At 32.1% G+C, this 72089-nt stretch overlaps 2 protein-coding genes across 2 annotated transcripts; one reads left to right on the forward strand and one right to left on the reverse strand.

The window, feature by feature from the left end:
- The first annotated feature begins 38481 nt into the window (after positions 1 to 38481).
- Positions 38482 to 38886, forward strand: LOC139889859 (uncharacterized mitochondrial protein AtMg00820-like). The gene has a single exon (XM_071872777.1). It carries the CDS (start codon positions 38482 to 38484, stop codon positions 38884 to 38886), a length of 405 nt encoding a protein of 134 aa, XP_071728878.1.
- Positions 38887 to 40573: 1687 nt separating this feature from the next.
- On the reverse strand, positions 40574 to 42199 carry LOC139893249 (anthocyanidin 3-O-glucosyltransferase 2-like). Its single transcript, XM_071876402.1, has one exon. The coding sequence runs from the start codon at positions 42153 to 42155 to the stop codon at positions 40701 to 40703; it is 1455 nt and encodes a 484-aa protein (XP_071732503.1). The 5' UTR covers positions 42156 to 42199; the 3' UTR covers positions 40574 to 40700.
- Positions 42200 to 72089: the final 29890 nt, after the last annotated feature.

Raw genomic sequence — 72089 nt, forward strand, 5'->3', positions numbered from 1 at the left:
CCCCCCATCTATTAATAGCCCATAGTTCAATTTCCACAAGTGTCGTTCTTTTGTTCAAACCCCAATTATGGTACAAAGCCCAATTACCCCGTCTTAATATTTTAGCCCAACATCACGATTACTTCGGCTCAAATAAGCATAATAATAACTTAGCTACGAGACATTAATGTAAAAAGGTTGAACATAACTTACAATGATTAAAAATAGCGTAGCGTTACACGGACAGAATTTCGACTTACACACTCAAATGATCTCTATCATAAATCTTATTATTATCATAATTTAAACTTAAAATTAAGATTATTGTTATATCTTATTACATTAACATTATGATAGAGATATAGAATATAGATATTGATAATTGATATTGATAATTGATAGAAGAAAAAAAAGATCGGAAAGAATTTCTTCCTCCTTAGCTACGAACGTAATATAGCCTTTTATAGGCAAATTAGAAATTGAATTTTCATTTACGACCCCTGAACTATGCTCAATTAACAACTTTTTATTATTTAATATTATTCTTATTATGAATTATTTAAATATTATATTTTATTCTTGTGCATAGTTGACTCGTAATTTTTACACCGTTGCGTCGAGCGTTGAGAGTTGGTTCATGTCCCGGTTCCGGATTTTCGAACGTCCTTTCGTATAATTTAATATCTTGTACTTTGCGTTTTGTAACTTGTACTCTTATCATTTTTAGACGTTCTTCATCAATAATTTGAACCTTTTTGATTGTATCTTGTACATTTGAGCTTTTTGGACGTTTTGGTCTTTCAAATCTTCGTTTTTGTCTTTAAATCTTCATTTTCGAGCGATTTGCGTCTTTCGTCTTCGCACTTATTTATTTAACTATTACAACTAAAAATAAGGAAATTACATTTAAAAACTTTACATATTGGAACGATATTGCTACTAAATATATGTTCATTTGGAACACTATCAAATATCCCCACACTTGAGCGTTGCTTGTCCTCAAGCAATACAGAACTTGAAATAAAAACATACATGAATCACTTTTTTATTCATCACATTTTGTACATCAGTGATTTTGATATAGCGGTATAAACAATGACAGTAATGATGGTTAAAGGTGGGTGTGTCATCCACAGTTGCCTCGGGTTTAGGTCAACGACACTGGCAATCAAATAGCCGATTTACTTTCGGTTTCCAAAGCAAAGTGCACATTTGAAAGGTGGTTTACAGTCCCACATGACTATTAAAATGTAGATCCTTAAGGAAATTGGATCTTTATGAAAACATTTGATCTTTTTTTTTAAAATTTAATCTAGCTTTTACCCTAGATAAGTTTTCTGATTTGATCCACCATTGGTGTTGCAAAATATATTTGTGGATCAATATTTTGGCTAAAAACATTTAGGTTCGTGTAATCCACTGCTATCCCGGTATCGGAAAGCACACATCCAGTTTACTTGTTCCGTATATTACCTTTCGGCAAACTACCGTCCGGTTGTAAAGGAAAGCGATGAACAAGAAACTGTTAAGGCAATGTCCCGTGACATGCAGATGATTATGGTCTTTTAACGTGTCGGATGCTAGAACTATCCTTGGTAGGAGCGATAGTAAAGATCATCCTATGATTTTTCGGTCTGGCACAAGGTCCTGTCTCTGACCATGCTATGCAACCACCGTTCTTACGGTTGACACCCGATTTGGTTCAGGTGACCTAATGAATTCCAGGTGAATTCCTAGGATTTTACGTTCAATGGTAATGAACGCATTGAAAATGGATTTTCAGAAAACAAATCGGTTTGCAATTTTGATCAAAATATTTTCTCGTTCAAGCTCGAGTTTAGATATCATTGAATTCCATGAGTTTGAATTCTCAATCTTTAAGGTCAATCTCTAGGATTGAGTATTATCAGTCTTAAAAGCTGATTTTTAATCTTTAAGGAGATTATCCTTTCTGGGGATCTGATTCATTAGTCTTATCAAGCTAATTTGCACGGTGCCCTCCCCATTTTACAAGACAGACCCTCTCATGGTTAGGATAAGTCTGACCACTTGGCGACCCTGTTTGATGCTGAGGTCCGTGGATTTCCTGCTGATTTTAGTGATGACTTTTCTAGGTTTTTCGTCAACCTACAGCTGGTCTGGACGACAACTTCATGACCTAAATCAAGAAGCGCGTTTCTTTTTCGGAAGACTTTACTTCCTTTTAATGATGGAATTGATTCATCGTGTAGATCCATCTTTCTTTCAAAAGTATTATAGTAAATCGGGTAAAACTGATTAGTATCATCCAAAACAAAAGTACCTGCAATAATCTTGTACGAAAATATGTGATAGATAGTTTTTAATTGAATAACTTGGTACATTCTCCCCACACTTAGTTTCTTTCTTTGCCTTTTTATTCTCCTTTATTCCATTTTAAATGAATTCAAGCATTTTAGGTTGTTTTTCAATTTATGTCCTTTCCGATAATTTCGGTATTATCACCTAGTTTTCACCGTTCATAAATATGTATAAACATGATTTTGACTTCATTTAATTGAAAATTTTTCAAATTTTCACAAAATTTGGCAAATAAACTAAGTGCAAACCCGAGAGAATTTATAACCCTTCCCCACACTTGAGATCATGCAATGCCCTCATTTGCATGAAATCAGACTATAATTTAAATTCATGAGGGTGATTAGCGTAGAAAAGTGATTAAAAATACCGAGTTTGCAAACATATTGTTATTTCACATTTGATTTTTTTTTTGCGTCTTGTCAAAATCAGTAGCTTTTGCTGAACTTCATGACAATCTTTGAAAGTGCGTTGTTTTACCCTGTTTTGTACATAAGATAAAATACAAACATATATATATATATATATTTTTGAAGTTTGGTTTATAACCCCACTTTTCAAAAATTTATAAAGTATAATATTTTTGGCATACTTTAAATCAATAAAATTAAAAATAATGATAACAAAATTTGTCGCCCCGCCCTCGGGTAAAGCAATTTCGGCTCAACGACCTAGTCTTTAACTCACGACGAATTTTAGAAATCATTTTTTAAACTTAATGAATTAAAGTAAATTTTGTTTTTTAAAATCACAATAAAACATAAATTAAAATGCATAAAAACCTAAAAAAAAATAAAAATTCAGAATGGTGGGAGAAAACTAGTTCTTTAGTGTCTGCTAGCGGAAAAGACCAATCTGATTCCATTCTCGGAACTACACGAGAACAGAACAACTAACTCTAGATAGCATTTTCTTTTTAGAACATTTGAATCTCCCCACACTTAGGTAGCCGTGGTGTCAAAATTGTGATTAACTTCATCGTTAATTTCTCTTGGTCCATAATCAACTTGCATATCCGTGACTTTTTCTTTAAGCCATTGGTCGGATTCCTGTGTAATATCCACAATTTCAACTAGTTTCTCCTTTTCTTTAGGTGATAGATTGGATACTAACCGGTTACATAACTTAAAGTTCCCCTTGGTTCTAGCATCGCGAATCCGTTTAATAAGTTTCTTCATTGAACTATTAATAACGGGATTATTTAATTTCGTATCAACAACGGGGTTCTTTGTTATCATGTCATCATTAGGTGTTACTTCATTTTCCCCACACTTAGGCGTTTCATTATTGCTAAGTATTACCGTTGGAGTTGGTAAAAGCACATGGTTCTTACCAATTGTTTTTACTGGTTCAACGGTTTTGGCTGGTGGAGATTTAGACTTTCGAATCATAAAGGTGATCGATTTGTCACCACTTTTAAGTGTCATTCTTCCATTTCCTACATCAAATAACGCCTTGGTGGACGCTAAGAATGGCCGACCTAAAATTAGAGGAATGTTTGGGTCCTCTTCTATGTCAATGACAATAAATTCGACTAGAAAGGTTAAATTGCCTACTTGAACGGGTAGTTTGTCAGCAATTCCAACTGGGTGCTTAATGGTTTGATCAAAGAGTCGAACACTCATATCCGTTGGACTTAACTCACCTACACCTAATCTCTTATATAAGGAAAGAGGCATAACACTCACACTCGCACCTAAATCTGCTAGTGCATCATACATGACACAATCACTAAGTAGACAAGGAACAATAAATTCACCCGGATCACCTACCCTAGGTGGAGGTTTTGGTGGAACTGTCTTCACCGGGTTTATATTTACGGCTTTTGTTTCTTGCACTTTCTTATTCTTTTTCTTCTTCTTCTTTCCAGAGGTATCACAATCTTTATTACCTATCACTTGCTCATACTCAACTCCTTTTCTTGGAAACGGGATGGGTGGTTTGTATGGTGCCACCACTGGCTTTACATACTCGGGTGGTGGTGGTGTAACTTCTTCATTGTTACTCTCATCTAAAACCTTCCCATCTTCTGATGCTGGTTTTTCAGAATTCGTTGACACCATATTAACATTCTCATTCCGAGGATTTACTTCAGTATTACTCGGTAGCTTTCCTTGTTCCCTCTCACTCATCATGCTAGCAAGAGTACCTACGTGTTTTTCTAGATTCAAAATGGAAGCTTGTTGAGTTCTTAATGACTGATCAAACCTCTCGTTCGTTTGGGTTTGAGATGTAATGAATTGTGTTTGAGATTCAATCAGCTTTGCCATCATTTCTTCTAGATTTGGCTTTTTCTCTTCGGGTTGTTGTGGTGGTTTATACAAGCTAGGTCTTTGTTGATTGAAAGTGTTGTTTTGAGTTGGTTGGTTATTCGGACCTTGTTGGTTATACCAGTTATTTTCGGGTCCTTTTGGATTGTAAAGAATGTTTTGATTTCGATTTAAGTTTAGCCTTGGCGGTTGATAATTATTTTGATAATTATTTCCCGGCCTTTGGTTCATATAGGAAACATTCTCTCGTTGTTCCATCGTTGGTTCAATGTGACAATCTTTCAATAAGTGTGGTCCACCGCATTGCTCACAACTGATTCGTATTGCGTGAATATCTTTATTCATCTTTTCCATTCGTCTTTCGAAAGCATCTATTTTTGCGGAAACGGAATCAAAGTCATGGCTAGAATCGGCTCTAGCCACTTTAGATGATCGAAAGATATCTTTTTCTTGATGCCACTCATGTGAGTGGGAGGCTGTGCTATCAATGATCTTGTAAGCTTCAGTTGCGGTTTTCTTCATAATGGATCCACCAGCGGTTATGTCGATGTCTTTTCGTGTGGCGATGTCTACGCCTTTATAGAAGATTTGTACTATTTGAAAAGTATCTAATCCGTGTTGAGGACATCCTCTCAACATCCTTCCGAATCTTGTCCACGCCTCATATAATGTTTCATTTGGATTTTGCGCGAACGTAACAATTTCTCCTTGAAGTCTCACGGCTTTGGATGCCGGAAAGAATCGTTTAAGAAATTTTTCAACTAAAACATCCCATGTGTCAATCGCCCCTTCAGGTAACGATTCTAACCAATCTTTGGCTTCTCCCTTTAAAGTCCAGGGAAATAACATGAGATAGATTTGTTCGTCTTCCACTTCTCGGATTTTGAATAGTGTACAAATTCTATTAAACGTACGAAGATGTTCGTTTGGGTCTTCATTCGGCGCACCACTGAATTGGCATTGATTAGTCACCATGTGTAGAATTTGTCCTTTGATTTCATAATCTGGAGCATTAACTTCTGGTTTAATAATGGCATGACCTTGGCCCGTGCGTGTAGCTCTCATTCGGTCTTCCATACTTAGAGGTTCTAGATTTTCCATGATTGGAAGTGTTGTATCTGAATCACTAGAGGTTTCTGATTTAATGGTTTCTTCCTCAACAATCTCTGTTTGAATGATTGGTGGTTCCGGAGAAATAATTAATGGATCAGGGTCTCGGAATTGTCCCTGAGTATTCTCCGGATTCTCAATTGTGATATTGGTTTCAAAAAACTGGATTATCGGAAATTTGAGTTGAAGTACTCGGTCGACTTGATGACGAGTCTAAAGAAAAATCAACGGCAGCTATATTTGTTAAACGATGTCTTGATCGAGTTACAGGTGGTGAACGTACAAAAGGTGGTGAACGTCTTGCTCGGTGCATTCACTGAATATCCTATTAGTTTTAAAAAGGAAAGAAAAATTATAATAAGTTATCCAACCAATAGACTTTTCTGATTTTGCCCACGTTTCGAATAGCCAAAAGATGCAGCAGAGGGGCAGGATTCGTTTGGTCTCAATATAATTGAGGACTGTTTGGCTCCAATAACCCGGTCCACGTACAAATCCAATAACCCGGTCCTTGTCAAATTATTATTATACCCGAAGATAAATATTCCAACTAATTGGGGATTCGAATTGTAACAAGGTTTTAATACTTTGTTTAATGAATACACCAGGTTATCGACTGCGTGTAAACCAAGGTTTTACTACTTTGTTAACAATTACACCAATTACCCTTGAATGTAATTTCACCCCTGTTTTGATTATTCTAGTGGCTATTAATCCATTCCCGTGTCCGGTTAAATGAACGATTATTCGTACATATAAATACCCCGCCCATCGTGTCCGATCGAGTGTATATGGTAATTTATAGGGACGCCCAATTGTAAATCTTTATATTAACATTAACAAACTTTCATTTAGTTAAACAAATATAAAGCCCATTAATAGCCCATAGCCTAGTTTCCACAAGTGTCGTTCTTTTGTCCAAACCCCAATTATGGTACAAAGCCCAATTACCCAATTTTAGTAATTAGCCCAACATCATGATTACTTCGTTTTAAATAAGCATAATAATAACTTAGCTACGAGACATTAATATAAAAAGGTTGAACATAACTTACAATGATTAAAAATAGCGTAGCGTTACACGGACAGAATTTCGACTTACACCCTTACAACATTCGCTAACATACCCTTATTATTAGAATTATAATTAAAATTAAAATATAAATTATAAATATAAATATATATTACTCGTATATATTGAGAGAGATTGAAAAAAAAGATGATTTACGGATAGTATTATTTTTAATACAAAATACTACAAAATATGACACAAGTTTTATTAATTTACGGATGAGATATACCTAAACCTTGCTACAACACTATAGGCAGTGTACCTAATCGTAGAGTAGTGTAGTTTTTAGTAAGTCCGGTTCGTTCCACAGGGAGCTGGTGATACTTACTATATTTTTAACTATATTTATACAAAATATATATAATTATATAAGTAGTAATATTATTATAAAAGGGGGGTTTTACCGTTTAATGACCGGTTTGTCGATTCTATATTTTAAGCGTAAAGATAAATGACGATAATTAAAGTGCGTAAAATAATGACAATAAATAAAATGACAGTAAATAAAGATACGATGAGAAATATAATAAAAGAATTATGCTTATTTAAACTTCCGTAATCATGATGTTTGACGTGTTGATTTTAATTTATTACCATGGGTTAATTGTCCTTTGTCCTGGTTTATTTGATACGTCTATCTGGTTTTTGTCCATAATAGTCCATCGGTCATAAATATAAAGTGCGAGTATCCTCGTCAAATTACCCTTATACCCGAAGTCAAATATTCCAACTGATTAAGGATTTAAACTGTGACGCAGTTATCACTTCTGTCAACAATTACACCAGTTATCACTGTATGTAATCCACCCCTGTTTTAATTAGTTTATGAATATTAATTCATCCACTTGATCAGAATGAATAATCAATTACCCAACCCAATTGATTAATTAAATGATTATAACAGATTCCATATGAACATCACTAAATAGGACAACCATAATCATTATTAATTATTAGGTTAATTAATTTGAAGATAGGTTCGACAGACTCCAATGAGTTGTCACTCAATTAGACAATACCCCCCATCTATTAATAGCCCATAGTTCAATTTCCACAAGTGTCGTTCTTTTGTTCAAACCCCAATTATGGTACAAAGCCCAATTACCCCGTCTTAATATTTTAGCCCAACATCACGATTACTTCGGCTCAAATAAGCATAATAATAACTTAGCTACGAGACATTAATGTAAAAAGGTTGAACATAACTTACAATGATTAAAAATAGCGTAGCGTTACACGGACAGAATTTCGACTTACACACTCAAATGATCTCTATCATAAATCTTATTATTATCATAATTTAAACTTAAAATTAAGATTATTGTTATATCTTATTACATTAACATTATGATAGAGATATAGAATATAGATATTGATAATTGATATTGATAATTGATAGAAGAAAAAAAAGATCGGAAAGAATTTCTTCCTCCTTAGCTACGAACGTAATATAGCCTTTTATAGGCAAATTAGAAATTGAATTTTCATTTACGACCCCTGAACTATGCTCAATTAACAACTTTTTATTATTTAATATTATTCTTATTATGAATTATTTAAATATTATATTTTATTCTTGTGCATAGTTGACTCGTAATTTTTACACCGTTGCGTCGAGCGTTGAGAGTTGGTTCATGTCCCGGTTCCGGATTTTCGAACGTCCTTTCGTATAATTTAATATCTTGTACTTTGCGTTTTGTAACTTGTACTCTTATCATTTTTAGACGTTCTTCATCAATAATTTGAACCTTTTTGATTGTATCTTGTACATTTGAGCTTTTTGGACGTTTTGGTCTTTCAAATCTTCGTTTTTGTCTTTAAATCTTCATTTTCGAGCGATTTGCGTCTTTCGTCTTCGCACTTATTTATTTAACTATTACAACTAAAAATAAGGAAATTACATTTAAAAACTTTACATATTGGAACGATATTGCTACTAAATATATGTTCATTTGGAACACTATCACAACCACAAAACAAGCCCATTAAACAAGATGTTGAAGAAAATTCTTCTAAAAATTCTGAAGAATCTTGCTACAGATGTGGTAGAATGGGCCACTGGGCTAATACTTGCCGAACATCTAAACATCTTGTTAAGATGTATCAGGATTCGCTGAAAGGTAAAGAAAAGGAAGTAAATTTTGTGGATAATATTGATCCAACAGTCACTGAGAAACCATCTGATTTATATGAAGATTTCTTGAATGTTTAAGTTGTGTGTCTTTTGAAAAATAAACGATTTAATATCGTCTGTCTTTGTCATTATGTTTGCTAAATGTTTCAGTACTATCTATTTGCGTTTAAAATATTGTGTAATATTAATGTACTCACTATTTATTTCTTATATATGAAGTTCAATATGAATTTTGCTGGAATACAACATCAATCAAGTGGTGGAGATCTCTGTATAGCAGACAGTGGAACTACACACACTATACTTAAATCCGAGAAATATTTTATTGATCTAAAACCAACGGAAGGAACTATACATACAATATCAGGACCTGCTAACTTGATAAAAGGGATAGGAAAGGCAAATTTCATACTACTAAATGGTACAAAATTTTTAATAAATGATGCCTTATTTTCTCCCAAGTCAAGCAGAAATTTATTGAGTTTCTCCGACATATACCTTAACGGGTATGATTATCAGTCAGTGACAACAGAAAATGAGAAATATTTAAGTATCACTGACAAGAGTCATGTGGTTGAAAAACTGCCAAGACTTAGTTCTGGATTACATTATACACATATAAATGTACCAGAAATACATATGGTAGTTAACGAAAAATATATTGATCCTGGTGTATTCAGTTTATGGCATAACAGATTAGGCCATCCAGGATCAACAATGATGAAAAGGATTATTGAATGTACTCATGGACATCCACTAAAGGATAGAAAAATCCATCATGATACAATAGTTCCATGTACATCTTGCTCTCTTGGAAAATTGATAACTAGACCCTCACCACTTAAGGTTGAGAAAGAATCACCAATGTTTCTTGAAAGAATTCAAGGTGATATATGTGGACCAATTCATCCACCATGTGGACCATTTAGATATTTCATGGTTCTAATAGACGCATCTAGCAGATGGTCTCATGTTTGTCTGTTATCAAGCCGTAATGTGGCATTTGCAAAATTTCTTGCCCAAATTATTAAATTGAGAGCTCATTTTCCTGATTACACCATTAAAAGGGTGAGACTTGATAATGCTGGTGAATTTACATCTCAAGCATTTAATGACTATTGCATGTCTATAGGAATTGTTGTTGAACATTCTGTTGCTCATGTGCATACACAAAATGGTTTAGCCGAGTCATTGATTAAACGTTTACAGTTAATCGCTAGACCATTGATAATGAGAACAAAACTCCCTGTATCTATATGGGGTCATGCAATTTTACATGCTGCTGCATTGATTCGCATCAGACCAAGTGCAAGTCATAAATATTCCCCCCTACAACTTGCTTTTGGTCAAGAGCCAAATATTTCCCATCTTAGAACATTTGGTTGTGCAGTGTATGTTCCAATTGCGACACCACAACGTACAAAAATGGGTCCTCAAAGGAGGTTGGGAATATATGTTGGATATGAAACATCTTCAATATTAAGGTATATTGAACCTATGACAGGTGACGTTTTTACAGCACGTTTTGCTGATTGTCATTTTAATGAAACATTGTTCCCTAGATTAGGGGGAGAAATGAAAAATAAAGAAAATGATGTTTCATGGTGTGAACCTCAATTAAAGTATCTTGATCCTCGCACAAAAGAATGCGAGACAGAAGTTCAAAAGATAATGCATATACAAGAACTTGCAAATCAATTGCCTGATGCATTTACAGATACAAAAACGGTGACAAAATCATATATACCAGCAGTAAATACTCCAGCTCGAATTGAAATTCCAAAAGCTGGAAATAACGTCACTCATGAATCTTTGTCACGTCAGAAACGTGGAAGACCAATCGGTTCAAAGGATAAAAATCCTCGAAAAAGAAAATCAGCTGATAATGAAGTAAAAGAAAGTGTTCAAGAAGAACCACAAATCAGTACTCCTACTGCAGAGGAGATTGATGATGTCAATACAGAAATTGCAATCAATTATGCATATTCAAAAACATTATGGAACCGAAATGAAATGAAAAATCTTGATGAGAAATTTTCATTTAATGTTGCATATGACATCATGAATAATGATGATGATCCAGAACCAACATCTATGGTTGAATGTCAAAATAGACATGATTGGGCTCAATGGAAAGAAGCAATACGAGCTGAATTAGAATCACTCAATAAAAGAAAAGTTTTCGGATCCATCATTCTCACTCCTAAAGATGTGAAACCTGTAGGATACAGATGGATTTTTGTCCGAAAAAGAAATGAGAAAAATGAAGTTACAAGGTATAAAGCTAGACTTGTAGCTCAAGGTTTTTCTCAAAGACCGGGAATTGATTATGAAGAAACTTATTCTCCTGTTATGGATGCAATTACTTTTAGGTACTTAATCAGTCTGGCAGTTTCTAAAAATTTAGAAATGCATCTCATGGATGTTGTGACTGCTTATCTATATGGATCACTTGATAGTGATATATATATGAAGATACCTGAAGGATTTAAGGTACCAGAAGCATCAAATGCAAAACCCAAAGAAATGTATTCGATTAAATTACAAAGATCTTTATATGGGTTAAAAACAATCGGGACGTATGTGGTATAACCGATTAAGTGATTACTTGATAAGCAAAGGGTATACAAATAATCTTACTTGCCCTTGTGTTTTCATTAAGAAAACAACATCCGGATATGTGATCATAGCTGTTTATGTTGATGATCTTAACATCATAGGTACAAATAAAGAGATCCATGAAGCCATTCAACTTCTAAAGAAAGAATTTGAAATGAAAGATCTCGGAAAAACCAAGTATTGCCTTGGTTTACAAATTGAGCATATGCCTAATGGTTTACTTGTACATCAAACAACATATACTGAAAAGATTTTGAAACGTTTCAATATGGACAAGGCAAAACCATTAAGTACTCCTATGGTTGTTAGATCACTCAATGTTGAAGCTGATCCATTTCGTCCATGTGAAGATCAAGAAGACATTCTTGGACCAGAAGTACCATATCTTAGTGCAATTGGAGCTCTTATGTATCTTACAAATTGTACAAGACCTGACATTTCTTTTGCAGTTAATTTGTTGGCAAGGTTCAGCCCTGCTCCTACCAAAAGACACTGGAATGGGATCAAACACATATTTCGATACCTTCGAGGAACTACTGATTTAGGATTATTTTATTCTAACGAATCAAAACAAGATTTGGTTGGTTATGCAGATGCAGGTTATTTATCTGATCCACATAAAGCTAAATCTCAAACTGGATATGTATTCCTAAATGGAGGTACTGCAATATCATGGCGTTCTCAAAAACAAACACTTGTTGCTACATCGTCAAATCATGCCGAAGTGATTGCATTACATGAAGCTACTCGAGAATGTTTTTGGTTGAGATCAATGACACAACTCATTACTGATTCTTGTGGACTAGAACGCGATAAAAGTCCAACAACTATCTATGAAGATAATGCAGCTTGCATAGCACAGATGAAAGAAGGGTATATCAAAAGTGACCGAACAAAACACATACCACCTAGATTCTTCTCATACACTCAAAATCTCATTAAGGACAACCAGATTGAAATGAGATATGTGCAATCTAGCAAAAACTCTGCTGATCTTTTCACGAAAGCACTTCCAACTGCTATTTTCAGAACACACGTTCATAACATTGGCATGAGACATGTTCAAAAGATGTAACAGCTGAAGCGATGTCTACTTGAGGGGGAGTCAACTCCATGCTGCACTCTTTTTCCCTTAGCTAAAGTTTTTTCCCACTGGGTTTTCTTTAGCAAGGTTTTTAACGAGGCAGTAATTTATAGTTGATCTTCAACAAAATAAAATTGCTATCCAAGGGGGAGTGTTATAATAATAATAATAATAATATAGATATGGATAGTCAATTTTGGTGTATACATATAGTCAATTTTGGTACACAAAGTATGTATTTTTATATTGAGATTTTAGGCTATAAATACTCATGAATGCAAGCATTAAACTTGCACCATTTCTCACACTTACAAAGTGTTTCTTTCTTTCTCTCCATTATCATCTTTGTTCTTACACTTCATTATTAGTATTCTAAATCAAGAATCAAATCACTAAAGGTAGTTATAAGCCTACTGAATTATAACATCAAAAATCAAACCACTAAAGGTAGTTATAAGCCTACTGAATTATAACATCAAGAATCAAACCACTAAAGGTAGTTATAAGCCTACTGAATTATAACATTAATAATGTACTTTAACTAGAAGGCACCAACCATGACATTTTATAATTTATAACCAGATACTCATATAGTATAACTTGTTAACTATTAAAACCATCACTAATACCATCTTTGTTCCATCTGTCATTATCATCAGGGCCGGCCCAGCCCATGGGCCATGTGGACGATGGCCCAGAACCATATGGGCTAAGGGAGCAGTAATAATTTTAACTCATTTGGTTCTAACTTCATTCTTTTTAACGGCCCATTAAAACATGTAAAACTGATTACTAACATTTAGCCGGCCATGATTAGAAGAAACTAGTTTGATGGTTGATGTTATATGATTTCTTCTGTATTTATGTTTGGAGTATAGAATTTGAAGTTGTGTTAATACCGTTATGTATTTACATTTAACTGAAATAGATACTTTGATTGAGAATACGTTAGATAATTCTATACAAACGAATCATGAGACCTGGCCGCTTGAATACTTAAATCCAGTATATTGTACTTCGTAGTTTAATGTGTATCTTATGTTGTTGAACGTACGAATAAAAGGTTTTCTCTAAAGTGTTTTGATTTTGTTGTCAATTTATACTCATCACTATTTAAACATACAAAACTGAGTAACAGAGTAAGATGTGAGAAATAGCAGCACACTTTGCTTTTATTCTGTATCATAGCAACTTGGTTACACTTCTTCTACAAGAATAGTTTTAACCATATGTTGATGGTGGTTTCACCAATATTATTATTATTGTTATTGTTATTGTTTTACTCATCACTATTTAACCATATTAATTAGTTTTTTTTGACATACCATAAGGACGCGTTGTTTTTATTTTTATTTTTTTGTAAACGCGGAAATCCTCATATGAACGAGTACATTGGCTCTCTTATAGAAGGTAAAACATCGGGTAATCAAGCTTCTCGAACGCGATACCTGGTACCAAGTGAATTGTGCATTACGCGCATCCCCTAGTCACACTTTCTTTTTGAACAATTTGACAAAGCCATAAATTGAACCCGAGTGGTATGCTTCATTGCGCCCATGTAATTTTGTTATTCCGTATTATTTTTTTAGACTTTGTATGTCACAATATGACAAGTAATCTACAAAAATATTATTTTATTTAGTAGTTTAGTAATATTAATAACTATCTTTATTACACAAAAGTAAAAGTGTAATGAAATGTAAACAACTTTTAGTACACAAAAGAATACAACAATTATATTTTTATTCATTTCAAAAAAATGTGATTACATTTTGATGTAGGTCATTCAAGTTATAGTGTATGATAATACCACCATCAACTATGACATCTTTTCTCAAATTTTTCAACGGCACATTAACTTTCTCTCTCCACCTTACTCACTACTTCTTCCCATGACACTCTCATAACACTACATTGTTAAATATGACATTCTTCCTCAAATTTCATTATTACTATTATTATTATTAATTACTTTCATTGGTACTATTATTAATATTAACATATTAATATTAATTATATTATAATTATTCATTATTGTTATCATCATATGTAATTTACTATATTTAATATTTAAAGTCTAAAAATGAAAAAGAAAAAAGAATACGTGTATTAATATACACCACACATGTGTTATGGTCATCTTCTTCACCATATCAGACCAAAAAGATACTTATTCTTCAACCTCCACCTCTAGACAACTTCAAACAACAATTAATTAAATTAAGTTAAACAAGAAATAGGTAAATGGCATCAGTTTCCATACTCAACAACAAACAATAAAATAAACAAAGAAAAAGGGAACAAAATCTCATCCTCGTTTGTGTTATGCGAAGAAAAAAAAGCAGGGCGAAGTGGGTTTGAGCTTTTGAGGGCGGCCTTAGCATGGGCAGTGGCTACTCTATGTAGTGACGCATGGGGTCACGAGACACCGCTAGTTTAAAAATGACTAATTGAAAATGTTCTATAAATTGCAGTGTTGTAAAAGTCGACCGACTTGGCCGACGCGTCGGCCGATGCGTCGTTTTTTTGGATTCTCCGTCCCGTTTTTTCTAAAAACGACTCAAAAGACGGTCAAAGCTAAAAGTTCGGTCAAAGTCTGTCAACAACGGTTAAAATCAGTCAAATTTTCGTCAAGATGTGATATGTTTTAAAATTAGGGTTTGTTTTCATTTTTTGGCCGCTCTTTTCTCTGTGTCCTTACTGATTATGTACTCGGTAACATTAATTGAGTTTGAAGTTTGATTGTATTTAAATTTAAGTTCTTATTTAAAAAATTTATGTTACATAATAAACTATTTTATACATATATAAATATATATTTAAGAAATTATTAATAAAGTCATCGTTGGTCAACGACCGATGCGTCCTCGATGCGTCCCCGACTCGGCCGACGCGTCCTTTTTAGGTCTCGACCGATGCGTCCCCGACTCGCGACTTTTACAACCTTGATAAATTGTATAGGACACAATTAAATTTAACTGAATAACCCCATATCTTTTACGAATTTATAATTTTTCTTTTAAAACGTATAGTACACCACTATATTTAACTACTCGAACCCAATATATTTTCTGAGCTTGTAGTTTTTCGAAAGTAAATAACCACTAAAATAGCAATCAAATATATACAGTACTAAAAAAATTTCAGGACCCTGCTGAATTTGCATTCTGAAATCGCCACTGAGCATGGGGAATGCCATCGGCGCCCTCCATAGCATAACCGAGGGCGGCTCCCAAGCACAACCGTTGGGAGTGATCTAACAAAAATATAGAATTATATATATATATATATATATATATATATATACATATATATATATATATATATATATAGGGGCACGATCCATGAATAAGCTTAAAAGGAGTACAAACCGGATAAGCAAAATAAAATTTTTTTTTTTTTTGAATTTTTTTTTACATTCATAAATCTGCATTAAAATGCACCTCTAATCAATTTTTTTCATAAAAAAAAAGTTTAAAATCTTTCAAAAATCGATGATGAATGGTAAAATTAACCATTCATCGGGTTAATTTATCATTCATCTTGTTTACGATTAATGATAAAATTAATCAATGCTAAAAAAAACCAGATGAATGGTTAACCATTTATCTGTTTTTTTATCATTCATCATAAACAGATGAATGGTTAAATTAACCATTCATCTGCTTTTTTTTAGCATTGATTAATTTTATCATTAATCGCGAACAAAAATGAATGATAAATTAACCAGATGAATGGTTAATTTTACCATTCATCATCAATTTTTACCATTCATCATCGATGTTTACCATTCATCATCGATTTTCGAACGATTTTGTTCAAAAACTTTTTAAAATTTTTTTGTTTTCTTCTATTTGCATATTAAAGGATCGTTTTTTTTATAAAAAAAAATTTGAAATTTTACTTATCCAGTTTGTGCCCCATTTAGTGCTTATCCATGGATTGGTCCAATATATATATATATATATATATATATATATATATATATATATATATATATATATATATATATATATATATATATATATATATATATATATATGTGGTAAATGATAACGACGATAATAGAGGTTGTCATCAATAATTAGAAAACGTACATCACTTCTTCAAAAGAGAGTTATACAAAATTAAAAATATTAAATTCTTACTACCGAAAGTATAATAAGTTAAGAGAGACTAAATGAGTTAATAATTAAAAGGAAAATTGGTCAAAATATTCTCATTTCCAAAGCTGTTTAATAATATCTCCTCATATTACCGTAATTGTAAAAAATTTATCTGGTCGCACGTCACACACAACGTATAATGCGAATAACTTGATACGTGATGCGTGTTCACCAAATATCATCGCTTGTTATACTAGTATACAATACAACACAACACCATCACACATTGATACTGAGAACAAAAATCAACAACTCCTTAGGCCGGATGCAATGGATTGTGAAAGGGATCCGTTAACGGCCGCCCACGGCCAACGACCGCCGCCAGCAAACCGCCAACACTATCGCCAGTTGACCCACGAGGGTAACGGCCGGATTTGTGGGGCCCACCCACTGATTTTCTTTTCTTTTTTTTTTCTCCAACAGCTGTATTGTTTTTTTCTCTTAAACAAATACTACAATACATTTTCTCTATATATACACACATTTTTCACAACAAAAACATACACTCTCATTCCATTATTTACCCAACACTCTCACCTTCAATTCATATTTCACAAACACAAAAAAAAATTCAAATGGATTTGGAAAACATGCAGCGACGTACTTGGGCGGAGAGAGTTGAGCTCCAAGATCCGGTGGATCAAGAGATGCGAGATCGAAGAGCGCATCATGTCCTTCGCAACAATTTGATCGAACACATTTGGACACTCTCGGATGATTATAGTGTTCGTAACCATTAGCGTTATTTATTGTGTTTTTTATTTATTTATTTATTCTCTTTTATTTTTTAATTATGTGATGTTTTTAGTTTTTAATAACGTAATGTTTTTATTTTATTTAATAAAATGTTATTTGTATTTATTTATTGTATTTAAATAATAATTTTAAATTGCTTAAAGTTTGAAATGGAGTGTATGATAGTGAGGATTTAGTGAAAGGAATGTTAAAGAAATGTTAAAGTGTTTGTTCTGATGTGGTAGAGAAAATGTGTGTTAAAGTTATGAACCATTAGATGTGGCCTTATACTTGAGATCTGTTATTTTTTTTATTTTATTATTTTTTTTTTTTTTTGCCGAAAAACGTAATATATTAAAGTGGGTTAATTTGATTATACACTTTTAATGAAGACATAGTATCTTGGTGCATTAAATTCCATGAGAAAGAATTAAAGCATCCTTAGGAAAAGCATGTGGAATTTTATGAAGAGAAATGGTATCAAGCAAGAATCCAAAGAAGAACTGAGGCATTAGCTCACTAACCGTAAGTTGAAGTACTACGAAGTCTGAGTTCAGAACAATGCTATTTTTTTTATTTTATTTTTTTTTTCTTTTCGAAAAAACGAATACTCATATAGAAACGAGGACGTTTTCCAAAGAAAAACGCTCTCAACAAGAGTACAAAAGGAGTAGGGAAAAACGGAAAAGCTTTCCTCTAGAAAACAACCAACTAAACAATAAAACTATATGTTAGAATGAGTCAACAAAAAAGGTCAACTTACCATTTTAGGTAAGTTGACTTTGGGATCAGAAGTGTCCACTTCATCATATCCCAATTTGAAAGGTCACATGCCTGCTCAAATGTAAACAAGTAAACAGCTACAAACAGGCTGCTCAGCAACAGTTTTCCTTTTGTGTAATGGTGGTTCCAAAAGTCTTAGTGGAGCCTAACCATATTTAGAAATAGCCGTTGTAACACTTAGGATATAAAAGCAACACATAGCAGATTGCTAAACAACAATTGTATCAATTCAAGTTATATATCAAACTGATCAATACATTCATAAATCTTTAATTTTTAACATGGTATCAGAGCTAACGGTATCGATCCGGTGATCAAGATACTCGTTTTTTATGTCTCAATCATCTACCAAAAACATAGCTACCATGTCTAAGATTGACGGTAGCCTAGAAAACCAAGCTGCCATGTCAATCTTAGACGGCAGTCTAAAATACAATGAACGGAGTTACCTGGACGTGCTCTGTCAACCTTCAACCATTACCAGAACAGAAACCGCCTTCATAAACCATCATAGACCACCACAACAGCTAAGCTGTGTTTATTGTGGTGTGTTACATCACACAATCATCCAGTGTTTTTAGTTAATTGGTTACCCCAAATGGTGGAGAAAGCAGAAACGGGGCAAAGTGGTAACGACGGCAACAGAAGCAGCCGGCGGCCACCATCAAGTTAACGACAACGGCAGCAACTCAAAACCCAACAATCGGTCAACTCAGAAAGCAACAAGAGGTAATTCAAACCCCAATTTATTGTTTCAATCTCATAAACCGATCGAAAGGGTGAGGGAAAAACCCTCAAACCCTGAGGTCGCAGAAAATCAATCGGCCAAAGCAAGAAAATTAAAGTTAAAATCGATATAAGCAACCTGGGTAAACCCTAATCGCTTCGTAAGAAGATCAAAGTTAAAATAAATAGATTATGAAGCAACAAGGGTAAACCCTAATCGCTTCCATTGCCTTCAAGATATAATTGAAAAAGAAAATTTAAGATCTATATCTGAATCTTTGCAAATGGCAGATGACATAGAAAGAAGTGATATGAGCTGTAAAGTAAAACACTCTGTCCATGTGAAAAACTCAAAAGACCCTTTAAGTAACCAAGAGCTAAATGACCCTTTAAGAAAGCAGAGGTCAAAAGGGTCGTATGATTTTTTGAGTTATAAGGAATCACAAATTTGTTTTGAAAATAATAAATCTGTTAATGAAAGTGAAATCTCAAATAATGGTTTTAAGTCTAATTTTTCTATGGCAAATGGACCAAGAAATGGCCCCACTGAAATTAACACTTTTAAAAAAGGCAGTAGTTCAAGTATAGAATCTACATGTACATGTCCTTTTAATATTAAACCTTTAAATTTAAAACATAAAAGCTTTTGTGGAAAAGTTAATGTTGTCACACAAAAAAAAAAGTGATGAATGGATTTTTGACTGTGGTGCTACTCACACCATGACCTTTGAAAAATCGGATTTTTGTTCCGAATCAAAACCTCGGGTAAATAATATTCAAACGGCTAACGGGGACATTGTATGAAAGGACCCGTCCTAATCCATCCGGACAAAGTCCATATCGATTACAAACGATTCACAATAGTTGGTTACATCGCGAGGTACTTGACCTCTATATGATACATTTTACAAACATTGCATTCGTTTTTTAAAAATCAAACTTACTTTATATCGAAAATTGATGACATGCAAATCATTTCATAATATATTCAACTATAATTGACTAAATAATAATCTTGATGAACCCGACGACTCGAATGCAACGTCTTTTGAAATATGTCATGAATGACTCCAAGTAATATCTTTTAAATGAGCAATTGCACAGCGGAAGATTTCTTTCATACCTGAGAATAAACATGCTTTCAAGTGTCAACCAAAAGGTTGGTGAGTTCATTAGTTTAACATAAATAATCATTTCATAATTTTAATAGACCACAAGATTTCATATTTCCATTTCTCATAAACATACGTCCCATGCATAGAGACAAAAATATCATTCATATGGATTGAACACCTGGTAACCGACATTCACAATATGCATATTAGAATATCCCCATCATTCCGGGATCCTCCTTCGGACATGATATAAATTTCGAAGTACTAAAGCATCCGGTACTTTGGATGGGGCTTGTTGGACCCGATAGATCTATCTTTAGAGTTCGCATCAATTAGGGTGTCTGTTCCCTAATTCTTAGATTACCAGACTTAATAAAAAGGGGCATATTCGATTCGATAATCCAACCATAGAATGCAGTTTCGATTACTTGTGTCTATTTCGTAAAACATTTATAAAAGCAGCGCATGTATTCTCAGTCTCAAAAATATATATTGCAAAAGCATTTAAAAAGGGAGCAAATGAAACTCACGCATATAAATATTGTAAAACAGTTAATAAAGCATTTGCATGTATTCTCAGCCCAAAAACGTAAAGAGTAAAAGGGAGCAAATGAACCCACCTAATGTATTTTGTAGTAAAAATACATATGACTATATTGAACAATTGCAGGGTTGGCCTCGGATTCACGAACCTATATCATTCGTATATATATTAATACATATTATTGTAATCGAATAAGTTTATATATAGTTAATCTATTAATTATATCATTTTTATATTAATATATGACCCTTATATTCTTTTTGTATATGAAATTATTGATTATGTTATTTATGTATATATATCTAAAAGGATTATTGTAGTTATATTAGTATCTATATATATTTATGTGATGACCCGGAAATTTCTGATCAAATTTAAACTTAATTTATGTATGATCAACATTTCTGACGCGATAAGCAAAGTCTGTAAAACTGAATCTCAAAATTTTAGAACTGTTTCATGTATTAAATTACATTTGACTGCTCTCGACGATTCATGAACAATTATATGTATGTATATATATATATGTACAAGTAAAAACGACATTCCTACCGTAAAACACTATTTACTACAGTAAAACACTATTTGCTACAGTGAAACCGTATTTTGCTACAGTGCTACGGTGATTTGCTACAGTAAACACTATTTGCTACAGTAAACACTATTGCTACAGTAAACAGTATTTGATGTCGACGAACTAGCAAACAAAAACAGGATAAGGCAGCCATGCGATCGCATGGCAAAACCACTGAAAACTCATGCGATCGCATGAGTTACTGTAGCAGGCCACATACTATAAAAGCTCGATCTGGTCTCGAGTTTCTTTTCTAATTTATTCCTCCTTATTATTATTTATTATATTATTATTATTATTATTATTATTATTATTATTATTATTATTATTATTATTATTATTATTATTATTATTAATCTTATTATAATATTATTATTAGTATTATATATACATAAAATACTACAACGAGGTTATGAGCGTGTCACCTTCAAAATGGGTTTTTGAGCGGGATAGAGCTAAGGAAATTATGGGTTATTGCTAAGGAGGTTATGGGTAATGTTCGAGGGTATATTTATGAATCAAATCTAGTGTTTATCATCTCTGTTGCGTCTACGTACTTTTCTACAATATTGAATCTTAATATTAATACGTAAGCATTTATATTTTATAAATTAATAGTGTATACATACTAGTGCTCGAGTGTATATATTTATACATGATTGTACGCTAAATTTTGTCGTTAAACAGTTATGATGAATCACGAAGTAAATACATATATTACTGATAAAAAGGTATATGATATGCATGTTTTTGGAAAGCTGGCGAAAAATCAATAACTTTTCATTTAGATATCGAATAAATTCGATGAACTGATTAAAAGATATGATCAACTGAATTATGATTGACGTTAATTGAAATTGCTTTTGAATCTGCAATTAAGATTTAAACAACTTGTTTACGAGATTGATAAATTGGATTTTTGAATATTACCAACCGAGTAAATGAATCCTTATATAAGGTACGTCTCGTTTTGTTAAACAACTGTAAAAATTGACTTTTTGAAACGACTTTGGATAACTTTTGTATGTCGATCTCGAGCATTAGGATTGTGATACACTATGACCTGACCTAGCTTGATAGACATTTATTGACCAACATATGTTCTCTAGGTTGAGATCTACGGTTATTTGGTAATCCGAGTTTCGATCACATTTTGGTGAACGACTTTATATGCTGCTAAGGTGAGTTTCATTTGCTCCCTTTTTAATTGCTTTTGCAATATATATTTTTGGGCTGAGAATACATGCACTTTATTTTAAACGCAATGGATACAACTACATACTAAATTCTACACTGAGTTTGAACCGAAAATCCCTTAGCTTTGGTAACTGTTAACTGCCAGTTATAAGAACTGGTGGGCGCGAGTAGTAGTATATGGATCCATAGGGCTTGATATCCCCGTCCGAGCTAGAGCACTAGCCTTTTAACGGACGTATGCTATTTGAGAAGCGTACACGTTGGTTTGCGTGTATTAGTAAGATGATTATACAAAGGGTACAAATTATATATACGTTAAGTTTAGTTACCAGGGTGCTCAATTTCGTAGAATATTTTGATAAACGTTTCTGGATTGAACAACTAAAATCTTGTGATCCATCTTTATATACAGATTATGCGAAACATACAAACTATGAACTCACCAACCTTTGTGTTGACACTTGTTAGCATGTTTATTCTCAGGTTCCCTAGAAGTCTTCCGCTGTTTGCTTATATGTTAGACAAGCTATGTGCATGGAGTCATACAGGGCATATTTTTCAAGGAAACGTTGCATTCACTAAATCATCACCATGTATCTTATTTTGACTGCATTGTCAACGGAATTACTATTGTAAACTATTATTTACGGTGATTGTCTATATGTAGAAATCATCAGATGTCGAAAACCTTTGATTTAAATATTCATTTATGGTGTGCCTTTTCAAAAGAATGCAATGTTTACAAAACGTATCATATAGAGGTCAAATACCTCGCAATGAAATCGATGAATGACGTGTTCGTCCATATGGATTTGGAGCGATCATCACAGTTGGTATCAGAGCGTTGGTCCTAGCGAACCAGGTCTTGCATGAGTGTGTCTAACTGATAATTGTTAGGATACATTAGTAAGTCTGGACTTCGACCGTGTCTGCATGTCAAAAGTTTTGCTTATCATTTTTGTCGGAAATTACCTGCTTATCATTGCTAGTCTAGACACGTTTTATTGCATTGATTGCATGAATAGTGTATATACAAAATTCATATCTTAGCGTATCTGTTACTGTAAACTTTTCCTGACATCTTTCGAAAATTTCTCCGTAATTTACGGGATTTTGGTATTATATATACATATGTAAATTATGTATTGAAGAGTACCAATCTAAATTCTATAATCTATCTTATATCAAAAATCAATTCCCTGATTATATAAGATGGATCACGTATCTAGTTCAAATTCCTTAAACTCCGACAGCTATTCTGATATGGATATTCACCTGAACTCCGAAGGCAGTGTAACCGGAATGGATCAACCAATTAGCCATCATCTATTTTGGATGAATTGGGGATGGGTTCGTAGCTTACTTAGTCATTGGAGACAAGAAGAAGGCGATCCCTTCCATCCACCACATTGCCCTCTTGGCGAAGAACCTGAAGCACTTACCGGCGAACCTGTTCGTAATACCATTTTCTCCCTCATTTCCAGAGTATCTAGTCATGATTATATACTATCTCACATTCTAAATCTTATTCGTCCGCTCGTCCGAACCACCGATCATCCCGGTATAATAGAAGAAGTCAACGAGCTTCGCGCTCGGGTAGTGGCTTTGGAGAATATGGTACGAAGGTTACAAACACCAGCAGCAGCATCAGCAGCATAACCAGTACCACCATCATCAACAACAACAGTACCATTACCACCACCAACAACCACATCCGCATCCCACACCTCAATATCACATCTAAAAACTGTACTTCGGATATCAATATCATACGCACCGTAGATACCAAGGAGTGCCAACAATAATAAATGATGAAGTACTGATTCATAACTTCTTCGAAGAAATATTCTACGGTGATTATGTAATCTCTAAAATCTTAGAGATTATTTATCCCAGTTCTAACCGTAAATCAGATAAATAGAAGGAAGAATGGAAACCCTGACAAGAATGATGCGTAAGGTACAAGCTAGACTTGTTTTACCAACAGCATCAATAGTACCCTTTGCCTCACCAGCACAGTTAGTGCTGTCAACATCATTAGAATCATCAGCACCTCTAACATCACAAGCTCCGCCAGTTCAAGAAAGCACCGTGGATCTTATTACAAGTCAACAATGCGTATATTTGTATCAACGAGTTATGAAATATTAACTCATTCCCTCTGAAGAATTTATATGTATATCTTATATATATTTTAAAACCATCATAAATCTTTTCGTACTAAGCTATTAAGTATGAATTGAAAAAGGGTAAATACTACTCGGTTAAATTCATATTACTAATATACTATGATGTACATCCTTCGTTAACAACTTAACCTTCGTTAACTACAATCTCTGTTTCAATCCAAAGAATTCCATTTCATAGTAAACCAAGTGTATTAATTAATTACATAATTGATTTTACATTTTCAATTTCAATATACTCGAAACTTTTCAGAAAACATCATCTGTGCCTTGTAAGCTTCACAAAAATTCCACGAGCACCAACATCCTTCACCGAGAAATATCAATAAGAATAAATAATGAAGTGTTGATTTCATTAGTGAAAAACTCCGCAAAGATTATGTAATATTTAATGTTTTAGAGATTAATCATTTCTAAGTCAAGCCAAAAATCAAATGAGCTTAATATGATGTTAACTCATTAAATCCGTATTACATCTGAAGAAATATACATACATATATTTTCATAAAGACTGTAATGAAAATTCTTTTGTACAAAATATTACTTGTGAAATCTTTAACGGGTAGATAATTCCCGGGAAATATATAAGTTCACAATTAATATGTTATACTGTACATTCTTCAACTTTGATTCAAAAAAAATTATTAACTATGTTCACAGCAATATACAATCGTTTCCATACAAATTCAATTACATATTCTGATATTGACGGATCAGAATCCAAGTCAAGATTTAACGGGTGACATCATTCTTAGATCTCTACATCTTTCAAAGCAATACTTTGACTTCAAAAATGTGAAAGATCCTTTAGCATTGTTATTACTGAAAATAATATTGCAATCCTTTTCAAAGTATCCAGTTTTATCACACTTCCAACCAACTTCGACTTTTCATATTAGCCTTATTGTGACTTTGATATATACGTTCTTGTTACTGGAAAACCTTTCATGCTCCACCACATTAGCAGTAAATTTACCAACAACTCCATTGATCTTTGACCTTTCGAAAAATCCTTATACTCATTAAAACCCTATCATGTACTCATCCACATCTTGTAACAATAATTGCCATACCAACCACCGGGAATTAGCAATCAGTATTTTGAATCTCGCAGCATTTTCTACGACAACAGTTATATATAGATAACATCCAACTTCTAGACTTACATACTTAGAATGTGAAGTTTCTGAAAAACATCCCAAACTATGAACTAGTTCTCTGAAATTGGAAAAATGCTAATGAAGCAGCAAAAACTGTAAACGACCTTAACAGTCAAAAGTTTGATGATAAAGAATAGTATGGTGGTAAAGTTGAGAAAAATAGAAGGTTTGGAACTGAAAACGGATTGAGTAAAGTATGAAGGAGGCTGTGGACAAATCACAAAGACTAAACTTGCCTTCAAAGAATCCAAATGATTCAGTATCTGCTGAAGATATTAACGAATACCTTGCTCCTGACTCTAAACCTTCACAGACAAATCTTCTTCACCATCCGTTGATATTAGAAATTCTAAGATATTATCATATCTTTCATTATAAATATCTTCGATAACTATCATTGTCCGAGATTATTTATCTCTTCACGCTATCTGTGTAATATCATAAAAGAAACTGTTTTAGTTTCTAGATTCTAAAAAAAATTCGAATTTAAAATACAAATGTTTTTGAAGTAGTAATTGGAAACTGAATCATGAGTTAGTATAATATAATGACACCTGATCAACGTGATTATATTACAGTAAGTCATGCTGAGTTTCTAATGGAACGTGATAAAGGTTCACAGATCATACCCTCATCATGAACCATGTTACATAACTCTTTCATTCTATTTAACCTCTAAACATATCAAGAAAATATTTTTCTTGATGATTCGGTTTTTTTGAGGTATTCTGGTAATTTGACAAGTCAGATTGTGTTATTACCATTTCTTTCTTAGAACATTAGTTATGTTCATCTGAAACTTCATACCTACGAATTCTGGACCATTATTCGCTTGACTTAAGGTCGGGAAGAGATAACGAAAGCATGAAGCTTCGAAATATAATGGAGAATATAAAGCCCGATAACAACCCCGAAATTACAAACCGTGTATATCAATGCGTATAGCAATATAAAGACACGGGAGAATGAAAAACACTATAACCCCAAGGTAATGGTAGAAGAAAGTAATTTCCTGTGGTGGTAGATGAAAAAGAAGAATGACAGATATGAAAGTTAGGAGTATATCAAGAATCAGAACTGGATGAAGCATTTCACAATCTTTTGAAAGTATGAAATGAGGAAGAAGATATAGGAGTAGTGAAAATAATGAAACGGAAGAGGTCAATTTATAGCGAAATATCAGACATAGCAATCGAGGCAGATTACGCATTTAATCAAAGAAAATCCTAATTTCCGCAAATTCCGAAGAATCAAATCTTATATAGATTATGAAGATTTTCTATTCCTTAAATTCCAAAAATCAATCGTTAATACGTCAAAAGTTAAGATGAATCTCTATTCCCTCATTTCACTTTATTACGATAACTTCTCTCATACGCTTCGAGTAATTGGATTGTTTTATCCATATAATTCAACGGTGATAAAACTCTATTTATCGACTCATATACGTCATGAAAACATTTTTATTGTTAGCCATGACGACCTCACTCAAATTTCGGGACGAAATTTCTTTAACGGGTAGGTACTGTGATGACCCGGAAATTTCTGATCAAATTTAAACTTAATCTATGTATGATCAACATTTCTGACGCGATAATCAAAGTCTGTAAAACTGAATCTCAAAATTTTAGAACTGTTTCATGTATTAAATTACATTTGACTGCTCTCGACGATTCATGAACAATTATATGTATGTATATATATATGTACAAGTAAAAACGACATTCCTTCCGTAAAACACTATTTGCTACAGTAAAACACTATTTGCTACAGTGAAACCGTATTTTGCTACAGTGCTACAGTGATTTGCTACAGTAAACACTATTTGCTACAGTAAACACTATTTGATGTCGACGAACTAGCAAACAAAAACAGGATAAGGCGGCCATGCGATCGCATGGCAAAACCACTGAAAACTCATGCGATCGCATGAGGTACTGTAGCAGGCCACATACTATAAAAGCTCGATCTGGTCTCGAGTTTCTTTTCTAATTTATTCCTCCTTATTATTATTTATTATATTATTATTATTATTATTATTATTATTATTATTATTATTATTATTATTAATATTATTATTAGTATTATATATACATAAAATACTACAACGAGGTTATGAGCGTGTCACCTTCAAAATGGGTTTTTGAGCGGGATAGAGCTAAGGAAATTATGGGTTATTGCTAAGGAGATTATGGGTAATGTTCGAGGGTATATTTATGAATCAAATCTAGTGTTTATCATCTCTGTTGCGTCTACGTACTTTTTTACAATATTGAATCTTAATATTAATACGTAAGCATTTATATTTTATAAATTAATAGTGTATACATACTAGTGCTCGAGTGTATATATTTATACATGATTGTACGCTAAATTTTGTCGTTAAACAGTTATGATGAATCACGAAGTAAATACATATATTACTGATAAAAGGTATATGATATGCATGTTTTTGGAAAGCTGGCGAAAAATCAATAACTTTTCATTTAGATATCGAATAAATTCGATGAACGTATTAAAAGATATGATCAACTGAATTATGATTGACGTTAATTGAAATTGCTTTTGAATCTGCAATTAAGATTTAAACAACTTGTTTACGAGATTGATAAATTGGATTTTTGAATATTACCAACCGAGTAAATGAATCCTTATATAAGGTACGTCTCGTTTTGTTAAACAACTGTCAAAATTGACTTTTTGAAACGACTTTGGATAACTTTTGTATGTCGATCTCGAGCATTAGGATTGTGATACACTATGACCTGACCTAGCTTGATAGACATTTATTGACCAACATATGTTCTCTAGGTTGAGATCTACGGTTATTTGGTAATCCGAGTTTCGATCACATTTTGGTGAACGACTTTATATGCTGCTAAGGTGAGTTTCATTTGCTCCCTTTTTAATTGCTTTTGCAATATATATTTTTGGGCTGAGAATACATGCACTTTATTTTAAACGCAATGGATACAAGTACATACTAAATTCTACACTGAGTTTGAACCGAAAATCCCTTAGCTTTGGTAACTGTTAACTGCCAGTTATAAGAACTGGTGGGCGCGAGTAGTAGTATATGGATCCATAGGGCTTGATATCCCCGTCCGAGCTAGAGTACTAGCCTTTTAACGGACGTATGCTATTTGAGAAGCGTACACATTGGTTTGCGTGTATTAGTAAGATGATTATACAAAGGGTACAAATTATATATACGTTAAGTTTAGTTACCAGGGTGCTCAATTTCGTAGAATATTTTGATAAACGTTTCTGGATTGAACAACTAAAATCTTGTGATCCATCTTTATATACAGATTATGCGAAACATACAAACTATGAACTCACCAACCTTTGTGTTGACACTTGTTAGCATGTTTATTCTCAGGTTCCCTAGAAGTCTTTCGCTGTTTGCTTATATGTTAGACAAGCTATGTGCATGGAGTCATACAGGGCATATTTTTCAAGGAAACGTTGCATTCACTAAATCATCACCATGTATCTTATTTTGACTGCATTGTCAACGGAATTACTATTGTAAACTATTATTTACGGTGATTGTCTATATGTAGAAATTATCAGATGTCGAAAACCTTTGATTTAAATATTCATTTATGGTGTGCCTTTTCAAAAGAATGCAATGTTTACAAAACGTATCATATAGAGGTCAAATACCTCGCAATGAAATCGATGAATGACGTGTTCGTCCATATGGATTTGGAGCGATCATCACAATTTAGTACTATACTAAAAATACCTAATTTGTTATATGTAATCATATATATAATGATAATATATTTTTCATATATAGTTATATGGAATATCAATATAATTATAGTATATATATAATAAGTGTGTTTTTATGTACAAAATATTTATTTGTTACAAATGATAATGTTATTGTTTTACTAGTGATACTAATAATGATGTTATTAATAATGATAATATTAATAGTAATAGTAATATTGTTAATATTGATACTTATGTTAATAATAATCATAATAATCTTAATAAATATAACAATGATATTAATACTAGTATTAATAATAATACTAATGTTAATTCCGATACTAACGTTAGCAAAAATAATAGCAATACTTTTATTGATCATATTAATACTAATGATAGTAATTTTAATAGTAATAATAATAATAATAATTATATTACTAATAAATATATTACTGATAATTATAATAATGATGACTTTAATAATAATATTATCTAGAATACCTAATAATACAAATAATAATAATAATAATAATAATAATAATAATAATAATAATAATAATAATAATAATAATAATAATAATAATAATAATAATAATAATAACAACAACATCAATTTATAATAACAATGTTAATATTAATAAGAACTAATAATAATTATAATACATGTAATAATTACCTTAGAAGCCTTCTAAAAAGAAACTGTCCAGTACTGGACTCGAACACCCAACCCCTTGTTCACCCACTTCTCCTCTTAACCATCGAACCAATCATGTATTTCTGTTTTAAATCTAATCCTGTTTAATTATAACTCGTATACATTTGTGTTTCTCTTCTTCTCCAACATCAGTCGACCAACAACTCAACCCAATTCATAATCATGATTTAAAATGTGCGTTAGGACATATTGGTGATACATAAATCTTTTAGAAAGCGTTTAACTTGTTTAAATTAATTAAAACAGATTCTGTTATTCAAAATAAAACTCTGTAACAGAATATAACTTCGTGTATGAACTCAGAAATCAAACTCGAATTATAAGACGTTTTAGCAAATGATTATAACATGAAAGTGATTCCATTTCACATTTAGAAACTTTCTGGAAATGAACAATTTATTTGACTTTTTGTAATTAACTTTGACTTCTAAAATTCGACATCAATTTAAGAAATTGGGTTGTGAATCTTTCCAGATAGTTTAAACAATATATTTCTAACATAACTACATTAATAGATTTTTGAAATTGTTGAGAATTTGATGGAAATAAAAATAAAAACACGAACAGAGCAGTAAACTGTTCTTGGTTTTATTTTGATTTAATTCAATTTGATTAAAAGCTGTGAAAAGTTTTTGTGGTTGTTATTTGACACTGTAATTTGACTGGTACCTCTTACACTGCAATTGATTTAAGTTATGGCAATTATATGTCGACAGGGAGAATCAAACTAAAAAGAAAAATACAAAAATTAATAGTAAAAATAAAGGAGGAAAACGACATGTAACAAGAATTTGGATTCATTCTGTGATTTAAAAATCATGATTTGTACTAGAGAATAATTATCTACAGCTGAAGACAATATGAAACTGGTTACGCTCTTTTCTGTAATTATATAGATATATCGTGTTTTTATATTTATCTCTTTATATATATACGTATCCAGTATTCTGTATTTGGATATATATAATCTGAGTATATTCGTATTTTATATTTATATATCCGTTTATCTGAATAGTTATATATCTAATTATGATTGTATTTTACTTATTAAGTAAACATAATATTATTAATGATACAAACATTAATATTAATTATTAATATTAATTTTTAATAACCAAACTAGTAATACTAATAATAAAGATAATATTAATATAAATTTCCTAATAATACTAGTAAAAATAATTATAATAACAATAAGGGTAGTAATACATGTAACAAAAATAATGATAATCACAATTTGTATTATTTTTAAAATAACATAATGATATCTTTAATAATGATATCTATATAATATATAATAATATTAATATTACAAATAATAATACTAATATTAATCATAATAATTAACATTATAACTTTACTACTTGTCATAATGATATTATTAATAATAATAACAATAATAAGTCAATGTATCAAGTTTCAGTATTTTCATAGTATTAATAATACTAACTAATGAATTTAATATTGATATACCAACTTATATTATAATTTGTAATTAAATTTACTATATTAATATTTACATATTATTAATTATATCTGTATCCAATAATATATAATGTAATTCAGTATATATATATATATATATCATAATAATTATTTATAAAATTCATACATATTTATATGTAGCTTTATTTAAATAACCAATTTATTATCTTGTATATTATTTTACTTACTTAGTCTTATTGATCTATTGTATTTTATTATTTATATTTAATCTACATATTTTATTTATTTGATTATATATATATTTATTTACAAACAATTGTTCGTGAATCGTCGGGCATGGTCAAAGGTTACATGAATCCATCTAAACAGTTCAAAATTTTTGTGACTAACATTATAGACTTTGCTTATCGTGTCGAAATTATATAAAGATTAAGTTTAAATTTGGTCAGAAATTCCCGGATCACTACAGTACCTACCCGTTAAAGAAATTTCGTCCCGAAATTTGAGTGAGGTTGTCATGGCTAACAATAAAAATGTTTTCATGGAAAATATGAGTTGATAAATAGAATTTTATCACAGGGTGTAACCTGGATAAAATAATTCGATTATTCGAAGCGTACGAGTGAAGCTATCACGAAAGAATGAAATGAAGAAATAGAGATTCGTCTTAGCTTTTGACGTAACCAAAGTTGAATTTAGAACATAAGGTGCGTCTTAACTTTTGACGTTGTATTGGTTGAATTTCCGGAATTCAAGGGATTTAAAGAAAATTTTTGAAATCTAAAAGATTTGATTCTTCGGCGAGTAAGGAAATTAAAATCTCTATGATTAAATAGGGTGATCTGCCTCGATTTCTTTGTCTGATTTTTTTCATAATAAATTAAACTCTTCCGTTCCATTACTCACACCATTCCTATATTTTCTCTCTTAGTTCATACATCTAAAATATTGTGAAAATGCTTAATCCAGTTCTAATCCTTAATATTTTCCTAATTATCATTTCTCTCATTCTTCTTTTCAATCTTCCACTAGAAAAATCTGTTTACTTTTAATATAACCTTGGGGTGATACTATTCTTAATTATACCGTGTCTTTTTATTGCTATTCCTATTAATATCCACGGTTTGTAATTTATACGTTGTTATCAGGCTTTGTATCTCCCCTTATTTTCCAATGTCCCTATTTCTGTTTCCTATAATCATTGTCATCCACAGTTAATACTCCCTCCTATTTACTGCAATTTATACTCCAATTTTTATTTCAGAGCTTTGTCCCTTCGTTTCTTCTTCTTGCGGTTAGGCATCTCTTGTAATGGTGCGAAATCGCAGATATAAATTTCAAAATGAACGTTGTTAATGTTCTAAGAAAGGAATGATAATGGCACGATCTTGATTCGTCAAATTACTAGAATATCCGGGAAAGATAGAACTATCAAGAAAATATGTTTTTGATATGTTTATATATCAGATAAAATGTAAAAGTCGTGTAATATGGCACATGATGACGTTATGATCTGTGAATCATCACGTTCCATTAGAAACTCAACCTGACTTACTGTAATATAATTACATTGATCAAGTGTCATTATATTATACTAACTCATGCATCAGTTCCCAACATTACTTCAATAACATTCATATTTTTTAATCTCGAAAGTTTACAGAATATAGAAACTAACAGTTTCTATATGATGTAACACTGATAGCACGAAGAGATTAATGATTTCATATACGAATAGTTATGAAAATATCTTCAGAAATATGGAGGACATTTATAATGAAAGATACGATGATATCTTGGAATTTTTAATATCGAAGGGTGGTGAAGAAAATTTGTCCGCAAGAGTTTGGAGTCAGAAGCAAGGTATTCGTTAATGACTTCAGCAGGTACTGAATCATTTAGATTCTTTGAAGTCAAACTTATTCTTTATGATTTGTCCACGGCTTCCTTCATAGTTTGCTCAATTAGTTTTTCAGTTTCAAACTTTTTCTGAGCTTTGCCAACCTACAATACTTTATCATCAACTTTCGACGATTAAGATCGTTTACAGTTGTCTACGGTTTCTGCTGCTTCATTCAGCTTTTTCAACATTCAGAGTATTGATTTGTAGATTGAGTGCTTTTCAAAATTTCAGAATGAAAGATCATAATTCTAAGAGATAAATGTTATACATATAACTGTTGATGTAGATATGTTGTGAGTTATCAAAGTACTGATTGTTGATTCCCGGTAATTGATATGGCAGTTCTCGTTATAAGATACGGATGAGTATATGATAGGGTTTCAATGAATATAATAACTTTTCATAAAGTCAAAGATCAATGATGTTGCTGGTAAGTTTATTGCTACTGTAGTGAGATATAAATGGTTACCCGGTAACGATGACGAAAAGACAATGTATATATCAAGGTTATAATAAGGTTGTTTCGAACGAAAAGTCGAAGCTGACTTGTTGGAGCTGTGACAAAATTGGCTACTTTGAAGAGGGATTGTAAAGTTATTTTCGGTAATAACAACGCCAAAGAAGCTAGCACAAATACGTGTTAGACGTTTACACAGGTTTCGAGTGTTTTCAGGTGCATAACTATATACATCAATCTTTTCTTCCGTAGATGAAGTAAGGTTGGTTCATCCTCTCGGTTGAGGTATTTTTTAAGAATCATGAAAGGTTTGAACGCAGATTGTAATCGTCAAGATATAAATGAGTTTTAAGACGAAATCAAGTGGCAAACTTGAAGAATGTTTAGTTTCATATGTTATAATCAATATTTTAATTCCTTATTAATTGTCCAATGTTATTAGTCCACAGTCGATAGTTCACAGTTAACAGTCCAATAATTTATATATAGTTTAATATACAATATTCGAATTAATTAATATGTATCGTGACCCGTATACGTCTCAGACTCGATCACAACTCAAATTATATATATTATTGTAGAATTAACCTCAACCCTGTATAGAGAACTCGATCATTACTGCATATAGAGTGTCTATGGTTATTCCAAATAATATATATAAATGCGTCGATATGATATGTCAAAACCTTGTATATGTGTCCCGATATTTAAAGTACGTAAAATAAATACAAAATTAAATGTCGATAATTAAAATGCGTAAAATAAATAACAGAAATTAAATAACGATAAATAAAATTGCGAGAATTAAAATTGCGATAACCAACCCCAGTACTGGACTCGAACACCCAACCCCTCGCTCACCCGCTTCTCCTCTTAACCATCGAACCAATCATGTATTTCTGTTTTAAATCTAATCCTGTTTAATTATAACTCGTATACATTTGTGTTTCTCTTCTTCTCCAACATCAGTCGACCAACAACTCAGCCCAATTCATAATCATGATTTAAAATGTGCGTTAGGACATATTGGTGATACAGAAATCTTTTAGAAAGCGTTTAATTGTTTAAATTAATTAAAACAGATTCTGTTATTCAAAATAAAACTCTGTAACAGAATATAACTTCGTGTATGAACTCGGAAATCAAACTCGAATTATAAGACGTTTTAGCAAATGATTATAACATGAAAGTGATTCCATTTCACATTTAGAAACTTTCTGGAAAGTCAATTTGACTGAAAACAATGAAACGAATCCAAATTTTTACGATGAACAATTTATTTGACTTTTTGTAATTAACTTTGACTTCTAAAATTCGACATCAATTTAAGAAATTGGGTTGTGAATCTTTCCAGATAGTTTAAACAATATATTTCTAACATAACTACATTAATAGATTTTTGAAATTGTTGAGAATTCGATGGAAATAAAAATAAAAACACGAACAGAGCAGTAAACTGTTCTTGGTTTTATTTTGATTTAATTCAATTTGATTAAAAGCTGTGAAAAGTTTTTGTGGTTGTTATTTGACACTGTAATTTGACTGGTACCTCTTACGCTGCAATTGATTTAAGTTATGGCAATTATATGTCGACAAGGAGAATCAAACTAAAAAGAAAAATACAAAAATTAATAGTAAAAATAAAGGAGGAAAACGACATGTAACAAGAATTTGGATTCATTCTGTGATTTAAAAATCATGATTTGTACTAGAGAATAATTATCTACAGCTGAAGACAATATGAAACTGGTTACGCTCTTTTCTGTAATTATATAGATATATCGTGTTTTTATATTTATCTCTTTATATATATACGTATCCAGTATTCTGTATTTGGATATATATAATCTGCGTATATTCGTATTTTATATTTATATATCCGTTTATCTGAATAGTTATATATCTAATTATGATTGTATTTTACTTATTAAGTAAACATAATATTATTAATGATACAAACATTAATATTAATTATTAATATTAATTTTTAATAACCAAACTAGTAATACTAATAATAAAGATAATATTAATATAAATTTCCTAATAATACTAGTAAAAATAATTATAATAACAATAAGGGTAGTAATAAATGTAACAAAAATAATGATAATCATAATTTGTATTATTTTTAAAATAACATAATGATATCTTTAATAATTATATCTATATAATATATAATAATATTAATATTACAAATAATAATACTAATATTAATCATAATAATTAACATTATAACTTTACTACTTGTCATAATGATATTATTAATAATAATAACAATAATAAGTCAATGTATCAAGTTTCAGTATTTTCATAGTATTAATAATACTAACTAATGAATTTAATATTGATATACCAACTTATATTATAATTTGTAATTAAATTTACTATATTAATATTTACATATTATTAATTATATCTGTATCCAATAATATATAATGTAATTCAGTATATATATATATATATATATATATATATATATATATATATATATATATATATCATAATAATTATTTATAAAATTCATACATATTTATATGTAGCTTTATTTAAATAACCAATTTATTATCTTGTATATTATTTTACTTACTTAGTCTTATTGATCTATTGTATTTTATTATTTATATTTAATCTACATATTTTATTTATTTGATTATATATATATATTTATTTACAAACAATTGTTCGTGAATCGTCGGGCATGGTCAAAGGTTACATGAATCCATCTAAACAGTTCAAAATTTTTGTGACTAACATTACAGACTTTGCTTATCGTGTCGAAATTATATAAAGATTAAGTTTAAATTTGGTCGGAAATTCCCGGGTCACTACATTGTACAAGTAGAAGGGGGAGGGAAAATCGAAATTACTCCAACTATGAAATTATCCAACTGTTTATATATTCTAACCCTGTCTCATAAGTTATTATCCGTTAGTCACGTTACAAAAGAATTAAATTGTTCCATTTTATTACACCCCACTTTCTGTATCCTTCAAGATATCAGGACTGGGGTAATTATTGGGCGTGGTACCGAACGGGGCGGGTTGTACTATGTGAACGAAGTAACCCAACAAGGTACCGTGATGCTTGCTCACGGAACACCTACGAGGGAAGCTTGGTTATGGCATAGGAGGTTGGGTCACCCATCTGCCGGATACTTACATGCTTTATTTTCAAGTCTTTTTTCATCAAATGTTACTTTAAATTGTGAAACTTGCATTTTGGCCAAGAGCCACCGGAGTACTTTTAAACCAAGTGATACAAGGAAAGATGTACCGTTTGCTTTAATCCACTCGGATGTTTGGGGTCCTGCACCGGTTAATGGGGGAAAGAATTTTCGATACTTTGTCTTATTCATTGATGATCATTCACGTATGACATGGATTTATTTTCTGACTCACAAATCTGAAGTGTTTGAGAAGTTTTACCATTTTTACAAAATGATACAAACTCAATTTAACAAAAATATACAAATTTTGAGATCCGATAATGGGGGTGAATTTGTCAATACTTCAATGAAACATTTTTGCGAAGAAAGCGGGATTATTCACCAAACATCGTGTGCTCACACCCCCGAACAAAATGGAGTAGCCGAACGGAAAAATCGACTACTCTTAGAAATGACAAGAGCTTTATTAATTGAATCAAAAGTTCCAAAAAGTTTTTGGCCTGAAGCTCTTGCTTCCGTCACCTACCTTATTAACCGGCTACCTACTAAAGTTTTGGGCACAAAAACTCCGAAAGATACTCTTTCTCAATTTCATACTCTTCCAACCTCATTTAGCATTGAACCTCGAATATTTGGGTGCTCGGTTTTTGTTCACATTCCGAAAAATGAACGCACCAAACTAGATCCATGTGCGGAAAAATGTGTCATGGTGGGCTATGGAATTAACCAAAAAGGGTACAGATGTTATAGCCCTAAAAGACGTCATGTTTTCACTACAATGAACTGTGACTTTGTCGAAACCGAATATTTTTATGATACCCAACTCACGAGTGCGGGGGAGAAGGATAATGACACTCTCAGTTGGATGACATGGGCTCCACCTCAAATACCTCAAACACAAAACCATGAACCACCTCAAATACCTCAAACACAAAACTATGAACCACCTCAAACACAAGAGTCCGAGCCAACACAAAACACACAAAACCATGAACCACCTCAAACCCAAGAGCCCGAGCGAACACAAAACCCCGAACCTATACAAACTTCAACACTAAACTCCGAGCCAACACAAGACCATGAACCTACAGAAACTATCCCACCGAACCATGAGATTTCTGAAACCTCCTCGAACAATGAACATCAAACCCATGATGAACAAAATGACACAAATTCTGATTAAACCACCCAACGATATGTCCTACCTCAAAGAATCAATAGAGGTGTCCCACCAAAACGATATTCTCCAAAGAAAGAAGCGCAAAGATCTAGATATCCTATGGCTAATATAACACAAGGAAATCTGTCAAAAGAAGCTCAAAAATTTAATTCCGCAATTTACTCTGAAAATATTCCAACTTCTGTTGAACAAGCGTTAAAATCAAAAAACTGGAAAAAAGCAATGGAAGTGGAAATGGAAGCTTTGAATGATAATGACACTTGGGAAAAATGTGTCATACCTCAAGGAAAAAAACCAGTAGGAAATCGATGGGTGTTTACGATTAAATACAAACCAGATGGTACCATTGAAAGATACAAAGCCCGGCTAGTTGCCAAGGATATACTCAGACATACGGGATTGATTATTCCGAAACTTTTTCACCAGTCGCAAAGATTGATACCATTAGAGTTCTTTTTTCTATCGCTGCAAATAAAGATTGGCCACTTCACCAATTTGATGTGAAGAATGCTTTTTTACATGGCGAATTAAAGGAAGAGGTCTATATGGAAGCACCGCCAGGATTCAGTGACAACTTCAAAAACAGGGAAGTTTGTCGACTTAAAAAGGCTTTATATGGGTTAAAACAATCCCCACGGGCTTGGTTTGGGAGATTTACTTTATTTATGAAAAATACGATTTCAAACAAAGTAACTCGGATCATACTCTATTCTTTAAACGAAGAGGAAATTTGATTACATGTTTAATCATCTATGTTGATGATATGATAATAACAGGAAATGATAAACAGGAAATTTCTAACTTAAAAGTAAACTTATTTAAAGAATTTGAAATGAAAGACTTGGGCAGACTTAAATATTTTTTGGGGATTGAGGTGTTACGATCCCAACAGGGAATATTTATCTGTCAAAAGAAGTATGTTCTTGATTTTCTTGCAGAAACAGGTATGATTGATTGCAAACCAGCTGATACTCCGATGATTCCAAACCAGAAGCTATATATGGAAGATGAAGCTGATCTTGCTGATAAAGGGCAATACCAAAGGATGGTGGGAAAACTCATCTATCTTGCTCATACTCGACCTGATATAGCACATGCAGTTGGAGTTGTGAGTCAATTCATGCATCAACCACAGGTTCACCATATGGAAGCCGTAATGAGAATCATCAGATATTTGAAGAAAACAGCGGATCATGGAGTTGTTTTCAAGAAAAATGGGAATCTAAGAACTCAAATATATACAAATGCAAGTTGGGCTGGAGAAAAAGGGGATAGAAGATCTACATCCGGATTCTTCACAATAGTCGGAGGTAATTTAGTTGCATGGAAAAATAAGAAACAAAAGGTTGTTTCTCTATCAAGTGCAGAATCAGAGTTTAGAGGGATAGCCAAAGGAGTTGTAGAAGCATTGTGGACCCAAAAACTACTAACAGAGATCGGATTTCCACCAGAAGATAGCATTCAGATATTATGTGACAACGAAGCAGCCATTGCCATATCAGAAAATCCAGTTCAACATGACCGAACCAAACATGTGGAAGTTGATCGACATTTTATTAGACAAAAATTAGATGATGAAATCATTTCCCTTTCATCAATCAGATCCGAAGATCAGCTAGCTGACATCCTTACCAAATCTGTCAACGGAAGACTCTTCAGCGAAGTTCTTGGCAAGTTGAATATTGGAAACCCCACTATTCAACTTGAGGGGGAGTGTTAGAATGAGTCAATAAAAAAGGTCAACTTACCATTTTAGGTAAGTTGACTTTGGGATCAGAAGTGTCCACTTCATCCTATCTCAATTTGGAAGGTCACATGCCTGCTCAAATGTAAACAAGTAAACGGCTACAAACAGGCTGCTCAGCAACAGTTTTCCTTTTGTGTAATGGTGGTTCCAAAAGTCTTAGTGGAGCCTAACCATATTTAGAAATAGCCGTTGTAACACTTAGAATATAAAAGCAACACATAGCAGATTGCTAAACAACAATTGTATCAATTCAAGTTATATATCAAACTGATCAATACATTCATAAATCTTTAATTTTTAACTATGTATAAGTGAGCATCCCTAGTATTCCCAAAAAATACAAACATATTAACCAAACAAAAAACCGAATAATAGACCAAATACAACGAATGAAAGCAACCGAAAAAAAATAAGACGGACCATACCAATCAACCTCGAGGCCCCTTTTAAGTTTCCATTAAATGCTAATATACACATTAAATAACATTCAATTATTTAGGAACATAATCAGCTAAAAACAAGCCTTCAACTAATTTAGCCACAAACACATACTTTCAAAAGGCATCTTAATTTAAGAGATGATTCCCGTAAAATCTTGAATAAGCCGACCAACCGATGCATAAGACGAACCACCCTCCACCACCGCGGCTCGACTCTTCTCGCACATCTCTTTTACTTTTGCTCTTAATTCATTATCCTCCATCACCTTTCTTATACTACTTTCTATCACTTGTGCCGGAACAACAAACTTATCAGCCTTGGCATTACACAAATCATTCTCATAATCCAACGTTATCTCAACGGCCAATCCAAGCTCCGCCACCATTTCAAACGCATTCATATGTTGCTCGGCGTAAATCGGCCATGTTGCCGTCGGTACACCAAACCACAAACTCTCCAGTAACGAGTTCCACCCACAATGAGACACAAAGCCTCCAACCGCACGGTGGGCCAACACCGTCACCTGTGGGGCCCACCCAATCACTTTACCAATTCCAACCGTTCGCTCAAGAAATCCCTCCGGTAATACAACTCGCGGATCCTCGTACTCACCGGGAACTTTCGATGTTTGATCTGACGGAGGTCGACGTAGGGACCACAGGAAACGATGACCACTCTGTTCTAAGGCATGTGCTATCTCCTTCACTTGGATTTCATCGAAACATCCTTTGCTTCCAAAGCACAAGAACACAACCGAGGAAGGTGGTTGACTGTCCAACCACGTGATGATGTCATCGTCCCCACCTTCTAAATTGAGTATGGGTCCCACTGGATAAACAGACGGGATGCTGATGTCATCAGACAGCGACTTGAACGCGTGTGTTTCCAATTCCAAGAACGAATTAACCATGATTGCTTTCGCTTGTCCAAGTTTTAGGGCAGACGATAGAACATACTCGAGTCCTTCTTTAGTCCGGACAATCGGCCAAAAGACTTTCGTTGGCACCGGCGTTACAAAACCCTGAATCGCGATCTCGGTATCGGAGTGGCTCAATTCGACAACGTCTTGGTTCTGATCGTTAACGAGTCTCTGGACGTATAAATAAAATCCAAGAAAGGCAGCATTAGAAGTAAAGAACACATAGGTTGGAATGTTAAACTCATTAGCAACATCCATCATGCTGGTACAAAACATGTCGATGACGAACCCAGAAACCCGACACGAACCTGGTTGACTTATCATGTCAGCCACAATATGTCTAACATATTTGCAGTGACTCTTGATGAACTCTTCGTAGAAAGTAAAGGGAGCTTTCGAGTCCCAAACTGGTAGGGTATCATCTTGAGGGAGTTCAATGAACGATATGCGGTCCATAGTTTTTTTAACTAATGACTCGATGTGAGTGGTGATAGCTGAGCCAAAATCTGAGGTAGGGGGCTTAATGATAAGGATGGTTATGGAGAGACGATGGTCTCGGTTCACTAGTAACTTTGCGACCTCGATGGTTGACATGATATGACCGACGCCAGGATCAGGGATGAATATGAGCTTTGCAACAGTATTCGCCATTTCGTTTTGGTTCATGTACGAATGGTTTATTTGAAATAGGTCTGGTTTTAAAGTGTCATTAGTTGCATATAAATATAAAATATATCTATAGAGCTGATGTTATTGCTTTGCTGGATGTGACAAGATGTAGTACGTTATCGATTTAAAAAATCTTCAAAGGTATATTTATGTCACGGATGTGTCCAAGACTTGTAGATTTAAAAAATCTTCAAAGGTATTACGTTACGGAGTATTCATTACAATTTGTGGACCCTAATTCATTTCAAATTATATTTTATCAACTAGATGTTTCATCAAGAATACTTCCAAACATCAGTCTATATACATAGGGATTATTTAAAATGGACCTAATTATTTTTTCCATAGACACTGTGCCCAAGGAATAAACAATTGATTTGATGGAGTAAGTACAACTTAAAACCAGGTCCTGACTTCTAGGGATGGTCCGTATTTAGTTTGAAACCGTTTAACCCGAACACCAAACCGAAACCAAACCGGAAAAAATCAAACCGAATTTGAATTCGGTTTTCGGTTCGGTGTTCGGTTTTGAAAATTCTGAATTCGGTTTAACCGAAAACCGAATTCCAAACCGAATTCAAAATTTTTATATATTTAATTTATATATCTATGTTTTAATGTCATTATAATTTGAGATCCAATCAATAAAATAGTTTCTCATCAATATGACGATTTGGTAGCTCATATTATAATTATGTTACTCAAATTATTATGTCCTTCTTCTTAATAATAGAAGCAGTAAACGTCATAATTAAGCTGTAAATATTAATAAATCATCGAATTCTTGATAATTTAATAGTATGTCATTGTTTTAGGTTGTAAATAACTAAGACATTAGTAATGACAAAATTAAACTATCATCGTTCTCAAATTTTTCATAATATTTGGTTTTAATCGAAAACCGAACCGAATCCGAATTCGAATTCGGTTTTCGGTTCGGTTCGGTTTCAACTTTAAATTCGGTTTTCAGTTCTGTTTTCGGTTTTGCCCAAAAAAAATTCAAAACCGAATACACCGAACCGAATACACCGAACAAACCGAAAACCGAACCGATGAACACCCCTACTGACTTCTTTGTTGCCCCGTGCAAGAGGATCAAATGATGCCCCTATTAAAAATTTTAAGTGTTTGACGTGTAACTAATCTCAAGTTAGTTTGGTGATCATAAAAGAGTTAAAAAACGATCAAGGTTTGTTACTTATAAACATACAGTTTCTGAAACGTAATCGAGTTATATAGTTTATTCCCACCTTAATTGTGTTAATAAAGTGAGTGTGACAATTTGAAGAGATAAAGTACACTAATGACTCTAGTCAAACATTTTTTCTAGTGTCTTTTTTCTATTTTTAACGTGATTGAATTTTTGCGAAAATGATAACTAGAAAAAGATCAATTATTTAAATATAGTGTAACATGTTGGTAAAGTATTATCGGCTTTATATATACGGAGTAACAGTTAATATTTAAAGAAGTTTATATAATCGTACGTAATGAAAATAATTGAATTTATAAAATAAAATGAAAAATTATAATTGAAGTAAATCATTTACGTATGACTTTTAATTCTTGCGGAAATAATTCAAGATGAAAAGTTAATAAAAAATGTTTTTATTCGTTCATAGCACCTCTTTTTCTGGATTAGAAATGTAAGATTCAGACTTGTACAACAAAAGACTACTGTCAGAAACAGTATACCTAACACCTACATATCAACTAGGGGTGTTCATCGGTTCGGTTTGTTCGGTTTATTCGGTTCGGTGTATTCGGTTTTAAAATTTTTTTGAGCAAAACCGAAAATCGAATTCAAAGTTAAAACCGAACCGAACCGAACCGAAAACCGAATTCGAATTCGGATTCGGTTCGGTTTTCAGTTAAAACCGAATATTATGAAAAAACCGAGAACGATGATAATTTAATTGTGGGGTTACTGATGTCTTATTTATTTATATACTAAATAATGACATACTATTATATTATCAAGAATTCGATGATTTATTAATATTTATAGCTTAATTATGACGTTTACGGCTTCTGTTATTAAGAATAACATATTAATTTGAGTAACATAATTATAATGTGAGCTACCAAATTGTCATATGGATGAAAAGATATTTTATTGATTGGATCCCAAATTATAATGACATTAAAACATATATATATATATAAATTAAATATATACAAAAGTTTGAATTCGGTTTTGAATTCGGTTTTCGGTTAAACCAAATTCAGAATTTTCAAAACCGGAAACCGAACCGAAATTCAAATTCGGTTTCGGTTTGACTCGATCCGAAAACCGTTTTTTAAATTCGGTTTGGTTTTTTTCGGTTTGGTTTTCGAGTTCTACGGTTTCAAACCAAATACTGACCACCCCTAAATTATCAACGTCAACATTTGACAAAAGTAAAGGTTAATATACGGAGTATATACTATTCTCTCACCAACATTTTACACCTTCTCCTTTCTTCTCCATCCCTTCCTACCATGAAAATTGTTCCCCTGCAACTTACAAAAATAGTTCAAAATCACCATTGGATGCCCCCTATATTTTGATGCCCAGTGCAGTCGCACTTGTGGCCCTATTCCAGATCCGGCCCTGAATTAACTTAAAAAATAACTTCTCTCATCTTCTCCATTTTCTCCATAGTCTCCTAAATCTTAAACACTCCATAACCATCTTTAACCACCACTTCCGACCACCAGATCCGACCATCACCGCCACCATGACGTTCCTTTTTTGTTTTTCCGACCAATATGACCGCCCCTTTTACGATCTGCCGTCACTCCGGCGACCACCACTGTAGCTCTTTTTCTTTTGAAACCGATGGTGACGCATGGCGGTGGCCGGTGGTTACTTGTTTTCCGGCAACAATCACCACTAACATACTACCATATATCATATATGTCCAATGTACAAGCATTGCAGCACAATGTATAACTATTTGAAAGATGGTGAAAATGTACATATAAAATTAAGATGGAAGTTTGGTGAGAATGAATTGACATGTAAAATAGTCAAATCATTAGTGGGACTCACCTATGTTGCTAGTTCACAAGGTCTCAATTGAAAAACCCGGTCCAAATGGTAGTTCCCTATACATATTGTTGGAAAAGATTAATTAAAAAGTGTGTTTTCAACCACTTTTAACACTAAATAATATAGGTGATATAAATAACTATTTATTGAGCGTTGTACCCGAATTTTTTGTCCTACAACGCCCCATAAGGAGCGCGGTGCGCGTTCACAACAAGAAAATGATGAATTAGAGACGACACTTTTAGGGACGACATCCAGTCGTCCCCGAAAGAAAGGAAAATGACAAAAAATGTCCCAGTTTTTTCTGAAACGTTTGACCAGTTTTTTGGGACGACATTTAGGGACGACATGTCGTCCCCAAAGAAATTACCTTTTTTTATTTATTTTATTTGGTCAAAATTGGCTCCAAAAAGCGAAAAAAATTCCGTCCTAAATTTTTAGGGACGACATGTCGTCCCTAATACACGTCCCAAGAAAAAAATTATTATTTAATTATTTTTTGGAGCAGAAATATTTTGGCTCCAAAAGTGAGAAAATTTCGCGCCGTTTCTTTGGGGACGACATGTCGTCCCGAAAACTTTTAGGGACGAAAATTTGGTCAGATTATCTCTTATTTAAGCACCTAATTATCTCAAACATTACTCACACTTTTAACACACTAAAAACACATCGAAAATGTTGACCCTTGCGTCGATGATCGTCTCATTGGAAGTGTATTACGCAAGTGAATTCCGTAATGAAAGGAGAGTTTACGATTATGCCCGTAGTTCTCAGTATATATTCAGAGAAATTGACGTTCGCCACGCAAGTTTAGAGGACATGTTTTGCTTCTTGAAAGAAATGATGCGGTTCGAACACACGGACGTGTTGTATTACGAACATGACTATGTTCCGGAATTGTCCGCTACATATCTCCGCACCGAAGAGCAGTGAAACGGTATAAAAGAGACACTGAACTGGCGTTCAAATTGCATTTCTCTCTATTTAGTTTTCGAAGATTAAGAAATGTATTTTAATTTCCGTCAACTAAACTGTTAAGTTTTGTTAAGTTTGGTATTATTAGTATCGTTTTTATGTTGTATCGTTTGTGTTATTGTCATTTTATAGTTTTCAAGTATTAATTGTATCGTTTTATAAGGTATGTTGAATGAAATTGTCATTTTGTTTTTTTCAGTTTACTATAGTTAACATCGGACAAACGACAAACATTCAATCGAATATTATACGAATATTGTGAATTAAAACACTCCAAATGACAAAAATTAAATAAAGGTCATACAATGTTACTGAATTAAACACACACTTCAACAGAAATTATTAAATGACGATCTACCAAAGTTACTGAAGTTAAATCACACTACTAATCACCACGACGAGGATGACTACGAGCATCCGACCTAGTGGAAGAATTTTCAGAACCCGAGCCCGATGCTGCCGAAGTTTCGGCAACGAAGGAAGTGTCAATAGGTACCGTACTTAAAAGACGTCGTCCTACAAGACCATTAACCGCACCGATATTAGTAAATAAGCGACTCAAAAATGCTCCATATGAAAGAGGTTTTGTTTCATTATGAAGCTCATTCATTCGGGAAGCGACTAAATGAGCAATATTAACTCTAATATTGTGAGTCATGCACCAGTGAATCAAAGCTTCAGTCATTGACAAATGCCTGACATTTGGTTCACGATGATACATGTTACTCGAGATAATTGCATTTCTTGTAGCAATTTCAGGATGAAGATAATCGTCAAGGATGCCGTTACGTACTATGATCTTGTATGGAACACAAGTACGACATATAAGTATGGTCATTTCATGTGGTACGATACCCTCGGGAAGATCTTGAAGGTCTTCACCGGGATAATAGATATTTATACCATCAAATGGAACGCCCAATAGTGCACCGAATTCTTGAAGAGTATACTCATATGGAACGTCAAAGATTCGAAACCTCACTGTTTGTTCATTAATGAATTGAAAGTTTCAATAGAATTGATAAACGAGTAGAGGAAACAAGTACTTATTAACCTGAATGAAAGGAAACCAACCCATTCTTTCGAATTCTTGCTCGATTTCTGGAAGATCTTGTAGATTGACCTCACGCCCTTCATTAATAGGTCTGCTTGGATTTGTTGGTGGTGCATATGGATTATGTGGGTGATTCATGGGTGATTCATAGTGTTAATATTAAGAAAGGCTTACTAAAATGTGTAAATAAAAGGAACAAAACTGGGTATAAATTGTGATGACCCGGGAATTTCCGACCAAATTTAAACTTAATATGATTTCGATACGATAAGCAAAGTCTGTAATATTGAGTCTCAAAAGTTTTGAAATTATGTTCATATATTCAATTGACCTTTGACTGTTCTCGACGATTCACGAACAACTATTTGTAAATAGATACATGTATATTTAAATGTATATATATATTTATGATAATTTGAAATATTATTTGAAATATTATATGACTTAATTGTTGGAAATAAATATGTAAAATAATAAGCGATGTAATGGAAACTACATTTATAAATATATATATATATATATATATATATATATATATATATATATATATATATATATATATATATATATATATATATATATATATATATATATATATATATATAATTATGTATATAAAAACTTCTTGTAAATATTTAACGTTATCTTAAACTTAGTTGTTTAAAAATATATAATATATTTTTTTTTGTTGTAATTAAACTTTCTATTTTAAAACTATTAATATATAGAAAGAAAATATATTAAAAACAAATAATTTCGAGCTTAAATGGTAAACGTCAGTAAAACTCAGTTGGCATTTCGCCAGTGTTCATATAGTTCTAATACGTGGTTAAGAAGATTTAAAATAAAAATTTAAATGTAAATTGATTACGAAGAATCTTAGATTTGATAAAAATATTTTGTACCTTTTTAAGTTTAAATATTAGTACTCCGTACATATAAATCGGGACAGAAAATAAATAATTTCGAACCTTTTTGATCGGGTTTCAAATAGTTAATGAGTGAAATAATTAATTATATTTAATCTAAAAATTTGGGATTTTTAGGAAGCACTTTTATACGATAACTGTTTAGCAATAGACACGCTCCGCGAAAACCGTCGGTAGGATACTCCCAAAATTTGCGGCTGCTATCTTTTTAGGTTCACTATACCTGTTTATAATTGTTTCCCACTTAGAACTTTTAATTATTATTATATTATTATTATTAATTATTATTAACATTATATTTATAAATAAATAATATATGTACACATAAGAGTTTGAGAAAGCCATCATTAACACTTCAATTCTCTGTGTTCTCTATTTAAATTGATATAAGAACACTTGCAGCACCACACTCTCCATCGCCTCAACCATTGGAGATCACCACCGGCCACCACATCACCACTTTTTTTTTTCAACCAAAACAACCATCACCACTCACGGCTACATCCTACAACCACCATGTCTGCCACTCCATCACCAATCACGACCACCATCTCCATCGTCCACTTTCACCACCACAAAACTGCCATCACCAACGATCAAGACAACCACCTCCACCATCACCACCTTTCTCTTTTCTCTCTCCTCTCTCTCTCTTCAAATTTGTTTCTGCTGTTTCTGTTACGAGACCCAAAAGCCTGCGACCATCATCAACATTAGAGCCACCACCATTTCATCATCAACCATCGCACCTTCAACTTGTGTACCATGAAACCCACAACCGTCACTATTAAAACCCACTTGATCATAACCACTTGTACGTTCAATGAAACCCACGAAGTCCACTCCTAGATTGATGTTTTCTGTTGGAGTCTAATAAACGAAGATGATGATTAAAATAGGATAACGAAAATGATGATGACGATGAACAGTGGAAACGAAATGAAGATGATGATGATTGCATGATACGTTGATAACGATGGTGGGTGTTTCGATGGAGAAAATGATCAAGATACGGTAATGGTATAATGATAACTGTGGCGAATAAATGATTATAATTATGTTTTCTTTTGATAATAATAAAGATATCAAATGATAAATGATAATATAAAGAGGGTGATTATCAGGTATGATTGTGAAATGAAGGAATGTTGATGGTGAAACTTTGTTGAAGAGGGAAAACTGTTTTGTACATGTTAATTGATTTTTCACAGGAGTATAAACAGAAACGAAATAATGGTGCAACGGTCTGGAGAGTCCCTTGTTAAACGACTAGTCCTGGGTTCGATTCTCGACTGCTTCGGTTCTTAATTTTTTTTTATTTAAACAGTCTTGGGCTATAGCAAAATGGATAGATTATTGGGCTGTCATATTCCTACTTGGGCCGAGAACTAATTATAGTTGGGCTTATGAAACTCGGTTGGGTTTGTGAAACTGTTTTGGGCCAGAGTGATTGAGCTTTACGTATTAAAAACAGAAAATGGTATATATATATATATATCTGGGTTGTAACATTAATCAGAAAACTGGAAATGGATTGATGGTTAGGAGTATTTTGATTTGGCGAGAGGTCGTGGGTTCGAATCTCGTATGAGGCATTTATTTTTTAAGAAAGCTTCCAAGAGGGTATATACACTTTTACTTTTATTATTATTATTTTTAACATCATTATTATTAATTTCATCATTTTTATTATTACTACCATTGTTATTATTACCAATATCACTATTAATATTATCAAAATTGCTACAACAAATATTATCTAAAAAAAGAATATATTACCTAGTATTACATTCTAAAATATTAAAAATTATATAATATTATGCATATAAATATTTTTATGAGAAACTTATTATATTAATAAACTTAATTATAATAACAAATATAAATACTTAAAATGTATGAAACAAATATATATAAACATATAAAGTATTTAAAATTATATCACTAGTAATAATATATATATTTGTTCGATTACGTGCTTTAATATATATACTTAATATAGGTTCGTGAATTCGAGGTCAACCTTATACTTGTTCAATGTCGTCATATGTATTTTTACTACAAAATACATTAGGTGAGTTTCATTATTCCCTTTTTAAATGCTTTTGCAATATATATTTTTGGGACTGAGAATACATGCGCTGTTTTTTATAACTGTTTTACGAAATAGACACAAGTACCCAAAAAAATTACATTCTATGGTTGGATTATCGAATCGAATATGCCCCTATATAGTCTGGTAATCTAAGAATTAGGGAACAGACACCCTAATTGACGCGAATCCTAAAGATAGATCTATCAGGCCCAACAAGCTCCATCCAAAGTACCGGATGCTTTAGTACTTCGAAATTTATATCATGTCCGAAGGAGGATCCCGGAATGATAGGGCATATTCTAATATGCATCTTGTTAATGTCGGTTACCAGGTGTTCAATCCATATGAATGATATTTTTGTCTCTATGCATGGGACGTATGTTTATGAGAAATGGAAATATGAAAATCTTGTGGTCTATTAAAATGAATGTTAAACTAATGAACTCACCAACCTTTTGGTTGACACTTGAAAGCATGATTATTCTCAGGTACGAAAGAAGTCTTCCGCTGTGCATTTGCTCATTTTAGAGACATTACTTGGAGTCATTCATGACATATTTCAAAAGACGTTGCATTCGAGTCGTCGAGTTTATCAAGATTATTATTAAGTCAATTATAGTTAAATATATTATGAAATGGTATACATGCCGTCAACTTTTGATGTAATGAAAGATTGTCTTTTCAAAAACGAATGCAATGTTTGTAAAATGTATCATATAGAGGTCAAGTACCTCGCGATGTAATCAACTGTTGTGAATCATTTATAATCGATATGGGCTTCGTCCGGATGGATTAGGACGGGTCATTTCAGTTGGTATCAGAGCGATGGTCTTAGCGAACCAGGTCTGCAATAGTGTGTCTAACTGATAAGTCGTTAGGATGCATTAGTGAGTCTGGACTTCGACCGTGTCTGCATGTCAAAAGTTTTTGCTTATCATTTTTGTCGGAAATCATCTGTTTATCATCCTTCGAAAATTACCTGCTTATCATTCTTAGTCTAGACACATATTACTGCAATGATTGCATGAATAGTGTATAGGCAAAATTCGTATCTTAGCGTATCTGCTAATTCATATCTTAGCATAAATGTTATTGTTATCTTTGTCTGACAGCTTCCGTAGATTCCTCAGTAACTTATGGGATTTTAGTATTATATAGGCATATGTAAAATTATGTATTGCAGGGTACTAATTTATATCCTATAATCTAATTCTTTTCGAAAATCCTTCGTCTGATCATACGAGATGAATCCCTCAACCAGTTCGAGTCCCTCAGATTTCGATAGCTATTCCGATAGTTATTCCGACAGCTATTCCGACATGGATGTTCACCTAAGCTCCGGAGGCAACGTCACCAGAATGAATTAACCAATCATCCATACCCGACTCATCTGATGAGTTCGTAGTCGACTTAATCAATGGAGAAGCGAAGAAGGCGATCTTTTCCACCAACCAAATTGCCCTCTTGACGAAGAACCTGAAACACTTACCGGTGAACCTGTTCGATACACCATTCTCACATTCACTTCCAGAGTATCTTACCACGATTATATTCTATCTAAAATTCTAAACATTATTCATCCGCTCGTTCCAACCGACAATCATCTCGGAATAATAGAAGAAGTCAACGAATTTCGCGCTCGAGTAATCAATTTGGAAAATATGGTGCAAAACGTACCAGCTTCAGCAACATCACCGGCCCCAACAGTACCACCAACAATACAAGTTTCAACATCACATGCCTCAACATCTCATTCTGTACCTCGAACATAATCATCGTTCTACGAATCGTTCTACATCATTTATTTTCATTCTTCCTAGCGATTATGTAATCTCTAATATTTTAGAGATTATATATTCATGTTCTAACGGTAATTTAAATGAGTTTAATATCATATTGACTCATTAAATCCATGATTACATCTGATGAAAATATATATGTATATATGTTTTCATAAAGATTGTAATTAAAAATTCTTTTATACAAACTGTTAATGGTGAAAATATTTTAACGGGTAGGTAATACCCGAGAAATATTTAAAATTCTACATTAATAAGTTACACTGTACGTTCTTCGAATATGATTTGACAATCGTTTACTATCCTGCTTACATCCACAGATATACGAATCCGTTCACCACAGAATAACCATTTTCATTCAAATTTCATACTTGGATTTTGACTTATCAGAATCCAACAAGTGGCATAATGAAGAAAACATTTGACAAAATAAAATTTGTTAGAAACAAACAAATTAACTATGAAATTTTGTTAAGAATCCACGCTAACAAAATCCTAGCTAACTGTTCCTAGCTAACTGTTAATTCCGTATTACATTTTATTTATCGTAATTTATTTTAACGCAATTTAATTCTCGCAATTTTATTTATTGTTATTTACTTTACGCACTTTATTTATCGTTATTTAATTTCTGTTATTTATTTTACGCACTTTAAATATCGGGACACGTATTTAAGGTTTTGACATATCATATCGACGCATCTATATATAATATTTGGAATAACCATAGACACTCTATATGCAGTAATGATCGAGTTCTCTATACAGGGTTGAGGTTGATTCTATAATAATGTATATAGTTTGAGTTGTGATCGAGTCTGAGACGTATACGGGTCACGACACGTATTAATTAATTCGAATATTATATATTAAATAATATATATGAATTATTGGACTGTCAACTGTAGACTATCGACTGTGGACTAATAACATTAGACAATTAAAATGAATTAAAATATTGATTATAATATATGAAACTAAACAATTCTTCAAGTTTGCCACTTGATTTCATCTTAAACTCCATTTGTATCTTGACAATTCTAATCTGCGTTCAAACCTTTTATGATTCTTGAAAACACCTCAATTGAAAGGATGAACCAACCGCACTTCATCTATGGAAGAAAAGATTGACGCATATAGTTATGCACCTGAAAACTCCTGGACCCTAAGTAAAAGTTTAACACGTGACTGTGTTAGCTCCTTTGGCATTGTTATTACCGAAAATAACATTGCAACTCTTTTTCAAATTAGCCAATTTTATCACAGCTTCAACAAATCAACTTCAACTTCCATTCGAATTTGCCTTATTATAACCTCGATATATAAGTTTGCCTGTCGTCATCGTTACCGGAGAATCGTTTATATTTCACCACATTAGCAGTAAAATTACCAGCAACTTCAATGAATTTGGACTTTCCGAAAAATCATTATATTTATTGAAACCCCATCTTGTATTCATCTATACCCTGTAACAATAATTGCCATACCAATTACCAGGAATTAGCAATCAGTATTTCGAATCTCGTAGCATTTCTACATCAATAGTTATATGTATACATATAATAATTATCTCCTAGAATTATGACCTTCAATTCTGAAATTTTGAAAAGGCACCCAGTTTACGAATCGATACTCTGAATGTTGAAAAAGCTGAATGAAGCAGCAGAAACTGTCGGCAACCATAAACGACCTTAGTAGTCGGAAGTTTGATGATAAAGAATAATATGTTGGAAAAGCTCAGAAACGTTGGAACTGGAAAACGGATAGAGTTAACCATGAAGGAGACCAAGGACAAATACAAGGACCATACCCTATATTCAAAGAATCCATATAATTCTGGATCCGTTGAAATCTTTAGAGAATATCTTGCCCCGAAGTCATGTTAAAATCTTGCGGAAAATCTTTCTCCATCAACCATCGAACTTAGAAATTCCAAAATATCATCATCAATATCTTCGATATTTTTGAGGATATTTTCATAAATATTCTCGTTCGAAATTATATACCTCTTCGTGCTTCCTGTGTATCATTATATTGGAAACATTCAAGAGAAAATTTAGTACCGAAAAGTAGATTATGCGAAACTATGAAGAAAGCCGTGGACAAATCACAAAGAATAAGTTTGACTTCAAAGAATCCAAATGATTCAATGTCTGCTAAAGTCTTTAGTGAATATCTTGCTCCTTACTCTAAACCCTTACAGACAATAGTTTCTATCATCCGCTGATCTTAGATATTCTGAGATATTATCGTATCTTTCATTATAAATATCCTCCATATTTCTGGAGATATTTTTATAACTATTCTTATCTGAAATCATTAATCTCTTCGTGCTATCAGTATTACATCATATAGAAACTGCTAGTTTCTATATTCTGTAAACTTTCAAGCTTAAGATATGAATGTTATTGAAGTAATGTTGGAAACTGATGCATGAGTTAGTATAATATAATGACACTTGATCAACGTGATTATATTACAGTAAGTCATGCTGAGTTTCTAATGGAATGTGATGATTCACAGTACCATCATTATGTACCATGTTGCACGATTCTTTCATTCTACTTAACCTCTAAACATATCAAGAAAATATCTTCTTGATGGTTCTGTCTTTTCCGTAACTTCTGGTAATTTGACAAAACAAATCGTGCTACTACCTTTCCTTTCTATCTTGTATATTATGATAATTCGAAACTCCATACCTATGAATTCTGGACTGTTACTTGCGAAAATTAAACAAAAGCATGAAGCTCCGAAATAGAAAGGGGGTATAAATCGCAGCAAATAAGAGAGTGCATTAACTGTGGATGACAATAATTAAAAGAGACAGAAGCAGGGACATTGAAATATAAGGGAAGATATAAAAACCAATGGCAACACAGATATTACAAACCGTGGATATTAATACAAATAGCAATATAAAGACACGGTATAATTAAGAATAGTATTCCTCCAAGGCAATAGTAGAAGTAAACAGATTTTCTGGTGGAAGATTGAAAAGAAGGATGACAGATACATAGATAGGAAAATATCAAGAATCAGAACTGGATGGAGCATTTCCACAATATTTTAGAAGTAGGCACAGAGGAAGAAAGTATAGGAATGGTGAAAGTAATGGAACGGAAGAAGTTCATTTATAGTGAAAATACCAGACAAAGAAATCAAGGCAGATTTTCGCATTAATTATAGAGATCTTAATTTCCTTACTCGCCGAAGAATCAAATCTTTTAGATTTCGAAGATTTTCTTCAAATTCCTTGAATTCCGAAATTCAAGCAAAACAACGTCAAAAGCTAAGACACATCTTATTTTTCTAAATTCAACCCTGACTCTGTCAAAAGTTACGACGAATCTTTACTTATCCTATTTCAATCTTTTGTGATAATTTCACTCGTACGCTTCGAAGAATTGAGTTGTTTTACTCAAATCACCTGATGGTGATAAAACTTTAATTATTGACTCATATTCATCATGAAAACATTTTTATTGTTAGCCATGACGACCACGCTCAAATTTCGGGACGAAATTTCTTTAACGGGTAGGTACTGTGATGACCCGGGAATTTCTGACCAAATTTAAACTTAATATGATTTCGATACGATAAGCAAAGTCTGTAATATTGAGTCTCAAAAGTTTTGAAATTATGTTCATATATTCAATTGACCTTTGACTGTTCTCGACGATTCACGAACAACTATTTGTATATAGATACATGTATATTTAAATGTATATATATATTTATGATAATTTGAAATATTATTTGAAATATTATATGACTTAATTGTTGGAAATAAATATGTAAAATAATAAGCGATGTAATGGAAACTACATTTATATATATATATATATATATATATATATATATATATATATATATATATATAAACTTCTTGTAAATATTTAACGTTATCTTAAACTTAGTTGTTTAAAAATATATAATATATATTTTTTTGTTGTAATTAAACTTTCTATTTTAAAACTATTAATATATAGAAAGAAAATATATTAAAAACAAATGATTTCGAGCTTAAATGGTAAACGTCAGTAAAACTCGGTTGGCATTTCGCCAGTGTTCATATAGTTCTAATACGTGGTTAAGAAGATTTAAAATAAAAATTTAAATGTAAATTGATTACGAAGAATCTTAGATTTGATAAAAATATTTTGTACCTTTTTAAGTTTAAATATTAGTACTCCGTACATATAAATCGGGACAGAAAATAAATAATTTCGAACCTTTTTGATCGGGTTTCAAATAGTTAATGAGTGAAATAATTAATTATATTTAATCTAAAAATTTGGGATTTTTAGGAAGCACTTTTATACGATAACTGTTTAGCAATAGACACGCTCCGCGAAAACCGTCGGTAGGATACTCCCAAAATTTGCGGCTGCTATCTTTTTAGGATCACTATACCTGTTTATAATTGTTTCCCACTTAGAACTTTTAATTATTATTATATTATTATTATTAATTATTATTAACATTATATTTATAAATAAATAATATATGTACACATAAGAGTTTGAGAAAGCCATCATTAACACTTCAATTCTCTGTGTTCTCTATTTAAATTGATATAAGAACACTTGCAGCACCACACTCTCCATCGCCTCAACCATTGGAGATCACCACCGGCCACCACATCACCACTTTTTTTTTCCAACCAAAACAACCATCACCACTCACGGCTACATCCTACAACCACCATGTCCGCCACTCCATCACCAATCACGACCACCATCTCCATCGTCCACTTTCACCACCACAAAACCGCCATCACCAACGATCAAGACAACCACCTCCACCATCACCACCTTTCTCTTTTCTCTCTCCTCTCTCTCTCTTCAAATTTGTTTCTGCTGTTTCTGTTGCGAGACCCAAAAGCCTGCGACCATCATCAACATTAGAGCCACCACCATTTCATCATCAACCATCGCACCTTCAACTTGTGTACCATGAAACCCACAACCGTCACTATTAAAACCCACTTGATCATAACCACTTGTACGTTCAATGAAACCCACGAAGTCCACTCCTAGATTGATGTTTTCTGTTGGAGTCTAATAAACGAAGATGATGATTAAAATAGGATAACGAAAATGATGATGACGATGAACAGTGGAAATGAAATGAAGATGATGATGATTGCATGATACGTTGATAACGATGGTGGGTGTTTCGATGGAGAAAATGATCAAGATACGGTAATGGTATAATGATAACTGTGGCGAATAAATGATTATAATTATGTTTTCTTTTGATAATAATAAAGATATCAAATGATAAATGATAATATAAAGAGGGTGATTATCAGGTATGATTGTGAAATGAAGGAATGTTGATGGTGAAACTTTGTTGAAGAGGGAAAACTGTTTTGTACATGTTAATTGATTTTTCACAGGAGTATAAACAGATACGAAATAATGGTGCAACGGTCTGGAGAGTCCCTTGTTAAACGACTAGTCCTGGGTTCGATTCTCGCCTGCTTCGGTTCTTAATTTTTTTTTATTTAAACAGTCTTGTTCTTGACACAAAATGGATAGATTATTGGGCTGTCATATTCCTACTTGGGCCGAGAACTAATTATAGTTGGGCTTATGAAACTCGGTTGTGTTTGTGAAACTGTTTTGGGCCAGAGTGATTGAGCTTTACGTATTAAAAACAGAAAATGGTATATATATATATCTGGGTTGTAACATTAATCAGAAAACTGGAAATGGATTGATGGTTAGGAGTATTTTGATTTGGCGAGAGGTCGTGGGTTCGAATCTCGTATGAGGCATTTATTTTTTAAGAAAGCTTCCAAGAGGGTATATACACTTTTACTTTTATTATTATTATTTTTAACATCATTATTATTAATTTCATCATTTTTATTATTACTACCATTGTTATTATTACCAATATCATTATTAATATTATCAAAATTGCTACAACAAATATTATCTAAAAAAAGAATATATTACCTAGTATTACATTCTAAAATATTAAAAATTATATAATATTATGCATATAAATATTTTTATGAGGAACTTATTATATTAATAAACTTAATTATAATAACAAATATAAATACTTAAAACGTATGAAACAAATATATATAAACATATAAAGTATTTAAAATTATATCACTAGTAATAATATATATATTTGTTCGATTACGTGCTTTAATATATATACTTAATATAGGTTCGTGAATCCGAGGTCAACCTTATATTTGTTCAATGTCGTCATATGTATTTTTACTACAAAATACATTAGGTGAGTTTCATTATTCCCTTTTTAAATGCTTTTGCAATATATATTTTTGGGACTGAGAATACATGCGCTGTTTTTTATAACTGTTTTACGAAATAGACACAAGTACCCAAAAAAATTACATTCTATGGTTGGATTATCGAATCGAATATGCCCCTATATAGTCTGGTAATCTAAGAATTAGGGAACAGACACCCTAATTGATGCGAATCCTAAAGATAGATCTATCGGGCCCAACATGCTCCATCCAAAGTACCGGATGCTTTAGTACTTCAAAATTTATATCATGTCCGAAGGAGGATCCCGGAATGATAGGGGATATTCTAATATGCATCTTGTTAATGTCGGTTACCAGGTGTTCAATCCATATGAATGATATTTTTGTCTCTATGCATGGGACGTATGTTTATGAGAAATGGAAATATGAAAATCTTGTGGTCTATTAAAATGATGGAAATGATTATTTATGTTAAACTAATGAACTCACCAACCTTTTGGTTGACACTTGAAAGCATGATTATTCTCAGGTACGAAAGAAGTCTTCCGCTGTGCATTTGCTCATTTTAGAGACATTACTTGGAGTCATTCATGACATATTTCAAAAGACGTTGCATTCGAGTCGTCGAGTTTATCAAGATTATTATTAAGTCAATTATAGTTAAATATATTATGAAATGGTATACATGCCGTCAACTTTTGATGTAATGAAAGATTGTCTTTTCAAAAACGAATGCAATGTTTGTAAAATGTATCATATAGAGGTCAAGTACCTCGCGATGTAATCAACTGTTGTGAATCATTTATAATCGATATGGGCTTCGTCCGGATGGATTAGGACGGGTCATTTCATAAATAGAAGGTGATTTCCCACCAAAAGTTAATTTAGTGCCAAAAATTTCCCGCCCAAAGTTTCCCACCAAATGTAATGGGGTTTAATTAGGATTTATAGTTTAATTAGGGATTGATAGTTTAATTAGGGCTTGATAGGGTTTAAATAGTGTTTAGGGCGTATAATATAAAACATAATTAATTGAACAATACTTCCAAACTACATAATTAATTGAACAATACTTCCAAACTACAATTATTGATAGGGTGTTTAGTGTTTAGGGCTTGATACTTCCAAACTACAACACAATACTTCCAAAAGAAACTACACCAGTTACTTGAAAATGAAATACAACACAAATGCTACAAAACTACAAATTAACATCAGTTAGACATCAAAAATGCCTTCTTAAATGGCGACTTAACCTGAAGTTGTTTACATGGAACAACCATTGGAGTTTGTGGATACCCGTTTTCCTAATCATGTATGTCGCTTGAATAAGGCACTATATGGTCTCAAACAAGCCCATCGGGCATGGTTTCACCATCTAAGTTGATGATATCATTCTCACCGGTAATGATGTGCTCATGGTTCGACTGTCTATTACTCAGCTGAATAAGAAATTTCTTATTACTAATCGTGGGAAGTTAAATTATTTTCTTGGACTGAAAGTCTCTTATCATGCCTCTGGCATTTTTTGGGGCAATCTAAGTACGCTCATGACATTCTTGCATGAGCTCGTCTTTTGGATGTTAAACGTGCAGCTACACCTCACTATTACTCGTCCTGATTTGGCTTATGCGATTAATCAGATCAGTCAATTTATCCATACTCCTACTCAAATATGTATCCAATCATCTTCAACTAGCGGATATTTTTCACAAAGAGTCTCCCTCAACCACTTTTTGAAGACTTTGGATCCAAGCTTCGTGTGGGTCCTCCCCCGACTTCGCTTGCGGGGGTAACCAAATCTGCGTAATCTAACGGCGTAATCTAACGGCCTATTATAACGGCTTAATATGATAACGAGGATGATGATGATGAAGATGACGATGATGAAGATGACGATGATGATCGATGACGGTGATATGTGACGATGATATTTATGATGACGATATGTCTAGACGACTTTTTTATATACGTAACTTTTTATATATATTTATATAATTAAATAAAATATTTATGTTAATGAATATATATTTTTAAGTAAATATAAATAAATATCAATTTTAAATAAATATTATTGTATGTAAGTAAATATTTATATAAGTAAATATAAATAAATATTATATATAAGTAAATATTTCATAAAATATTAATTCTATAAAAAATTTAAAAAGTAAAGTTAATAATTATATAAGTTAATCTAAATTTATATAATTTAATATTAATTTATATAAGTAATATAAATAAATAGATTCTTAAATAATAAATATATAAACTATTTAAAATTTTCACCCAAAAATTAGCGGGTTTAGCGAAATTTTTTCCCTCCAAGGGCATTATGTGTAGTGACCCGAACTTTTCTATGTTTATATATATTAAATGAAATTGTTATTTACATGATTAAGTGTTTCCAACATGTTAAGCAATCAAACTTATTAAGACTTGATTAATTTAAATAGGTTTCATATAGACAATTGACCACCCAAGTTGACCGGTGATTCACGAACGTTAAAACTTGTAAAAACTATATGATGACATATATATGATTATATATATAGTTAACATGATATTATGATAAGTAAGTATCTCATTAGATATTTTAACAATGAGTTATATACATAAAATTGAGTTTATTGAATTAAGAAACTCGAAACGATATATATAACGATTATCGTTATAACAACGTCTTACTAAATACATATGAATCATATTAAGATATTGATACACTATGTTTAATCATGATAAATGATAAGTAAACATGTCATTAAGTGTATTAACAATGAAATACATATGTAAAAACAAGACTACTAACTTAATGATTTCGAAACGAGACATATATGTAACGATTATCATTGTAACAATATTTAACTGTATATATATCATACAAAGATATATTAATATATCATAATATCATGATAATGTAATAATTTAATATCTCTTTAGATATAATAAACAATGGGTTAACAACATTTAACAAGATCGTTAACCTAAAGGTTTCAAAACAACATTTACATGTAACGACTAACGATGACTTAACGACTCAGTTAAAATGTATTTACATGTAGTGTTTTAATATGTATTCATACACTTTTGAAAGACTTCAAGACACTTATCAAAATACTTCTACTTAACAAAAATTCTTACAATTACATCCTCGTTCAGTTTCATCAATAATTTTACTCGTATTCACCCGTATTCGTACTCGTACAATATACAGCTTTTAGATGTATGTACTATTGGTATATATACTCCAATGATCAGCTCTTAGCAGCCTATGTGAGTCACCTAACACATGTGGGAACCATCATTTGGCAACTAGCATGAAATATCTCATAAAATTACAAAAATATTAGTAATCATTCATGACTTATTTACATGTAAACAAAATTACACATCCTTTATATCTAATCCATATACCAATGACCAAAAACACCTACAAACACTTTAATTCTTCAATTTTCTTCATCAAATTGATCTCTCTCAAGTTCTATCTTCAAGTTCTAAGTGTTCTTCATAAATTCTATAAGTTCTAGTTTCATAAAATCAAGAATACTTCCAAGTTTGCTAGCTTACTTCCAATCTTGTAAAGTGATCATCCAACCACAAGAAATCTTTCTTATTTACAGTAAGATATCTTTCTAATACAAGGTAATACTCATATTTAAACTTTAATTCAATTTCTATAACTATAACAATCTTATTTTGAGTGGAAATCTTACTTGAACTTGTTTTTGTGTCATGATTCTGCTTCAAGAACTTTCAAGCCATCCAAGGATCCTTTGAAGCTAGATCTATTTTTCTCATTTCCAGTAGGTTTATCCACAAAACCTGAGGTAGTAATGATGTTCATAACATCATTCGATTCATATATATATAAAACTACCTTATTCGAAGGTTTAAACTTGAAATCACTAGAACATAGTTTAGTTAATTCTAAACTTGTTCACAAACAAAAGTTAATCCTTCTAACTTGACTTTTAAAATCAACTAGACACATGTTCTATATCTATATGATATGCTAACTTAATGATTTAAAACCTGAAAACACGAAAAACACCGTAAAACTGGATATACGCCGTCGTAGTAACACCGGGGGCTGTTTTGGGTTAGTTAATTAAAAACTATGATAAACTTTGATTTAAAAGTTTTTATTCTGGGAAAATGATTTTTCTTATGAACATGAAACTATATCCAAAAATCATGATTAAACTCAAAGTGGAAGTATGTTTTTCAAAATGGTCATCTAGACGTCGTTCTTTCGACTGAAATGACTACCTTTACAAAAACGACTTGTAACCTGTATTTCTGACTATAAACTTATACTTTTTCTGTATATATTCATAAACTTAAGTTCAATATGAAAACATAGCAATTGGATTCACTCAAAATGGATTTAAAACTAAGAACTTATGGGTAACACAAGATTGGATATTTTTTACTTGTTGTATCTACGTGAAAATTGGTAACAAATCTATATTAATCATATCCTAGCTAACTTATATTGTATTATACATATATTCTAATATATTATGTAATCTTGGGATACCATAGACACGTATGCAAATGTTTTGACATATCATATCGACCCATCTATATATATTATTTGGAACAACCATAGACACTCTATATGCAGTAATGTTGGAGTTAGCTATACAGGGTTGAGGTTGATTCCAAAAATATATATACTTTGAGTTGTGATCTAGCCTGAGACGTGTATACACTGGGTCGTGGATTGGGTCAAGATAATATATATATTTATTTCTGTACATCTAACTATGGACAACTAGTTGTAGGTTACTAACGAGGACAGCTGACTTAATAAACTTAAAACATTAAAACGTATTAGAAATGTTGTAAATATATTTTGAACATACTTTGATATATATGTACATATTTGTTATAGGTTCGTGAATGGACCAGTGGCCAAGTCTTACTTCCCGACGAAGTAAAAATCTGTGAAAGTGAGTTATAGTCCCACTTTTAAAATCTAATATTTTTGAGATGAGAATACATGCAGCTTTATAAATGTTTTATAAAATAGACACAAGTACATGAAACTACTTTCTATGGTTGAACGATTGAAGCCGAATATGCCCTTTTACTTGATAACCTAAGAATTAGTAAACCAGTCTACTAATTGACGCGAATCCTAAAGATAGATCTATTGGGCCCAACAAACCCCATCCGTTGTAGCAGATGCTTTAGTACTTCGAGTTTTTATATCATGTCTGATGGATGTCCCGGAATGATGGGGATATTCTTATATGCATCTTGTTAATGTTGGTTACCAGGTGTTCACCGTATGAATGATTTTTATCTCTATGTATGGGATGTATTGAAATATGAAATCTTGTGGTCTATTGTTATGATTTGATAATATATAGGTTAAACCTATAACTCATCAACATTTTTGTTGACGTTTTAAGCATGTTTATTCTCAGGTGATTATTAAGAGCTTCCGCCGTTGCATACTAAAATAAGGTTAAGATTTGGAGTCCATGCTTGTATGATATTATGTAAAACTGCATTCAAGAAACTTATTTTTGATGTAATATATTCATATTGTAAACCATTATATAATGGTCGTGTGTAAACGGTATATTTTAGATTATCATTATTTGATAATCTACGTAATGCTTTTTAAAGCTTTATCGATAAAATAAAGGTTATGGTTATTTTAAAAATGAATGCAGTCTTTGAAAAACGTCTCATATAGAGGTCAAAACCTCGCGACAAAATCAATTAATATGGAATGTTTATAATCAATATGAACGGACATTTCATTATGGATGACATGTCGTCCCCAATTGTCGTCCCTAATGTTCTGACCTGCCAAAAGCTAGAGCCTCATCTCTTTACTCACTTTTACACCGCCTCTCTCTCAAACCCTTCGAACATATCGGCGATTTGTTGTGATTTCAGGTTCAAACAACACCAAATCCAACCATTTCTTCCATCTTAAATCACTAACAAGGTACGCTCTTCATTTTTTTGTCAAAATTAAAGTTTGGTGTTTTGGTTTGTTTAAAACCGAAATTGATGCGATTTCAGGTTCAAGAAACACCAAATCCAACCATTTCTTCCATCTTAAATCACTAACAAGGTATGTTCTTCATTTATTTTTAAAAATTAAAGTTTGATGTTTTGGGTTAGTTTAAATCTAAAATTTGGGGGTTTGTTTTAGAAATTGTTTTGTTTGATTATGTCTAGGGTGATGATTTTCATGCTTAGTTTGTTATTTTGCTCATGTTTGATGATTCCTTTATTTGTTGCTTAAATCCGAAATTTAGTTTGTAGAGTGGTGGATTTAGTGATGAAAGTGTCAAGAACACAACAAGAACATCTAGTATATTACTACATATATTAATTCCAAAATTATTATATTAATAAAATATTAAATGTAAACTGAAAATTATATATATTTTAAAAAATAATTAATTGATAAGTATATATTATATGTATTATTACAATTACAAATTTGTTTATATGTGGTATGTTATTGCATATTGTGTTTAGTAACTATTAAGTGATTAGAGTTGATACTGGAAGCCAGGTTTCTGCCACTGCTACTAAGTTTCATTATGATAATTGAAAGTTTTGATATTTTTTAACTCTTAACAAAGATTGCTAATTCTGCCCTTTCAGGTAGAAGTTGAAACAGATGAGGCATATGCCCAAATGACATTGCAACTCTTGACTCTGGTAATATTCTTGTTAAAGCTTAAAACTTTTGGTTCTCAAGAGGTTCTTAACTAGTAAATTCGGATTTTTTTAATACGACATTTTTCCTTTACTCCTACAAATATGCGTTTGTTCACTTTGTAGGAAAAAATGGTGATTGATAAAAACCGCCATCCGAAAAAAGTGATGAAAAAATTATGTTACGAGTTTTAGGCGAACGACGTGGGCATCGTCGTGGAGTGGGTAAAACGTTACCCGGATCGTGTGTTGTTTGTTTGTTTGATACTCGAATTTGGTTCATGTTTAATGTGTAAACTTTAATTTGTTTCGGAATGTAATCGTTAGATACTCGGTTTGTATAAATTGGAGACATGTTTTTAATTAATGTTATGGTAGTGTTTGTGATATATAGGGATGGCAATGGATCGGATATGGATCGGGTGAAGCAATATCCATATCCATATCCATTTAGTTTTTGCTCATCCATATCCATATCCATATCCATTTAAATTCAGTTCATCCATCCATATCCATATCCAATGGGTTAAGTGGGTTAATGGATATCTATTGGATATTTAAGAAATGATATACTATTTTCAAACATGCAATGAAAAATAAAAACGTAATATAGTAAAAATAAATATAACATGACATAAATTAAAATCCGTCTGCAAGAATGTGTAATTTTGTCAAAAATTGAACATAATTTATTAAATTTACCATCAAACATAGATTATGATAAATTATGTGTAATTTTTATGTTTATTATGTGAGATATACATGTTTTATTGTGAGTATTTATAGTGAATTCATTACATGGGTGGAAATAAAATGTAAGTGTAATGCTAAATACATTTGTAATAGTTATTGTGTATGCAAATATATGTATTATGTTTTTTATATGCATTTCGGGTGTAAATAGATATATCCACGTGTAACAACCCTGCTATTTCCGTTAAGCTTCGTTAACTGACCGTTAAGTTATTTAACGGAACTTACTTGAATTGTGTGTATTTAAGTTAATTAAATGCATACTTGAGTTCATGATGAACTACTATATTTAATATATGGTTATATTAGCCGGAAAACCTATTTCATGTTTTGAAATACTGAGAAAACAATACGGTTTTGAAAACTGCAACAGAGGTCCCATGAGACTGTGAAACGTTCGATTTTTGATAAAATAATTATTTTTAATAATTATTAACTTTAAGAAAAACTTATTTATATTATTATATATTTAATGAATTAAACCTGGTGGGATGCGTTTTAACGATCAGTTAACGTTCCGAAAACCCTGTACGATTACCGGCAACTAGAAACGAACCACACTTAGTGAACAAGCAAGCCAAAAGGTAACATACTTCACTTATAATAATTATATTATATAATTATTATGTTTTTAAGACACTTTTAATTTAGTAGAATTTTTATAGATTAAAAATGCGAGAAATTAACGTTTAGCGATTCGGTTTGCGTTTTCGGCTAACGAAACTTAATGGGTTCACTTAGGATACTTGACTAACAAATTTTGGGAGCCCAAGGACCCTTTTCCAGCCCTCTTAGTCGTGAACCTCCCACCCATCACCTTATTGGACTTATTTTGGTCACTAGTTGCTTGTTGGGTCTTGTTTAGGGCCCTAATCCATCGAGTTAACTAAAACGACTACTGGAACTCAACCCTAACACACACACACCAGTCAATTATCAGCTCTCTTCCCTCCCTCCTTGTGTCGTGACCTGCCCCAACAAGAATCACCTTCAATTTTGCTTGTTTGTCCATGCTTGCTTCATCAAACTTGCTTCCCGTGCTCTCCTCTACGCGCTAGTATAATCAATTTAAGTTTTTGAGGTATAATTTCATTAACCCTAATCTATTTATATCTGATTTCAATCAATTACATAGTGTATTAATGTCTAGTGCTCAATTGATTGTGTAGTGACCCGAACTTTTCCATGTTTATATATATTAAATTAATTTGTTATTTACATGATTAAGTGTTTCCAACATGTTAAGCAATCAAACTTGTTAAGACTTGATTAATTGAAATAGGTTTCATATAGACAATTGACCACCCAAGTTGACCGGTGATTCACGAACGTTAAACTTGTAAAAACTATATGATGATATATATATGATTATATATATAGTTAACATGATATTATGATAAGTAAGTATCTCATTAGGTATTTTAACAATGAGTTATATACATAAAATTGAGTTTATTGAATTAAGAAACTCGAAACGATATATATATATCGATTATCGTTATAACAACGTCTTACTAAATACATATGAATCATATTAAGATATTGATACACTATATTAAATCATGATAAATGATAAGTAAACATGTCTTTAAGTGTATTAACAATAAACTACATATGTAAAAACAAGACTACTAACTTAATGATTTCGAAACGAGACATATATGTAACGATTATCGTTCTAACGACATTTAAATGTATATATATCATATTAAGATATATTAATATATCATAATATAATGATAATATAATAATTTAACATCTCATTAGATATAATAAACATTGGGTTAACAACATTTAACAAGATCGTTAACTTAAAGGTTTCAAATCAACATTTACATGTAACGACTAACGATGACTTAACGACTCAGTTAAAATGTATATACATGTAGTGTTTTAATATGTATTCATACACTTTTGAAAGACTTCAAGACTCTTATCAAAATACTTCTACTTAACAAAAATGCTTACAATTACATCCTCGTTCAGTTTCATCAACAATTCTACTCGTATGCACCCGTATTCATACTCGTACAATACACAGCTTCTAAATGTATGTACTATTGGTATATACACTCCAATGATCAGCTCTTATCAGCCCATGTGAGTCACCTAACACATGTGGAAACCATCATTTGGCAAATAGCATGAAATATCTCATAAAATTACAAAAATATTAGTAATCATTCATGACTTATTTACATGAAAACAAAATTACATATCCTTTATATCTAATCCATATACCAACGACCAAAAACACCTACAAACTCTTTCATTCTTCAATTTTCTTCATCTAATTGATCTCTCTCAAGTTCCATCTTCAAGTTCTAAGTGTTCTTCATAAATTCTACAAGCTCTAGTTTTATAAAATCAAGAATACTTCCAAGTTTACTAGCTCACTTCCAAACTTGTAAAGTGATCATCCAACCTCAATAAATCCTTGTTGTTTACAGTAAGATATCATTCTAAATCAAGGTAATACTCATATACAAACTTTGATTCAATTCCTATAACTATAACTATCTTAATTAGAGTGATAATCTTACTTGAACTTGTTTTCGTGTCATGATTCTACTTCAAGAACTTTCAAGCCATCCAAGATCCTTTGAAGCTAGATCAATTCTTTTCACTTTCAGTAGGTTTACCTACTAAACTTGAGGTAGTAATGACCTTCATAACATCATTCGATTCATACATATAAAACTATCTTATTCGAAGATTTGAACATGTAATCACTAGAACATAGTTTAGTTAATTCTAAACTTGTTCGCAAATAAAAGTTAATCCTTCTAACTTGACTTTTAAAATCAACTTAACACATATTCTATATCTATATGATATGCTAACTTAATGATTTAAAACCTGAAAACACGAAAAACACCGTAAAACTGGACATACGCCGTCGTAGTAACACCGCGGGCTGTTTTGGGTTTGATAATTAAAAACTATGATAAACTTTGATTTAAAAGTTGTTCTTTTGGGAAAATAATTTTTCTTATGAACATGAAACTATATCCAAAAATCATGGTTAAACTCAAAGCGGAAGTATGTTTTTCAAAATGGTCATCAAGACGTCGTTCTTTCGACTGAAATGACTACCTCTTACAAAAATGACTTGTAACTTATATTTCCGACTATAAAGCTATACTTTTTTCTATTTAGATTTATAAAATATAGTTCAATATGAAACCATAGCAATTTGATTCACTCAAATCGGATTTAAAACGAAGAAGTTATGGGTAAAACAAGATTGGATATTTTTTGATTGTTGTAGCTACGGGAAAATTGGTAACAAATCTATATTAATCATATCCTAGCTAAATTATATTGCATTATACATGTATTCTAATATATTATGTAATCTTGGGATACCATAGACACGTATGCAAATGTTTTGACATATCATATCGACCCACGTATATATATTATTTAGAACAACCATAGACACTCTATATGCAGTAATGTTGGAGTTAGCTATACAAGGTTGAGGTTGATTCTAAAAATAGATATACTTTGAGTTGTGATCTAGCCTGAAACATGTATACACTGGGTCATGGATTGATTCAAGATAATATATATCAATTTATTTCTGTACATCTAACTATGGACAACTAGTTGTAGGTTACTAACGAGGACAGCTGACTTAATAAATTTAAAACAGTAAAACGTATTAAAAATGTTGTAAATATATTTTAAACATACTTTGATATATATGTACATATTTGTTATAGGTTCGTGAATCGACCAGTGGCCAAGTCTTACTTCCCGATGAAGTAAAAATCTGTGAAAGTGAGTTATAGTCCCACTTTTAAAATCTAATATTTTGGGATGAGAACACATGCAGTTTTATAAATGTTTTATGAAATAGACACAAGTAAATGAAACTACATTATTTGGGTGAATGATCGAAGCCGAATATGCCCCTTTTGCTTGGTAGCCTAAGAATTAGTAAATCGATCTACTAATTGACGCGAATCCTAAATATAGATCTATTGGGCCTAACGAACCCCATCCAAAGTACCGAATGCTTTAGTACTTCGAATTCGTTTTTATCATGTCCGAAGAATTTCCCGAAATGATAGGGGATATTCTTATATGCATCTTGTTAATGTCGGTTACCAGGTGTTCACCATATGAATGAATTTTATCTCTATGTATGGGATGTATATTGAAATATGAAATCTTGTGGTCTATTATTATGATTTGATAATATATAGGTTAAACCTATAACTCACTAACATTTTTGTTGACGTTTTAAGCATGTTTATTCTCAGGTGATTATTAAGAGCTTCCGCTGTTGCATACTAAAATAAGGACAAGATTTGAAGTCCATGCTTGTATGATATTATGTAAAAACTGCATTCAAGAAACTTATTTTTGATGTAATATATTCTTTTTGTAAACCATTATGTAATGGTCGTGTGTAAACGGTATATTTTAGATTATTATTATTTGATAATCTACGTAATGCTTTTTAAACCTTTATCGATAAAATAAAGGTTATGGTTGTTTTGAAAATGAATGCAGTCTTTGAAAAATGTCTCATATAGAGGTCAAAACCTCGCGACGAAATCAATTAATATGGAACATTTATAATCAATATGAACGGGACATTTCAGATTGCGGTTAGAGTCATTGTTCGTCGTTAATTTGTTCGATTGATGTGTTTGGCATGAAAACCGAATTGTTTTGTTATGATTCTGTTATGATGAGTTGTTCTACTGTAATTATAATGTATGTAGATGGATTTTCATCGAAAAATTAATAAGTCTGCTTGAAAGAATCGCCTGACTTCGTTAAGTATAGCTCAAGATATGCTTAATCGAAGTTTTGCTAGGGTTTTGCGTGTAATACGAATTTTCTGGTATAATTGTTTTATGAATGGGTGTTTGATTTACTTACCATTGAATTCATTGTTAAATACCACTCATGTTAGACTTAAGAATCATGTAAAAAGGTTGAGCAAAACTTGTGATATGCTTGATTTAGTGAAAACGTTGATTTTTCCAGCACTTGCATGAAAACAAGCTTGTATGCTAAAATGTGTTGATTTCTGTGATGATAGCTTTGCATATCTGTAATCTATACAAAATTTTATTCGCTTTTCATGTAGATATCATGGCCTAATTGTATCTAAATCTTCGGATAATTGCATGCGAAAGTGACTAGCTAAACTAGGATCGAAACAGCAACTTGTTCTCTGTTTTGTACTATGTGGTTTGAGTTTAATGAATTAGCTTGAATGCTTCTGGAATATGAATCTTTACATGATATGTGATATATGATTATTTGGTTACATTCTCTGAAACTTTATGCATTGGGCACACTAGTGTCATAGTTTGTATAACTTCTTAATTGAGCTGAAAACAGCACATCCAACTTTATTGAATAAACTGTATAAATTGGCTAAACCAAAGTTGCTCATTTTTGAATAGGTGTTAGTGTGACTTGTCCTTGAACCATGGTCACTGACCTAGCATGAATTTCATGTCCCTAACTCCAGTTATAGCCAAAACAAAATCAGTGGTAAACTATAAATGTACCCCTTCTGATTCCCGACCTAAAGACATCGTATGAGACCCTGGCCAGACTTTTTGGAATCTATTTTGAGTCCTATTATGATCTGGAGCTTTCCATGTTTACATGAATTTTTTGCTATGTGTTATTGTAAAGACCCGTCCTTATCCACCTGGACACAGTCTTCATCATTTGGTCCCATTGCGAGGTACTGTCCTAAGTATGCCATGGAGGACTCCAAGTAATGTCTTTAAAATGAGCAAATGCACAACGGAAGACTTAATTCGTACCTGAGAATAAACATGCTTAAAAGTGTCAACCAAAAGGTTGGTGAGTTCATAGGTTTATCGTATCCATTATTTCAATATATTAATAGACCACAAGATTTCATAATCATAAACATAATACACTTGCAAGTGTATGTAAAGCATTCTAAGTGGTTGAGCACTTGGTAACCATACTTAACATTTAATCACGTCGCATATTCCCTTTATTATGAAATCTCACTACACCGTACCAAGTGTAGTTACCGAAACGAAGTACTGTGCAACCGTTGAATACTGGTCGTCCAGTCCGGTTGGGGTTGTCAGGCCTGATAGATCTATCAACAGGATTCGCGTTTACAATACCCATGTAAATAGTAGTTACCAAGCTACAGGGAAATATGCCAGTGGTACAACTCAACGTAGAATATATTTTTAAGTACTTGTGTCTATTTTGTAAACATTTATAAAAGCAGCGCATGTATTCTCAGCCCAAAAATATATATTGCAAAAGCAATTAAAAAGGGAGCTATGAAAACTCACGATACTGTATTTTGTAG

Source organism: Rutidosis leptorrhynchoides, chromosome 2 (assembly GCF_046630445.1).
Source record: "Rutidosis leptorrhynchoides isolate AG116_Rl617_1_P2 chromosome 2, CSIRO_AGI_Rlap_v1, whole genome shotgun sequence".
NCBI classification, from domain to species: domain Eukaryota; kingdom Viridiplantae; phylum Streptophyta; class Magnoliopsida; order Asterales; family Asteraceae; genus Rutidosis; species Rutidosis leptorrhynchoides.

Coding starts and splice junctions, on each gene's coding strand:
- LOC139889859 (XM_071872777.1), top strand. CDS start 38,482: ATGGCTAATATAACACAAGGAAATCTGTCAAAAGAAGCTCAAAAATTT.
- LOC139893249 (XM_071876402.1), bottom strand. CDS start 42,155: ATGAACCAAAACGAAATGGCGAATACTGTTGCAAAGCTCATATTCATC.